Source organism: Rutilus rutilus, assembly GCF_951802725.1.
Source record: "Rutilus rutilus genome assembly, chromosome: 1".
NCBI lineage: Eukaryota > Metazoa > Chordata > Actinopteri > Cypriniformes > Leuciscidae > Rutilus > Rutilus rutilus.
Window position 1 is genome coordinate 24,304,830 of NC_140209.1, and position 72,089 is coordinate 24,376,918.

Consider the following 72,089-nt stretch of genomic DNA (forward strand, 5'->3'; position numbering starts at 1 on the left):
GCTTGAGGAGGTCTGTGAGGAGTGCTTCCACCTTCATATAAAATACTCAAGCAATGATGTCTGGTCTCTGATTGGTCTGTTGACCCTCAAAAAGTGATCATGTGATTTCAGGCCAGTTTGGGTTGCAAGTGAAGGTGAGGAAGAAGTCAGGTTTTCCTTTGATTCGTACCAAGGCCATGGCATCTTGGAACTCCTTGGCGTACCATCGGGGTGATCCGTAAATTGTGGGTGGCAGGATGGTTAGGCGTCCAGGAATAATCTCAGTGTGACTATTCAGGGCATCAACAATGATTGTATACTTTTCAGCCTTGATAGACTTCTGGTTGTGGCGGTGTGACTAAATTTTTGCCATCATGTCACATACGTATTGCTGTGTCAGTCTCCCACCACGAAGCAGCAAATTGAAGTGTTGAGCAATGTCATGCACTTGAAGATGGTAACGGTAGAAGGATGTTGGTGTGATACCTGCCAGTCCTGTGTGGTATCCTTGGGAACCCTGAGGTAGAAGAATGGGTCATATGCTGGATGCATGGCGTCAATTGTCTGAAGCCTTCCTCCTCTGAGGGGAAGAGTGACAGCCAGTTTCCCAAACTGCTGTGTAGTTGTTACTCATGGAGCAATGACGTCACTATTCAGTGATGGAAAATTCACAGTGCCACGATGAAAGTCATGACGTTGTGTGTGAGCTGTTAGGACCATTTTCAGTTCATTGGCATTGTCATTTTGGGTCACATACTCAATGGCTAAGAGAGAGACATGGTCAAGGTTTAAAATTAGAGGTTTAATTGTTTTTAATCTTCAGTGAATTCGTGACAATTTTAATGGAAATTAAAACTGTTCTTTATCTTATTGATTTTTGTGCAGAACAAGCTTGCCCAGAGTTTTCCGCAGCCGTTTGCAGTGTGATGCAGCAGATGTTTCCTTTGCAAGGAAGTGGAGCCTGATGTTGGTGTAGCTGTCTGCAATGTACTTAATGAGAAGGAAAATATGATTGTTGTTTGGTTCTAGGTTGAACATGTGTTCCTCAAGTTCCTTAAATGCAGAGTCACCATGGAGTTCCAGAACCTGTGTGGATAGCCTGGTTTTAAATTTGCTGTCCAATTCTGAGATGTGCCTTGTGGGTAAGTGTTGTTGAATACACCTCTCAGCTGTTTTGCAGATTTTTAGGACACTGTCTGATGGTCTGATAAGTCCACCTTGGGACTTCATGTTGAAGAGGGTGTGTCCAAACTCATCTTGGAACAGCACAAAAACTCCTTTTCTTGAGAATATTGAAGCCATTTTTTTTAAATGCAGTGTAGTTGCACAGCACACACAGATGAGCGGCGAGCACAATCATTGGCTGTGTTGCGGCAACTGCACGAACCTATGACGGGGTGGCTCAGACACGTAGTCCAATCAGGGCAATTCGTGCCCTGACACGTCAAAGTCCGCTAAGATGGGCGTGGCCAGAGGCTATAAATTGTGCCCATAGTCTGTCAGAGTCTTTAGATTAAAACCTCCTTCAGCGAACCACCACTTCACTGAAACTCGAGTAACTCGAGTTGACGAGTATCCAGCGGAACCAGCCCCTGCTTCGCAGGTCTGAGGATGCCGGCTTCATTCGCGTCTTCACCCGCTGTTTTGTTGAGCCAATCCGGTGCGCCGTTTACTTAATAAAGCTTTGTGTTCGCCGTCGCGACACATTCTAAACTAGAAATTTCCAGCGAGGCGTTGTTTCAAATGTCTCGCACCAACTGCGCCTCGTGCAGAGGCCCTCTCATTGGTGGAGACCATCATATCCTCTGCGCTTCCTGCCTGGGCCGTTACCACACGGAAGCTGCACTCGCTAAGGGCTAAGGATCTCCCCACCCTGGCTGATTTCGCCTATGACGACCCCGCTTCCTGCTCTCTCTCCCTTTGCTTGAGCCGCGCAAACTGCGCTGTGCACAAAGGGTGTCAGAGCGGACAGTCACGGGCAATGTTAAGCGCCCACAGCTAGCTTTCTTTACGTTCAGGAAAGCTACCCCGCCCTTGTGCCCCGTTCGCATGCATCACTCACCGGCAAAAGGAGGAAAGAGAGTGTTTTAGTCCCGCCGAGGCCGGACCAACCTCCATTTCTCACACATTTCTCAGTCCCCTCTTTAGTTTGGGCGGCTGGAAATGTCAATATTGCAGCAAATGAGCCTGTTATAAAACATGCACACCTGCAAACAAACACCGACACAAAACATGACTTCTATGTAATTTTCCCCTGTGGCTCACACCCCTTCTGCGGCTCAGTGGTAGAATCTGAGACTTCGCACCAGAGAATCCCGGCTCTGGCGTCCCTGCCCCCACGTGACTCACATTTTTTTCAAAGACAGACTCTAAAACATGACACTCTCTTCTGCTCACGCTAACTGAAAGCTTATGTCATTTCCCCCTGTGGTGAAATCTAAGGATTTCGCGCCAGAGACCCGTATTCGAATCCTGGCTCTGGCGGCAGATAAAAATTATACTGCACTCTTCTCTGAGCGCGCGGCCAGCTTTCTTACGTACAGAAAGCGAACCCGCCCCTCGCGCCCTCCCGTTCACATGGTGGGGCTCGAGTACTTATGAGCGTTTAAACATATGAGCCCACGCTGGCCCTGCTCTGTGTGGCTCACTTTTTACAGAGACAGACTTTATTCTCCTGTGCTTATCCACACCCCTTCTGTGGCTCAGTGGTGGAATCTGAGATTTTTGCGCCAGAGACCGAGTTCGAATCTCGGCTGCGCTGAATCTTTTCACCAAAGTAAACGAGCTCACACTGGCCCCGCCCCCGCGTGACTCACTCTCTTTGGCAGCGTCCGAAGACGGGGTTGGTCAGGCTCAACTTTGACCCCGCCTCCCATGTAATCCCAGCTATATATGCTACCCTGCAAATATAAACTGTTCCACATTCCCCAGTACTCTTCTGCAGGTGGCTGGAAATGTCAATGTTGCAGTCATTGGGCCTGTTACAAAACACGCTCACCTACAAACAGACGCCGGTTTTACGGTGACGTAAATAAAGCACAAAAAGAGCTCTTTTCTGTCTGTCATAAGGTTACGTGCCCACTACAAAGTACCCACTCCTACACACAAGCACTGTTCCCACAGTTTCAAACTTTTCCCCAGCTCACGATGGAAGTTTAATAAATGTAGCGCGTGTGCCTACTGTCATGTACGCACCCCTGCACACAAGCACTGTTCCCACACCACAAATATTTCCCCGGGTCACACGGGAAGTTTAATAAAAGTAGAGAGCGTGCCTGCCTTACAACACGCACCCCTACACACATAGTGTCAACTCAACGCTACGAGGGCAGGCCCGTCTCTGGCCTTTGGTCAAGCCCAGAGAAGCGCTTACACACAAACTGTCTGGAGATGAGAGCAGTCGCTGAGGGCAGCGCACGTACCAGCATCTTGCCTGTTGCTAACCTCTCTGACTGTCTGCAGCCTGCCAAGTGACCGTCGCCTGTACCTGGACTCTGATTCTCGCCGCCAGCCCTGAACCTTGCCTGTCTCCGGTTTTCCTGTTGTCTGCCCCGATCCGAGCCTGTTTCTGACCCTGAGTTTAGCCACAGCCCTGGGCTTCCGCCTGGACCTTTCAAGCATATTTGCCTTTGTGTTATCCTTCTACTGAAACGCTTTGTTTGCTTGAGACTGCTTATTAAATTGTTGCAAATGGATCTGCCTCGCATGTCTGATTCGTCACACCCATGATATATGACATGACATGATTGATTTTAGCCTATATTATAAAAATTTAAGTATCATTAATATAAAAAATTAATATTTCCCCAGAATGAATTGCATTGCTATCCCACCCCAAAACATACAATAATAACAATGATAAATGCTGACCAATACTTAATTATATTACTTTTTACTGAAAATTATCAAATTCAATAAAACAAACAAAATGTATGTCATATGACATAGCTATGCATGAATACAGTCTAGATGTGTATATAGTGAACATATCTACATTTTCATTCAAATAATTAATTTAAGCATTAATTAAATAATTATATTTTATTTACTGACAACAATGAGAAATATTAAAAAAATAGTAAAAGAATGAATCAAAGTCACCATCACACAATAAACAAATGCATATACAAGTCAACACAAGAAACAAAGCTTTATTCAAACTACAATCATGTATGTAGGCTACAAGCATTGAACCCCACATCCTTCTGCCATCAACACAGCGGTTCCCATTCTGCGGCTTTATTCTGATGAATCAGCTGACCGCCAGAGGTGAGTCATTCCTTCGTGCCTGAGGTTGTTGCGTGATGTGATGTGTTGTGCTTCACAATCTGAGGCAATAAGGGCAGGTGGGGTGATGGAGGGTCTCGTAAGGGCTGGTGGAGTGATGGTGGGTCTCATCCATGGCACCATCTCCAGGATTCAGCTCTGGGCTCCTCATCCTCAGTGCTCACACCAGTCTGCTGACATTTCAGATCCTACAAAAATGCACAAACATAACACAAAAGCAGTCATTTTAACCACACAATGTCATTTGATTTCAATATTATTTAGACAACATGACATCATGACTTTGCGTAAACATACACTCCACTTTCTAAAGTGTCTAAAGTTCACTTTCACTTTCTGGCGTGTTATCTGTACGCATTTTGAGCTATCCGCGTGTGTCTACGCCGTTAAATGTTCTGAGCGAAACAAACCAAAATGACATCAACAGAGGTCAAAATCTTGACAATCTTGAATCTTGAATCTTGACGTCAATATGACTTTCATTTTTGACTTATTTCGTGACGTAATTTTGACATCAGTGTTGATGTCATATTGATGTTAAATTGACGTCAAGGTGCCCGCTGGGATACGTTTACACCATCAAAATTAATGATCACTTAAATAAGAGGAATTTAAACAATATGAAAATTACAGTTGTGGCCTGCTGTCAGATACATACAAGTAACAAAGCAGTGACTGGACACAAGCAGTGCAAGGATAGTCCACCCAAAACATGAGCATTCTCTCATCATTTACTCTCCTTCATGCCATCACAGATGTATATGACTTTCTTCTTCACATAAACATAGACAAAGATTTTTAAGGAAATAATCCATCTCTGTGAGTCCATATAATACAAGTGGATTGTAACCCATGTACGTAAGACAGTTGGTCGGAAGGGATTTTTAATAGTTAAAACAGTCATATCTTTAGTATTTATTATTAGTATTTTTCTTATCTAGCCTATTGTTTGACTTCAGAAGGCATTGATTCATCCACTGAGGTCGCATGGATTACCGTCACGCTCACTGTGTGTGGTTTTAAAAGCGTCTTTAGGACTCGCAGAGATGGATTACTTTCCTTACAATCTTAATTCGTGTTTATCTGTAGAAAGAAAATAAAATGCATCTGGGACAGCATGAGGGTGAGTAAAATAAGTGAGAATTTTATTTTTGGGTGAACTATCCCCTCAACATTCATATGCTATTGGTATGCTAATCCAAGATCATAGACTAATACGAATAAAGTGAAACCTCTTGTGTACTTGTGAACTATGTTTGTTTTAATCTAGAGGAAATTGAAATATTTGCTATTAAAATAAATCAGGTGTCTGAAGATCAAGATCCCAGTCATTCAAAGGTGATGTGTCTGAACAAAGTAAGATTATTGTCTGATAGGGACAGTGGATCTCTGGTACTATCACTCCTCTGTGTCAGCATCAGAATTTTGTTTATTGAAAAGTTGCTCCACTTCCTGGAAAATGAGAGAGGAAATGTATTATAATCTAACAATACAATCTGCTTTGAACTCCCCATACAGTAACAAGTTGCAGACTTAAAATATTTATTATATATATATTTAAGGGATTTTACAGTACTAAATATTTACCTCGGAGTCATGCAGCATTTATCATCTGTAATACTGTTGTGTAACCAGTAGATGGCTGTATAGCCCTATATATAAACATATATCCATGGCTGTGTATTCCCTAGTTGCTGGATGTTTCCTTCTGATGCTGTGCTATAGAGGCACATCAGCTTTTACATAGACATATGAAATCCTGACTGTGAATAATACAACAAGTTAATAAAACAGTATCTTACCCTCCTAATCAGACATATCCAGAACTTCTGTCATTGTCTCTGGAACATAAATTTTGTGTTTCTCTGTCTCTGGAAATAAACAAGGCATTCAACATACACACTCTACTGTTTATGCATACATCAAAAATCCTTAATATACAAAGTCAAGGATACGTACGGTTGTCGTTGTGATTATTTCCTCAGTAGCCTAACAACTTTCAGAGTGTCCACCACTGAGATGTACCCCAGGGCCCGTATTCATAAAGAATCTTAATGCAAAGAGTAGCTCCTAGTGACAAAATTCTAAGAATATTCTTAGAAATGTGGGCGTTTACTCTTAAAATTAAAGAAAAACTCCTAGTAAAGTAAAAAGTAATTCAGAAAGCATCTTAACCCTTAAAAGAGGTCTTAAGGTCAAAATTGTTAGGAGCACGGACGAGGACTTTTAAGAGGCTTAAGAGTTTCTTTAGCAGAGGAGAAAATGGCAGAAAGATGAAGAGGGAGAAGAAATGTGTTGCAGACAATGGATGACAGTGAGTTAATAAGACACTATAGATTAGATCGTGCAGGGATCATGTTTGTGACTGATCTTTTTAGAGACACGCTAATATCTCTGACACAGCGCAGAAATGCCATAGCGCCTAAAATGAAAGTAATCACTACATTACGATATTTGGCAACTGGGAAAATTCCATGTTTGATACATTAAAACCAACATTCAAACCACCGCTTAAATAGACATGCCAGCAATCAGTGTAACTGGAAAGAGTGGAACAATTTTTATCATTCTAAGCAATCAAATAATACCTTATAGGAAATCAACAGCATGGTAAATAAAAAAAGGATTTATATACACATATATAATGTTTGTGTGTGTGTGAGAGAGAACGATCAAATAGGAAAAATTACGCATGTAAGTTCAAAGTGAAGGCTTAGAATAGACCCTATACTTAAAATCACTTTTTTTTCCCCTTCTTGGACAACCAACCAATCACAGTCTTCAAAAGATTGTGTCATACATAGCAACGGGGTCAACCCCGCCTCCTCACTAAGATAAAAGTTTTTGTATTTTCCTTACTCAGAGTTGCTCTCAGATCGGTCCCGAATCGCTCTTAAGCTAAGACTCCTACATAAAAGTTTTTAAGCTAAATTAAGAGTTTTCTGAGAGGATTCTTAGAATCTTTATGAATACGGGCCCAGACGTTTAGCAATAGAGAGTGCTGTGTGTTACCATTCAGAGAGAAATTGAGTGTGAGGTTAGAGGACAGAGATACTGTACAGTATTAATATATAATTTCTGTAAGTACGAGTGTGTCCCTCACCATGGTGACGGCATTAGGCTTGGCCCCATGCTGCAACAGGACATTGATAATGTGTGTGTTTCCCTGCTAATATCACAGCAACACAGTGAAAAATAATTAAGGATTTCACAGCATTAAACAGTATTATTACAGTGAAATATTGTATTGAAATATGCCCTGGGAAGTCACCTATTTTTTACAGTCTATGGAAGTCACATGACATAACCGAACTGTTTTGAACAGAAGGCGCCGGGCTGAATGGAGAAGGTGAGCAGCATGCATGTTTGCAGCACTTACACCCATGTTATTTTAATATGAAAATAATATTTACTTTCAAATAAACGTTTATCGCATGACACAGTCCACATTTTGTTAGCAAGTGCCCGGAATTGTTGAAAGTTCTCTCACAGCATTTGCTAATAGTAGTAATGTTAGTAATGACAAGAGTTTCGCTATCACCGTTTAGACTAATCTGGTGATTGTAAAGTTTATAAAACCAATGATGGGACAAACATTACTATTTATGTGTGCACATTTCTGTAATTAGTCAAGGTTATCATAGATTAGCAGGGCTAACCGTTAGCTGTTTAACTTTAATAACTTAGTGATTCAAGGTCCATGAAAAAATATGCAGCGGATATCCTAGTTACAACATGACTGAGCTAACTGGAGTAAGTTAGTCTCATGTCCTGTTCGATAACGGGAGGGTTTTTTTAACACTAGGGTTTCCACTTGTCCTGATATGAATGAATAATAATTGTAAAAGTTGTAAATGCACTTTACATTGAGTGAGCAATCTCAAAGTGCTACAGAAAAAAAACACTATATATATATACCACTATCATTTTTGACATACGGCTATTTTTGACAAAATGATCAATGATCATAATCTGCATTCAAACTGAAATTCTTATTGTTGGTTGCCTTTGTGTTATTTCTCCTTTTTCTTTTCTTTTCTTTTCTTTCCAGGTCATCAGAGGGCGAGGCTAACCATCCTGTTCAGTGTCAGGCTAAGAGTGAGGAGAAATAGATTAGGTAGGTGACTATTTAACATGCACCACAATTAGGCCGCTGTCGGTAGCCTAAAAGAGGCCTAGAAATAGGGTTTTGTTCCACCAAGTGGGGCACTACCAACTTTTTTTATATTTAACATCAGAAATATATAGAGATTCCTTAGGAAAAAGTTCTCTTATTTTTATTTGTACTAAATATAAATTAGATTTGATAATTTTGATATATGATTAGGCTAATTTTATTTTTATCCTACATACTGTAAGTACTACTTTCATACAAACCAATTAGACAAAGTTATCACAAAATACCATTTTTTTTATTTAAAACATTTCATATATATCACAAAATAAACATGCCAATGCTGGAAATGATGTGTGACATTTTTACACATTAATGGGTGAGTTTAGAGACAACATTTTTTGTGTTAATTTTAACTCATTCATTGTGTTAATGATTTTAACAAAGTAACTATGTCAGAGAGGTTAGCACAAAGATGTGTAAATGTGTTAAATTAACACATTATGTGCTGTCCTTCACTGCAAACTTTTTTGAAAACATACATAAAACCATAAACAAAACATTAGCATTTGACTAAATGAATGTAGAGTCATTGGTTGTTTAGCTTATACAAGTATTATAATGAAATATCAACCATTACATTCATAAAACTGCAGAATATAAATTTTAAGCATTTTTAAGCATTCAAAAAGGAAATGTCCAAAACAGGACAAAACACAGTTCTTTTCACAATACAAGACACATAAGCCCACCTTCAAAATAATTTCACTTATTTCTAGGGCTGGGCGATTTAAATCGCGATATTGTTATGCGCATCTCGTCAGTAAAGCCGGTTCCTTGATTAGTACCCAGGTGAAAAGGAAATATATTTAAATTGTGCTTATTTTGATATACTTAATGTATTTTAAGTGTACTGTATTAATTATATATTTAATTGTGTTATTTTTAGACATCTTAAAGTATACTAAATGTACTTTAATATGTATTTAAGTTCAATTTTAAGGTAATAGTAATATATTTTAATATACTTAATTGTGTTAAAATGGACCTATTTTAAGTACATTTAGTGTAATTTAATAGCACTTCTTTAAATTGTATTTTTAATACACTTTAAATATGTTTTAGAACTACAGCTTAAGTATATTTTTAGCTTCACATTAATGTGTTCCCAGTATATTTTAAATATAGTATCAGCTTATTAATAATGTATTAGAAAAACACTATAAGAGCCACTATTAGTATAATAAAAATACATTTTTATAAAACCATTCAGTATGAAAATAATATATTTTAATGTATTACAAATACAGTGAAAAATTATCATTCCGTAAAACACAGTAAAAAATATTTGTATAAAACACACACACACTTTGAAAGCTAGTAAACTTTAACGTACTACACCCAGTGTACATCAGTACAGCAGCATATGTAAACTGTACCAAAAAAAATACATTAACATAAAATACAGTGATCTGCAGAGGTATTATAAACAACAACAAAAAAACTAACTTGAGTCAATAAATCTAACTACAGTCAATAAAGTGCTGTCATTAATAGCTGCAAACAGTTACAGTACTGTTACAACTCAAACCATCTTCATCCTTCAAGTGAATTGGAGTGATTGGTCTTTGAGTTTGCCTGGTTGCATTTCCTTCGAATCAGTCCTCGCACCTCAGACGTGTTGGAAATTGTTTGATCACAGTGTCTGTGAAAGGGGAAAAATAGGAGTTTATTTTTATATTAAAGCAAAATTAACCTCTGTTAAAAAAGTAACTTTTCCCTTTCAAAAGAAACTTGCACTGCTTCGATGATGCTATTGGGGAACGATGTTCTCTAGGCGCCTCTTTAATACTTCTGAGTCGCACTAGTAGTGTCATAGGTTGTCGCAAGTCAAATTCTATTGCTGTGATTGTACAGCTTTTCAAACACCGGTTCACATGGAGGGTGTTCCCCATAGCGTCATCGATGCAGTGTCTCATTCCCTGTTCTCAGGGAACAGAGGTCGTAACCTAGACGATTTTTATTACAACACAGTATGATGGTTTGACATTTCCCTCTGTTGTACATACAAGGTGAAAAAGACGTACTGTTAAATGTATTATGAATGCATTAAAGTACATCAACATTTTCATTATATTAATGTCCAAATATTGCTTCTCAGATAATTTTCAGGCTGTAAAAGTGAAGTAATTTCAAGGGCTGAAAATTAGTGGTAAAAAAAAAAAAAAAAAATTCTGTTCAGTATCGTGATATTTTTCGCACGCAATTATATCGATACAGTAGCGCAAAGTATTGCAATATTTAATTATAAAATTATCTGTTTTACTTTCGGGTTATAGGGCTGTGACGGTGGGAGGTTTTTTTTACCACTGTCAAAAAGGTGGTAATGGACCAACTACCGGCGGTGGTGCAGTGGTTGGGGGGTTTTGAAATAAAAAAATAGTGTTTATTTGAGCAAAAAGTGTTTATTTGAGCAATTCCGTCAAAAAAAAAAAAAAAACACACTCAAGCCTGTAAAGCATTGAAATAAATATCAGTAAATATTGGCAAATTAAATAATATAATTTAAAAAAAAGATGCGTGATACAGCCTGAAATGGACGTTTTGCTAACATTTGCCTACCAAGACTGACCGAATAGCCTTTCAATAAGCCTGATTCAAAAATCTCTATAACAGAGGTGATATGAGATTAAACCATACTTACTACTCTACTCTTTGTTTGTCACTGCACTCAGATTTCAGTTTTTCTTCTATAGCAGCTGGTCTGGAAAACAACAAATATTAATATAAAAAAGAGAGAGATTTACATACATATATACATATTTATATATCAGTCAGGCATGGCGCATTTACATTTGTTCACATTAAGTAGCAGTTATCTGGATAACTGATCGGATTTCTGTTTCCTGCATAAATTTAAATTAGGTCTGAAGCAGGACACCAGATTAGAAGAAAAGATGATACAAATTAAACATCTTTAACTCTATTAATAATAGAGTATCATCTATCATCATTCTATCATTATAATAAATCAATCATCTTTAGCCTAATCTATAATAAGATTTTGTAAACAATCTTTTTTTCGAAAAGTTTGCAAAAAACTGACAAGCCAATTATGGAAGTGTGTACTGATTGGAAATTCATTGCAAATAAAGAAGCGCGTTTACACTTGCCTTTTAAATGTGTAAGTGGACAACTTCTGGATACAGGTCGCATATTAATGTCAAAAAGTGTAAACGCAGCCATAGAAAGTTATTAAAAAGGCAATAAGGTTGTCAAGCTTGAACAAATATAAACACCAATCACACACTTCCATAATTGGCTGGTCAGTTTTTTTTTTTTACTTTTCAAAGATCATTTACAAAATAACAATAAAGCCACAATTTTCAGGTAATCAGAAATAAATACAGCTTCATTTTGCAAATACAAACAAAATTAATGTCATGTTGTACATGTTATAATAACTAATTCTGTTTTTTGCAGATGCATTGGACAATGTTTTATAGTTGTTTTAAGACAGAGACAAATCTCTCCACATAGATTTTAAACACATTTATCAAAGACTTTAGACTTTGACTATATACACAGTGCTGAAGTTGCTAGAAATCAGTGTCAGCATCATGTTACAGCGGTTAACGTCAGTATTACACGTACACGTCATATTAGCAAATGCATGAGACATATCCAACTAAGAAAAAAAAAAAACAGTGAGCTTTTTATTTATGTAAACAGCAACTAAAACTTGCCAGTAACTTCTGATAGCAGTATTCATCTCTTCGAGTCTGATTCGACTTCGAATATAGCTGAACTGAAAAAGACGTGCTGTTACACTGAGTAAAAATACGACTGGCAAAGACAACGTAAATGTAATACAAACCTAGAATCACAACAATAATGAGGTTCCAAATGTCACACGTCTTGCAAACTTGAAGATGGGGGGGGGGGGGGGGTGTTACGTTTTCTATTAACATTAGATAAAAAATATATGCTGTCATGATCTCTCAACCTTAAGCAGTTGTAAAACATTTAAGAAAGTAAATCGCAAAAAAAACATCACCTAATCCATATGAATCGCGTGGTTTCCTCCAAGTCCTCTAAAGCAGTGGTTCCCAAACTTTTAACAGGCATGTAGGCTACCCCCTGAGACATTATCTTCCGGTGCCCCAACACCACCAATTGTTAACAACAAGTTTTTATTTTATTTTTATTAATATTTATTTTTATCAGTTTTGTCGAGAATAGTGAATAGAATCATAAACATATGATACAAATCTAATCATAAGTCAACATATGATACAAATAGGGCTGTGACGGTGGCAGTTTTTTACCACCGCGGTAGTAATGGACCCAAATACCGGCGGTGTTGCGGTGGTCGGGGGTTGTTTTGAAATAAATAAATAAATGAAAAAACAAAACAAAGAAACAACACACTAAAGCCTGTAAAGCATTGAAAGAAATATCAGTAAATACTGGTAACTTACATAATATAATAAATTTGAATCTATTTAAAAATAAATAAATAAATAAATAAATAAATAAAAACTTTAGTTAAATTTTCCACACAAAGACGCGTGATACAGCCTAGCTCTCTGCTCTTTGAGAGGGATGTGGGACACGAGCAGGAAAGAGACCATCGATCTATTTTCTGATATCTTCATGTTTTCTACTTGTAAAAGGTATGAAGAGCGAATTCTATCTTCCACAAGGGCATTTAGCCACTGATATGGCATTTAGGCTATGTTTGCGCGCTGCCAGAGAAAGCCAAACTAAAATCACCCGCGCGTGTGAAACGCGCTTTAGCCTACAAATGAACTTGACGCGCCTTACCAATTATCATATGTCTAATAACAAGCACAAACTGTGTTTAAAAGAATTTGACGTATAAGTAAAAATGTAGGCTATCTGTCCTAACACAGTAAAGAATACGAAAATAATCGACCTAAAAGCGAACAAAGGAAGAAACGTTTATAATCCCCTTTGGAAATGGGTGAGACGCGAGTGAAGATATGGGAAAAGAAACAAGAGATTCCATGCAGGGATGAGTCACGATTTTTGAATATTCGATTAGTTGATTTAATTATAGAATATCTGATGTTCTAATGTCTGTTGTGCGATCATTCTCTAAAATAAAATCTCCATGTTCTGGTGCTGATGCGGTGGTGACGAGTTCATGTAACCAGAGGGTGACGCTGCCAACGCACATAACAGCTGTCACAAAGAGCCGGCAAAAGTAATGAATGTGTCAAATATAGCAATGAGACATTTGAATAGTTTATTAATAAAGTGTTTTTTTTTTGTGTGTGTCAGTGTTAGTTGTTGACGATGCTGACTCGTCATCTTCGCAGTGAACGCGCCTATAGAGAGAAATGCACACTTCATACGGATTACATGCATATGCTAGTCGGTTTATTTTCGTTTTGAATTGTTTTGTTTAAAAGTAGACGGTTCAAGCTCTCTATAAGGAATAACTAATGGAATATTTTTAAATTCGCTAATAATCGGATGACCAGATTGCAAACCAGAATTCAAAGCCGAAAAAGCTTAAGTTTATGGGCTCACGCACAACTCTCTCATTCGTCATGAATTCAAACTTGAATTCAAACTTTTCCATGGCTGCGATATAACATTTAATTGCTAACCTATTATTTCTTTTGTAAACAAAGCTTTGTGTGTCATAATATTAATGTAAAACAGCATTCATTTTTTTTGGCAAACCACCACCGGTACTACTCAGCCACCACGGTGGCGCTTTACAACCGCGGTGGTGCGGTTGTCAAGATTACCGGCAATTCGAGTAGGGGGAGGCTGCAGACCTGGAGCCGGTAGATCTACGCCCCAGAGTAGGGGGAGGCTGCAGACCTGGAGCCGGTAGATCTACGCCCCAGAGTAGGGGGAGGCTGCAGACCTGGAGCCGGTAGATCTACGCCCCAGGCAGTTTTACGCCCCAGCAGTTTTACGCCCCTGCTGTTCCAGATGCGTCCAGTAGGGGGAGCCTGTACAGCGACACGAATTGAGGTATATTAAATAATCTGCTAAAGTTATTGTTGTTTAGCAACATAGACTGTAATAAAAATGCAGTGATGCAACATTTATTATTTATAAACGATTAGCTTGATAGAGCTAGGTAGATATCAATTCATTTCTATATATCAATGGATGGCCTATAATTTATTTCGAGAGACAAAAAGTTCTGGACAGTCAGGTTGATGTTCTGTCTAGCTTAAACTTAGCTAAGTAACCACGTGTAAGTTTAGCTGCCCCTAGTCGTCTCTACTCACTTTCAAAATTAACTTTCTTTTGAATTTTCTTTTGTTGCTTGTCTTTATCTTGCGTGAGATGGCCTCTTCTGGTAAGACTCTGTTTACTCCTTTCTGGTTTGAGTTTCTTATTGAAAATGAGATGATCTAACTATCTAATTTATATCTAAATATACATTTTTCTTAAAATAGCTTACTGATCTGGACTAAAATGTAGGCTGTGTGCACTTAATGCAGGATATATCATACTCTGTCTTTATACCAAGTTCTCTTTAACTTGCATCCCATAAAGGTGTGTGTTTGCTTTAGCTACTTAAGGAAATGAAAATCTCCATCTTTCTTTCTAAACTTGTATAAACTATAAACACCCATCTCTTTTTTTAACTGCATTCCAAACCAATAGCTTCTCTAGTAATTAAATGACTTACAGAGTCATACATGGACATGTTTTTAATGTCATTTTCAATTTTCTCTGCACAGTCCATCATCAGTGGCCAAAAGAAAAGTGTCTTGACACTTTTTCCAAAAGTGTTCCACCAACAAGTGCCTGTGCCGTTGTACTGTGAAGATCAGGAGCAAATTGATGCAATCCACACTCACCTGACATAAATTCTGGCCAGCACACACACACACACACACACTGTGACAAGATCAAATTCACCATGGATGTCCTTTTTACATTTTTTAATGTTTAATTTTTTTATTATGAAATACACAGATATGTAACTCAAATTAAATAGGCAGTTTGTGTTCTCGTAACACTTTCTTTTATGTGGTCTGTGACTCTTATAGGGGGTCTACAGTGATTCTGCAGGGTCTCCAATAAGTATTATAGCTAGTTTATCTCAGTTGCTTTGGTGCATTTCTCAGATCACAACTGAAATCACATCATCTTGTCACTGGTGCACATCATAAAAGCAATTTCTCATTCTTTTATACTTTATACAAATTGCAAATGTTTCGGTACATTCATGCAAGAATTGATAATGTACAACTGTCTGCTGTTTCCTACATTATCAACTCTTTATGTCATGTTGATCAAAATATAGGCCTATTATACTATTTCTCTGTTGAATTGTCATAGTCCTCAAAACATCATAGGCATTAGTTCCTTGCATAAGTCATTAAATGCAAAATGGTTGACTAGTTGTCATAAACTGTTAAGCATGTTTTCAATACATTTCTATTAGACTTTATTTTGTAAATGTGTCCTGAATTGATGAATTGCGGAGGTGTATTTAGAATTTCACTAATGAAGGAAATAATGAATTGATAAATTAGGAAGCAGCAAGGCAATTCATAATCAATTGCATGAATTTACCAAAGCATTGGCAATTTGTTCAAAAGTAGTTTGCAATACACAGGTAACACAGTGAGTAACAGATTAACACACAATAACACAGGTTAGACATCAGGGGTTACGCAAACATATCAGAAAGGGAGCGGACAGCGATATCACATCCTGTTTGATTCAAGGGTGATTCCCAGGGCTGTGTGCCGTCATGGCAACCTCTGCTGGGGTTAAAGGTCAAAAGTTCAGAAAGTATATTACGTGCCTTTTCAAAGAAAGAGACACGGAGGATGTGCTTAACTGATTCAGCAGTGCTCTCATAGAGTTAGATCCCTCTTCAAAGTTCAGGCAAAGGGGCATTATGGGCTTTTTCTCTGAAGAGCGTGTTTGTTTCCCAGTTACTGTATGAGAGGTATGAAATGAAACCAAGTAAATCTTCAAAAACTGTTTCCTCCTCAGTATATGGACTTAATCCCAGACCTGCTGAGGGAAGTCCAGGCGGCCATAGAGTCCAGAGAAGATCTGATACAGGAAGTTCGGTCGCTCTTAGAGTCCACAGATGTTCTGAGACTGGAAGTTCAGTCGCTCTTAGAGTCCAGAGATGATCTGAGACACGAAATTCAGGTGCTACTAGAGTTCACAAATGTTCTGAAACTGGAAGTTCGAGTGCTCAGAGACTTCAAACATGCTCTGAGACTGGAAGTTAATGCGGCGAATGGTCGGCTCAGCCAGGTGAACGCACACACACACACACGCACACGCACACACCAGTATCACTCACATTTCTGCTCATTTATATTCAACACTTGATAACATGTTGTTATCCTCAGCGGAACATGAATGATTGGTTGGCTGACCGTCTTGTGCCCGTATTGGAGCGGTATTACGACCAACTGGAAGATCTGGACGAGAAAGAGGTGAGTAAGGAATAGTTCAACCAAACTTTTCAAATTCACCCTCATGAAATTTCACAAACAAAGAAAGTCCACTGTCAAAAGTGTGCCAATGTATGAAGCCTCTTGTACACAGAAGTCACTTCACATCCCTCACGCGATCTCCAGATCACGCCGATTCCTGTTGAAAGTCCTTTTGAAATAAAAGTATTAAAGCGGTCCGATAATGTCCTTTTCAAAAGATGTAAAATAAGTCTCTGATGTCCCCAGAGTGCACAAAATACCCCACAGATATTTTTTATTGCATTTTAAAATTGTCACTTTTTGAGGGTGAGCAAAAATGCATTTCTGAAGAATTAGTTGGTGAATTTATGTAGCTTATGTGTAGTTATCTTCTAATCTAGTCATTGATCAGCATTTTCTGTCATGATGATCTATAAATCGCGTTCCCGGGGGCGGGGTTCATGTAAATGTTAGGGTTAGTGTTGTCAGAGTTTTCCACTTTAGGGTAACTGTTCCTGAGGATCGAGATTTGTGCTGAAACAATAACAAGGGCTTTATGTGGTCGGAGAATTATTGTGTCATGTTTATTAAGAAAATGCCGAATTACATTTGTCTTCTCTCTCAGAAAAAGCTGAAGGACAAGATGGCCCACCCTGTTCCAGACAACCTCATACAGCGTCTCAAGAAACGATTTGCAGACTGCGTTACCTGTAAGCCAGTAACCTTTCACAACCATCCTAAACCTCACAGGTTCTTATCGCAGTCATTGTTTTGTCAGAGCAGGCGGCAGCTGCATTTGAGGCAAACATTGACCTGAATGAATGATTTGCTAAATGTAAATGCATAACCAACATCTACAAACAGAAACTGAGGCCAAAAACGAAGACATTCATCTCAGCCTCAGGTGGCATGAACTGTGCTTTTGTAAATGACATTCCCTCTTGCGTTCCCAGGGGTTACAGGACACATTCTCCGCCGCTAAAGACACCGTACCCGTCCTCCCTTTGAACCTTGGTTGCCCGATCAAGGATACCCGGAGACCGTAGAGGCTCTGAAGGAGGTGGACAGACTGAGAGACAGGCACGAGAGTCTGGAGACCCGTGTGGGACAGCTGGAAGCAAACGAGGCTGATCGAACCCAGATTCAACATCTGCAGGATCTCCTCACTGCAATGGGTACGACATACACAGCAGGGTCTCAACCGACAACATCCTGCGTTATTTCTATTATTCAATAATAATTCTAATCACATTTATAATTCAGAGGCATTTATAGAAAGAGGCTTATTGTTTGAAAAGATGCCGATGTTAAAACAAGTTTTATCACAGACAGCAACATAGTGTCGGCCCAGATCCGGCCCACATTGAATCCACATGTACCAGATGTGGCCCGGATCTGGGCCGACACTACGAAGCTGTCTGTGATTAAAAGGATAGTTCTGTCATTATTTACTCACCATCATGTCATTCCAAACCTGTATGGCTTTCTTTATCTATGGAAAAGAAGATATTTTGAAGAGAGTTTTTTCCATTCAATGGAAGTCAATGGGGTCCAAAACAAACAATAATAAAAACAATTGACTTTTCACTTAAAAGCCACCGGTGTCGCTAATGACAAGGGTTTCTGAACTCTATATAAAGCCCCTTTAATATAAAACATCTGCATTTTACACCTGCAAATCAATCAAATATCCATCGGTCCCACTTTATATGAACTACTATGTACTTGCATCAAAACATATTTGTTAGGTACAATGTAATTACAGCATTGATGTTGTATTGCAAAACACTTGTGCTGCTATTGAGGTGGATACGGGTAAGGTTAGGGACAGGTTTGGTGGTAAGGGTAGGTTTAAGTTAGCCTGGTCTTACCAGACTCGTACATCTCATGGCCACTCTGGCCACTCCATTGACAAGCGTTAACTTCCTTGTAGGCGGGTACTCTGTTGAAGTTTAAAACTATTGGATCTGCCCAGAGCCACTCTGGATCTGTCATAACCAATCGCTAACGTTTGGTCGTGACGTAACCGTACAACACAAACTAGCGCACGACCTTAACGTCATCGTTCTCAGCAACTCCCTCTGTTCGCTGATTGGACCGGTAAAAATTTGGCCGGAGAAAACCCACGAATATACTGCAAACCCAGACAGAGTACTGAAGGAAAATGAAAATTGAGCGGAAGTACGTAGGAGGGTGGAGCCAGGCTAGGTTTAGTTAAGGTGTAAGCGAAGGTTAACAGTGTAATTATAGATGTGATTACAGAAATGACCTACAGCTGTAATTACATGCAGGTATTTTTATAAAAATTCAAGGTCAATGTAAAAATGTACACAATAAGTGCATAGTTAGTACTAGTTAAATACACTTAATATGAAGTGGGTCCCAATTTTTATTCACAGGCAAGTTACTTTTTGTTAATATGCTTGTGTAAGTATGTTTCTGACATTTTGTTTGTGACGTCTGCAGGAGAGCTGCAGATTCCTGACCATAAGCTGGAGGAGCTGATTCATCTGAGGACTCTTGTGGTCAGTCTTCTAGAAGATAAAGAGAAGGTATGAGAGAAAATAATCCAACCTAACCTTTCCTCTAACCCTCTCTTTAAAAACACAGTTTAGGGTTATCAGATTATATGATAGTCAAGATCCTCTAAAGGCTGTTTTCATCGGCACAGTTTATGTAATTATCTAAACAGTACTTCCCCTAGACTTCTATTGTTGTAGAAGGTGAAGTGTGTCATTTGTGTCAGTCAAATAGAAAGTCCAGCCTAATCTAACGCCGGTGACTGAGCAACCAATGTCGAGATGCTCAAACAAACAGAGCAATGTATTGATTGAGCCACAATGAAACACTGTACACTTTTCAATGCAATCAATCTAACTGGGATAGGAGAATATATTTGAAGGTACACTATGTAACAACATATAAATAATGAGTCAATACATCATCAATCCTTCCTCCAAAACATGTTTTTGTCTTACCGTGATTCACTATGGTAACCCTGACATCAACATAGTGTCGGCCCAGATCCGAGCCACATCTGATCGAGTGTGCGACCAGTCTTTTTTTTTTTTTTTTGTTAAACGTGGAAGAGGCGCGTCAATGAATCCGGAATGTGTAGCAGGCCAATGATGACGAGTGTGAGAAGAATAGGGAATGGCCACTGTAACTGGCTAATGTGTGGAGGGTCCTAGAGATAATCGAGCGCGCATAAACGTCTGTTGACAAATATCAATGTCACAGACACTGTCGGATGATGATTCAGAGTCAGAGGTTTGTGAGGTGATAAAGCCCGAACCCACCATTTTCGGGAAGACTTTCTGAGAGAATTCAGCTGGTTGAGGTACTTTAAAGAGACGAACTCCGTGAACTGCGAATGTTGCAGTCGCTACCCCAGAACTGCGGGGAACACGAAGTTTGCAGACAGTGCAGGCACTTCGCTAGATAGACGCAATCTCAGCCTCAAGCATAGAGTATGCCGTGACATGTTAAAAGTGGAAAAAACTGCGCTACTCATTTCTGCTTCACGGACCGTTTAATAGTTCAAACCAATAACAGACAGCGCAGAGCTTCTCTCGCCAGTCGCGGGCCGATCTCGATCACGGCAACACCGTTACATCGTGGAGATCCAGTGAAGAAATCCATTGAGTTCGCCACATAATTAATAACATTGCTGCGAGATCCAGTGAGAAACATTCAGATTCGACGCAGAATTCTCTGTTATAAACCATATCAGATCAAACAGCGCTGACGTGGAAACCAGGAGAAACATCGTGCCATGAACGAACAAGTTATAGAAGGCTTTAGGTCCACAGATCAGCAACATTCACCATGGATTTAATGTAGTAACACTAACTGTAACTGTGGTATACTATGGTTATAACAGTAGCAGAATTTACGTATAAATAAATCGACAATTTTAAGGCCGAAAATGAGCTTCCCCTCTTTGAAAGACCAGCAGCCGCCACTGCTCTCTAATAGCTATTTTGTCACTCATTTTGCTTTTGAATTAATATTAAGACATTATGAATGATAATAATTAAAGTTAACTTTATCTATACACCTCAAACTAAGCTCAGTTCCTTGTCATCCCACAGTGCTACCAAATACTTTCTGTAGAACTTAGTGCTGCTGCCCTCAAATGTTAGTCTGGAGCCCTGTGAACTTAAAATAAAACTGCACATTGTAATTTCTGTATGTTAAGTCTATTTATTATCAAAGCATGTGTCAGTAATACAGTTATTTGGGAGGAAAATGTGAATAATTGCATCAAGGTGATTTAAGGTGTGCCCCTAAATTTTCTGCTTGCGCTCCTAAAATTTCAAGTCAGGGGCTTCAGCGCTCCTAATAAAAAAAGTTAGTCTGGAGCCCTGGCGTACCAGATTTGGGCCGGATCTGGGCCGACACTATGTTGCTGTCTGGGAAACATATTATAAGTGTTTATATTTTAGACCCGTCACAATGTTTTTCCGTGGGAAAGTAATATTTTACAATATGACTATTTTTACTGTATTTTTTATTTAAAAAAATGCTTAATCAAAAGCTCACTGCTTGGTGAGCAGAAGAGTTTATTTTATTATTTTATTTTAAACATTTAAACATTTCCCAACCCCAAACTTTTGTACAGTTGTGGAAATGGAAAACAAATTTTATAAATGGCATTTCCAAATATGATTTGGACAATTTGTTAAGTTCTGTTCCGAATTGTTTTCCACCTCCTTTTAAATCCTGGAAATTAAATGGTTCACTCAATTCAATTCTGAATGACACACAGCCCATGGTTTTGTCGGATTTATCTTACTTCTGGCATATTAGTATTTTGGCAATTATTTTTCATCAATTATATGTATGCCAAACTCAGGAGTTGTTTACACGACACCGTTTTCAACTAAAAACATAAAAACTTTTTATGCGGTTTGGTCCTTCGTTTACATGACAACTGCGTTTGGGTTGCCTGAAAACACAACTTTAGAAAAAGGGGTTTCAAAGTGCAAGTTTTTGAAAGCGGTCTCCGTGTAAACATCAACAACATGAATCTGTGAAAACAATGACGTCATGCACATGCGTATTACGTGTTCAGTCTATAGTGTTTCATCGCCATCTAATGGACTGGCAGCAGAATACAGTGTTTTTAGTCATTTCCGCAGATCTGTGTGAATAATGGGGATCGTTTTGACAATGGTGTCGTCTGTGCGCGGAAAACTCAAAGTAAAAACTTCTCGGTTTTAAGCGTATCGTTGTCATGTAAACGTACCCTCACACTCAAACATGTTTTATATAATTATGTTGACTTTCCATAGACATAGGCCTAATGATTTTTATACTGTACAAACTGTATATTCTATCCCCTAACCCTACACCTACCCATCACAGACAACGTTCTGCATTTTTATACTTTCAAAAAACATTTAGTGTGATTTTATAAGGTTTTTTTTCCTCATGGGGACTAAAAGGGACAAAAATCCTTTTGGGGACGAAAAAGCAAGTGCAATTTCCTTTCACTGGTGGACATTTTGAGACCTTTGTACATCACACACACTCATACAGGACTGCAGTGCTGATGATGGATGAGACAGTGCAGGCTCTGATGTGAGAGAAGAGTGACAGAGAGGAAGAGAGAAGCTGCCAATACAGACAAGAGCAGCTCAGACAGACAGAACTCCTCCCTCAAACTCAAACACCAAAGGTTAATATTATAATATAACTAATAAATCACAATAACCGATATATCGCTCAGCCCTGTTGTTTTAATACCCTAGCATTGGGTTATTATTTTTCCTTAACATTATATTCATTTTTTTTCTTTATGGTTCACCTGTAGTTAAACAGACTCGGGGTTATGATTGAGGATGGAGGAACAGCAGGAGGCAGTAGAGTTCAGCAAAGCAGCGGCGCACGTCCAAAGATCAGGCCAGGATCAGGTTCAGAGTTCAGGTCAGGATAAGTGTTCTCGTCAGGGTCAGGTTTAATAGCAGACAGAAGGTCACAATCTAAACCAGGAGGTCAGTCAGTTGCCCAAGAGTTACTACAAACCACCGGAGGACAAGACCACTCATATCAAGAACCAGGAACTCCGGGACAGGATTAAGGTACATGACAGACAGGGACAGAGATTAAACAGAGATGAAAAGAGTCTATATTAATTCTTCTTAAGACATTTTAAGAAACATTTGAGACAAAGTTGCAACCCAGACAGCAACATAGTGTCGGCCCAGATCCGGCCCACATCTGGTACTCGTGGATTTCACACGGCCCGGGTGTGGGCCGGATCTGGGCCGACACTATGTTGAAACTGAAATGAAGCCGAGTCTCCCGATCTCCGACAGATCGGTGAAAATGTCCTCTGTGTGTATGTGATGTTGTGAAATGTGTGTGTTGCTGCAGAACACTGATGTGGCAAGTGATGTGAACGGAGTCTTAATGCAGCCGCAGGCCGACAACGAGAGACTCCACAGCACATCCAGACGCCTGATGGAGGAACACAGCGAGAAACAGATCCACATCGACGTGAGTGAGAGCAGCACAGCTTGTGTTCATCGAAAAACAGTGGCATTTACAGTACATTCAGACTCAGTTACTGATTTTAATACGCAGTCATATTAAATTATTACCCTTTTGAAAAAGAAGTACACTTTAGCATATAATTAAAGGGGTCATATGATAGTTCTAAAAAGCACATTATTTTGTGTATTTGGTTTAACTAGTGCAAAATGCCCGTGCAAAATAAGTTTTTAAGAGTGTTTTTAGTAATTGTTGGTTTGGTGTGTTTGAGTGCTCATTGTTACAATTGCACAGCAAAAGTTCAGTGACATTTTTATTTGTGCATGGTAGAAAGCACACAGTGAACTCCGAGAAAACGCTATGCTTGAGCAAACTGTTTGTATATAGGCAACTACAAATGATGCCTGTGAAAGAGACTGAACGCATTGAAAAGGATATGTTTAGTTGGTGAATAGCATTTACACAGTAGCGATAACTTTAAGCGCAACAGAATGAAATATAATATATTCAGAAGTAAACAGCATAGCTGACTTATAGATTCAGTTTACATCCACAAATGAATAAGCGCATCGATTCAGGGAGCAGTGCAAAGTGCCCGTGCAAAATCAGTTTTTGTGAGCTGATCGCCGTCAAAAAAAGTTCAGGAGATATTTCTTAGCGACGGCTGATTTCAACGGTTTCAATATGATAGCATTTTGAAAAAAAGTGTCATGAATTTATTGCATTTTTGGGAGAAAATAATCCGGTTTTATAATAGATCTTTGAAAATCCAAATCTGGATTTGAATTTTTTATGTTATTGTAACCTAAAGATGCTATGTGAAGGGCTTGAACAGAAAATAGTGGTTTTCATCTTGACACTTTCTTGGTAAAGAAAACACGTTTTTACTCAAATTAATCAAAATGGATTTATCACGTTCTGGAACCAAACTCTAATATTCAGAAGTAAACAGTGTAGCTGACAGAGTGTTTATGTCAGAATGTTTATTTTTAAACCACAACCTTCTAAAAATGATATATTTAAAGGGCCTATATGCGTTTTTCTGAAATTTAAACTCGCGACTGACACCTGTGGTCAAAAAACGGAACTGCTCTTCCTTTCTGCTCGCTCTCGTACGTGCACACTTCACAAGTCATCCGCTGCAAAGAAGTCAACATTATGTTTACAGAGGTAAGAACAGTCAAATACATATATTGTTTGAGAAACTAAGGCTAACTGCTGATTAGCGGTGGTGGCAGAGTGATCTGAAACGTTTAACATGAACGCGCTTGACGTCACATCCGCAGACAGCGCGCGAAAAATCCGACCCGACAGAAAATAGGAAAAATAGGATACAGGCTTATAGGTGCACCCACTGTAAGCTGACAAGGTATCAGTATGCTCATCAGGAGATGTTTGAGTCATAAATGGTCAAATAAAAAGGCTATTGTTACGTTTATTTTGGGGGAAAAGTTGCATATAGGCCCTTTAACGATATCTTTAGTATTTCTCATCCAAACAACGTCAAACTTGCCACTGCACTTACTTGTGCCCATAGCGAGACACCTGTCGAATTTGAAATCCATCGGACTGACAGTTCGAGAGATATGCGGTTAACAGACACACACACAGACAGACACACAGACATACACACACAGACATACAGACAGACAGACGTTTCTGTAATTTATAGATAGATGCAATGTGTTTACCCGGTTTTAGGTTAAAAAAAAGTTATTATTTTACACATACTGTACATTATTGCTGCTCCTCTATTGTTCTGAAAAGGACGGAGTACTCTGATTGGCCAGTGATCCAGAGCATTGTGATTGGCCCAAAAACCTTAAGCGTGTGACAGAAATATCACACCCCTTACCATATTTGGAACATCAGCTCCCAAAGCAATAATGAAAGGTGATAATGTCAGCCTAGAAGACTATGTAAACGTAAAACTGTCTGCATTTTTGATCGTAGAAGCGACAAGCAAGTGCTACTCTGACTATACTGCTCAAAACTTGCGTTTGAATAGTCAGTAGCAAATCCTTAAAATATGAAAACATACACAGGCTGTGTCTGTGAGTCAGAAGCACCAGAATGTACTCACAAACATGGAATTGCGCCACTTTTTAGAATCAGCCTTTGTGCACAGTCGACCTTGTACTCTCCCAGGTTCTGGAAATAGTCCTCCAAAAAATACGCAGCACACAATCGAAAATGTTAGTTGTACTGTTCTAGAACAGTGTTGTAAATAAAGCTTAACCACTGTGTTCTACTTTCGCTTCTGATCAAAATCTGACCAATTTATGCTTTTGCAACGAAAAACACCGGCGGCAACAATAATACAGCGAGAATAAGAGTTACGCCTTCTTTCTTCGCGTATACATTTGGGCAGTGTTAGGAAACTCTGCCCCCACACACTGACGTAGATTTGTGGGGGAGTGTTTGAACAAAGCGTTTTAGGAAGGCGTGGCTGAGTCTTAACTTTTTTAAAGCACATCTCTTAAGGTTTGACACTTTGAGCTTTGTAACTCTGCAGATCTTATACTTGCACCGCTACATAACACACTAAAGAAAAAGGAAACAAGAAATCGCATCATATGACCCCTTTAAAAAAAAAAACTCCTTATACAGAAATAACATACTTAAAGCTACACTGTGTGATTTTTACCCCCATCTAGCGGTGAAATTGTATATGACTACCCAGTGAATATTAGTTTCTGTTCCTCTCAATTCCGAGGGCGTTTTAACTCCTACGGTGGCCGTATTATTCCAAGATTAACATGGCTTCCAGTTATCGACTTCGTCCATGACAATAATAAACAATACGTCTAAAATGAATAAAACTACAGGACAGATGTCAGGAGGTAAACATCACCCTTGGAATCTGATTATCCCAGCATAATCAGATTAGGCTAACGTTACAATGTGTACAAAGTAAAATCAATTAAAAATAACTAAAATTTACAGTGTCCTTTTTTTTATATAGCTTAAAAAATTGTGCCTTTAAAACTATTCACCACCTGTGATCCGTCGCAGCACAGATTTGTTACAAGGTAAACAACACTTTTTCACCATTGACGCGAGGATGAAGTTAAAGGTCGTTCTGGCGTAATGCACAACCATGCTACGGTTAGACAAGCAACTATAAAACTTCGAATTTACACAAATGAATTAAGCAGGCAACCTTGGCGTCCGTTTTAAAATCTTCTCCTCATGAGCTCTTTCCATCTGGGAAAAGTTACTCCAATATTGACTATGGTCTTGCTGATTTGCCTGTCGCGTTGATGTTTTAATTATCTCTTTCAAATGTGAGTACACACACACACACACACACACACACACACACACACACACACACACACACACACCATCTTTCAAATCTGCCGGCACTCGCGAGCTCGTGAGTAATCTCCCCCTCGCATTCGTCACGGTGTCACTGAGTGAAAAACGCAAAAGGCGAAGCTTGAATTTACAGGCATGTCCCTCTTTGGCTAATGTAATTTCAAGATGGAGGAGCAACATGGCGACCGGCATTCGAACCCCTCACCCGTATGTACTTTCAATGGCAGATTAAATGAAAATGTATTATATTTAAATTAGTGCTGGGCAACGATTAATCATGATGGACAAAAATTGGACAAAAATTCTGCCGTTTAGAGTTGTGAGTGGTTTCTAACTTAAAAACTTTGTTCGCTATGATGGTTTTGAATTGCTTAAAATATGATTGAAATCACTTCAAAAAGGGAAATACAGTTAAGTTCAACATGTGCAGTGCAAGTCTTATAGGCTACATAAAATTATAATGAGAACATTATTATAATTATGTGCTTGGGACATGGATTTTAATGGTGAGACTTTTGTTTTTGTAATCAGGCTCTCAAAAAATGATATCCAAATTTGAACTTTATCAGCCAATTTATCGGTTATCGGCCTTCAAATTTAAAGAGTTATCGGTTATCGGCCAAAGTTTTCATATCGGTGCATCCCTAGTAAAATGTACTTGCACTGAGACACATGCCATGGTAGGGACTTCCTGCTGACTTAATTGGTACTTAAATTAAGCTAGTTATAATTATTACACCCTTTCCCAACTCAACCCCTTACAGAAAACCTTTAGCAGTTATACTGTATATGTGAGATGCTGTACGAAGCACATTGACTTAAGTTGTGGCTTTTCCAGCGTCTGTACAAGGTTTTGGAGGAACTGGATGAAAAGAAAGCGTACAAACAGGCTCTGGAGAGCAAGATGAGCTGCATTCATAGAAATTTGGCACATAGAAATTTGAAACATGATCATCATAAAAGAGGTGTATCTTAGTCACTGCATGTATGAATTGCATTTGTAATGTATTTCTGAATGAATTAATAGATCTAGACAAACACAGCTGACTGACTTCAGGAACAAAGCTGACTGATAAAGGTCAGTGTTGCTGTCACTACCCTCATAACTGACATGTGGATTGTTGATGGTGTTGCAGGAAACTGGAAGAGACCCACTGGCAGTCCCAGAGGTCCAGTGTAGTGGATGCTGGCCGTGGAAGTGCCAAGACTCAGCGCAGCCACTCAATTGGGTTATGAGGAGCCAGCTTTAAAGGGGTCCTGTTGTGCTTTTCCATTTTATATTTTATTATTTTATATTATATTTATATTTTATTTTACAGAGTCCACTTTTCAAGAACTACAACGAACGGCTCGTTCAGGCTACAACACGATTTTTCCAGATCTTATGAAATCATAATGTTTCTCATTTAATAATCTCCGCCCACGCAATAAACGCAAAAAAAAGTTGGCGAGGCCTGGCTAAGCTGTGTTAGAGAAGATGAAGAGTCACGTTTGAAAAATGATAAATCACGTTTGAGATTTGTCCTGGCTTCTGTATACAGGCCACCAGGGCACCATACAGACTTTTTAAAGAATTTGCTGACTTTCTATCACTGGCTGCAGATAAAGTCCTAATTGGTGATTTTAATATACATGTAGATAACGAAAAAGATGCAATGGGATTGGCATTTAAAGACATCCTTAACTCTATTGGAGTTAGACAACATGTGTCAGGACCTACTCATTGTCGTAATCATTCTCTAGATCTAATGTTATCACACGGAATCAATGTTGATGCCATTGAAATTCTGCAGCAGAGCGATGACATCTCAGATCATTATCTAGTCTTGTGTAAACTTCATTTTGCCAAGGCTGCAAAGCGGACTCCGTGTTACAAATATGTGAGACCTATCACTTCTGCCACTAAAGATTGCTTTATTAATAATCTTCCTGATCAGTTTCATCATCTCAGCATCCCAGAAAGCTTAGAAGAACTCGATATTGCGACAGAAACTTTTAACTCTCTCTTTTACAGACACAGTTGCTCCGTTGCGTTAAAGAAGATTAAAGAAAATAGTCCAACGCGGTGGTACAACGAGCACACTCAGGCCCTTAAGAGAGCAGCCAGAAAAATGGAGCGCAACTGGAAGAAAACAAAACTAGAGGTATTTTGCATTTCATGGAAAGAGACCTCGATTGCATACAGAGAGACCTTAAAAGCTGCTAGATCTGCTTATTTTTCAACCCTATTAGAAGAAAATAAACAAAACCCTAGGTGTTTATTTGAAACAGTGGCTAAACTAACGAAAAATAAAGCTTCAAGCCCAGAAGTTTCCAAGTAGCACAGCAGTAATGACTTTATGAACTTATTCACTTATAAGATTAATAATATCAGGGAGAAAATTATAACAATGCAACCGTCTACTACAGTATCGCATCAGGCAGTGCATTGTAGTCTCCCTAAGGAAAAAATGTATTCAATCGTTGCTATAGAAGAGGAAGAATTCGTTAAACTCGTTAAATCATCTAAATCGACAACATGTATGTTAGACCCTATACTGACTAAGCTACAGAAAGAGATGCTTCCAGAGGTCATAGATCCTCTTCTTAATATCATTAATTCATCTTTGTCTCTAGGATATGTACCAAAAACCTTTAAGCTGGCTATGATTAAACCGCTTGTTAAAAAAACGCAACTTGATCGTACAGAATTAGTCAATTACAGGCCAATCTCGATTCTACCTTTTCTGTCAAAGATACTAGAAAAGCCGGTATCCTCACAACTATGTTCCTTTATAGAAAGAAATGATATCTGTGAGGATTTTCAGTCAAGATTTAGACCGTACCATAGTACTGAGACTGCTCTCATCAGAGTCACAAATGATTTGCTCTTATCATCTGATCGTGGTTGTATCTCTCTATTAGTGTAACTCGATCTTAGTGCTGCATTTGATACTATTGACCACAACATTCTTTTAAATAGACTCGAAAATTATGTTGGCATTAGTGGAATTGCATTAACATGGTTTAAATCATAATTATCTGACCGTTATCGGTTTGTAGCAGTAAATGAAGAGATGTCTCATCGATCACAAGTTCAGTATGGCGTACCACAAGGCTCAGTACTAGGACCATTGCTTTTCACTCTGTACATGCTTCCCTTGGGGGATATCATTAGGAAGTATGGAATTAGTTTTCACTGTTATGCTGATGATACTCAGCTCTATATTTCTTCTGAAAAAAACAGAAATTCTAATTATTGGACAAAAAACTTCCTCACGTAATAATCTAGAATACTGTCTAACACTTAATGGCTGCTTTGTCAAGTCTTTGTCGTCGGTTAGGAACCTGGGTGTGCTCTTTGATACCAATCTTTCTTTTGAAAGTCACGTGTCTAGTATCTGTAAAACCGCATTTTTCCATCTTAAAAATATATCTAATTTCCATCATATGCTCTCATTGACAAATGCGGAACAATTAGTCCATGTGTTCATGACCTCAAGGCTAGATTGCGATCTTAAAATTCCGACCAGTTGATAATACCTAGAATATCAAAATTGACTGCTGGCGGTAGATCCTTTTCCTATTTAGCACTAAAACTTTGGAACAGGCTTCCTAACATTGTCCGGGAAGCAGACACACTCTGTCAGTTCAAAGCTAGACTAAAAACACATCTCTTTGACCTAGCATACACATAACACATTATAGACTTTTATAATTCAACGTTAGGCTAGATTAGGTCAGCCGGAATAGGGAACACGTCCCATAAATCCTGATGTACTCGTTACATCATAAGAAGAATGGCATCTACGCTAATATTAGCCTCTCTGTTTATCCCGAGGTTTACCGCAGTCCGCCGTATCCAGGCCGTATCCAGATCTGATGAAGAACATGCGACGACAGCGCAGTCCTGAAATGTCAACTAGGCTCTTTCCTGTGAAGGCCTCCCTCAGTTTTTAAGGTCAGAAGTCTGTTTCCCAACAAAGCAGAAGTCTTTTTCTTGAAGATTCATAGAGGAACAGACCATTCTAAGACAGACCATTATACCGTTGTTTCTGATTCAATTACATGATTATCAGTAATAAGCATTTCATTTCCTCATAAAAGACATTCGAACTGTCTTAAACTTCAAGGTCTGGTTTCACAAAAAGGGCATAGATTAAGCCAGGATTAGGCCTTAGTTAAATTAGGACTTTTAAGTAGCTTTTTTTTATAAATGTGCCTTGGAAGAAAAAAACATTACTGGTGTGCATCTTGAGACAAAACAATGGCACGGACGTATTTTAAGATATGCCAGTGCAAGTTACTTTCAGTTAAAACAGCTCAAACATTCAGTTTAGTCTGGAACTAGATTTAAAGGGTTACTTCATCCACAAATGAAAATTCTGTCATTAATTACTCACCCTTGTGTCGTTCCAAATGCGTAAGACTTTCGTTCATCTTCAGAACACAAATGAAGATCTTTTTAATAAAATCTGAGAGATTTCTGTTCCTCCATTGACAGCTACGCAACTACAACTTTGACACTTCAAAAAAATTCATAAAGAGATCGCAAAACTGATACATATGAATTGAGCGGCTTAGTCCAAATTTTCTGAAGAGACTCAGTCGCTTTATATGATGACTTATTAAGAGATAAAGGTCAGTGTTGCTGTCACTGCCCTCATGCCTGACATGTGGATTGTTGATGGTGTTGCAGGAAACTGGAAGAGACCCACTGGCAGTCCCAGAGGTCCAGTGTAGTGGATGCTGGCCGTGGAAGTGCCAAGACTCAGCGCAGCCACTCAATTGGGTTATGAGGAGCCAGCTTTAAAGGGGTCCTGTTGTGCTTTTCCATTTTATATTTTATTATTTTATGTTATATTTATATTTTATTTTACAGAGTCCACTTTTCAAGAACTGCAACGAACTGCTCGTTCAGGCTACAATACGATTTTTCCAGATCTTATGAAATCATAATGTTTCTCATTTAATAATCTCCGCCCACGCAATATACGCAAAAAAGTTGGCGAGGCCTGGCTAAGCTGTGTTAGAGAAGATGAAGAGTCACGTTTGAAAAATGATAAATCACGCTTGAGATTTGTGCTGGCTACTGTATACAGGCCACCAGGGCACCATACAGACTTTATCAAAGAATTTGCTGACTTTCTATCACTGGCTGCAGATAAAGTCCTAATTGGTAATTTTAATATACATGTAGATAACGAAAAAGATGCAGTGGGATTGGCATTTAAAGACATCCTTAACTCTATTGGAGTTAGACAACATGTGTCAGGACCTAAAGACTCAGCTCTATATTTCTTCACGCCCTGACGAAACTTACCAATTCACAAAATTAACGGAATGCATAGGTGATATAAAAAAATTGGATGACTATTAATTTCCTACTACTTAATTCTGAAAAAAACAGAGATTCTAATTATTGGACAAAAAACGTCCTCACGTAATAATCTAGAATACTGTCTAACACTTGATGGCTGCTCTGTCAAGTCTTCATCGTCGGTTAGGAACCTGGGTGTGCTCTTTGATACCAATCTTTCATTTGAAAGTCACGTCTGTTGTATAGGACTAGATGTTGATATCCCTCAATAAGTACTTGGGGCACCGATGGAACTCCGTGGGATGGTCAAATGAGTGAGGGCACCCTTTGGGTTATCAAGTGGGCGCCCTCCTTCATCGGTGTTTCGCTGATATACCCACGACACCTCCAGAGGGTTCAGCAGTGAATCCCAGCGTCCCAGGTTCACTCCCTAGGTGCCATCTATTCACTTGAAGGCCCAGGTGGAGTCCTTTCTCTTCATCCACAGCCACTGGCTCCCCTTTTCAGCAGCCCTGGAGAGGTCTTTGACTGCCTGCCGATGGGCCTTTCCTCGCACTCCCATCTCCCTGAGTAGCCTGGATGTTGAGGTGGCTACGAACCCTCTGCAACCTACTTCCACTGGGCGTATGTTCGCTTTCCAGCCTTGTTCTTGGGCATCGGCTGCAAGTTCAGCGTACCTCATCCTTTTCCGTTCATAAGCCTCCTCCACTGCACCTTCCCAGGGCACAGTGAGCTCGATGATGTAAACAATCGGGAACACTTCCCATGAATCCTGATGTACTCGTTACATCATAAGAAGAATGGCATCTACGCTAATATTAGTCTCTCTGTTTATCCCGAGGTTTACCGCAGTCTGCCGGATCCAGGCCGTATCCAGATCTGATGAAGGACCTGCGCCTGGACGCGACGACAGCACAGTCCTGAAATGTCAACTAGGCTCTTTCCTGTGAAGGCCTCCCTCCCCTAGCCTGGTAATACCAGACTCTGCTACTTCACTTTGCTTCGTAGACAGAGTCTGGAATAGCATAATAGAGAAGTGTTTTCTCTCTTGCGGGGGGCGCTTGTCTGAAGTTTAAAATCATTGGTTACCTGTAAGCCAATCACATAACGTTTGGTTATGGCGTGTTATGCGCATGCTCAGCAGCATCTAACTTCCACTGTAAACACATGTATGATGCGAAAACAAAACCATCGAGCGAAATACCGGAGTGAACATGGCTGTGTGCGACTTTTGCAGATTATGTGAAGTAAAAATCTACGCATCCACGGTACAATCAGCATCTACGTCACGGCTCTCAGCCCGCCCTCTGTTCGTTGATTGGCCCGGCCGTCCGAAAGCCGGTGGCAAACTGAAAGATAAGCTGCTGTCTCAGACTGACTACAGAAGTGAAATGAAATTGAGCGGAAGTAGGAAGTCTGACGTAGTCAGGCTATCCCTCCCCTCCCCTCCCTTTACCTATCTACAGATAAAGCGTTGTCGGGATAATTCCGGTTCGCGTGGCTACATGGAAGCGATAAAAATTCTGTATTATTAATTTTAAGGCCAGACAAGTACTATGTTAATATTGCTGTACCCTTTGTCTATTCCAATAAAACAACAGCCTATAAAAATATAATAGTGATGGATTTATGAGATAAAATTCACCTCAAAAGAAAATGACATTCATTTACAAAAATAAAGCATTTTAGGATCAAGGCGTGTTTGTATTTGACATTAAGTCAAGCATCTGGACATTTCACTTTTTGAGACATTTTGCTTCCCATTATTCACATTGACACATGATCATTAAAGCTTTCCAAAATAAATATGGAAGTTGTAAAATGAGGTTCGTTATAATTTTTTTTGTATTTTCTGAACCCCATACTTCAATGTATTGTATTGTTTTGTCTCACTGCAGTGAATGGATAGACCAAAAACAATATTATATAGTGGCATCTAACATCTATAATAGGGACCATTTACATTTATAACACACAAAACATAAAAAAACAGCAGCACAAACAAAATTATATACAACTGTACGTCACTTTCAGATACGTATTGACACACTGACATGGATCAGAGTTTGAAGCAGTTGACAAGATGTCTTCGCAATGCACCTTATAAGGAAAAAAAACAGCAGCAAAAAAGATTATTATTTATTATCATGAGCAATTTTATGATCATTATTTCAATTCATCTATTCATTACTATTAATTCATATTAAATCAAAATTTAATTTGAAAATTGTACATTTGGCACAATGTTGGCACAAAAATTGTACAATTGTTACAAAACAATTGGCTTACTTCATCGCCGACATTCATAAGTCACTTCCCAATAGGACAGTATGAGAGAGACATAAAGCACTGGGGGAGAATTCCGAACATGTGTGTGCTTAAATCTTACAAATTGCTTTGTTTTTATGTGTGTCAGGTTTGTCTGGAACAATAAGTGTTATTGGACAGATTAACAACATTGGCCAACTATGGACGGACTGACCACACAACATGTGCTAAAGGAAAACCGTATTCTCAGATCTCAAACACGACCTGCAGAGTAACAGCCACTAATATAGTTTCCCGTCGGTAAGATTGATTTCATTTGATGTATTTTACAAGAACAAGAAATATATTTCTTATGTCTATGGAACATTAAAGCTATTCTTAAGTACCTATTTTCTGTCTATGATTCAGGTGCAATGGAAGAAAGAGTTGTGTTGTTTCTGCATCAAACTCACTTTTCAGTGATCCTTGTGTTGGAACTTATAAATACCTGGAAGTGACTTATGAATGTCGGCGATGAAGTAAGCCAGTTGTTTTGTAACAATTGTACAATTTTTGTGCCAACATTGTGCCAAATGTACAATTTTCATATTAAATTTTGATTTAATATGAATTAATAGTAATGAATAGATGAATTGAAAATAAAGATCATAAAATTATTTAGCTTTAGATAAGCTATGCTCACGATAATAAATAATAATCTTTGTTGTTGCTTTTATAAGGTGCAGTGTGAAGACATCTCGTCAACTTCTTCAAACTCTGATCCATGTCAGTGTGTCAATAATATCTGAAAGTGACGTACAGTTGTATATAATTGTTTGTGCTGCTGTTTTTTAAGGTTTGTGTTTTATAAATGGAAATGGTCTCTATTATAGATGTTAGATGCCACTATATAATATTGTTTTTGGTATATCCATTCACTATGGATACTAGACACTACACTACTAGAAAAAACAATAGCCTACAATACATTGAAATATGTGGTTCAGAAAAAAATAAAAATTCATAACGAGCCTCATTTTACAACTTCCATTTTTATTTTTGAAAGCTTTAATGATCATGTGTCAATGTGAATAATGGGAAGCAAAATGTCTCAAAAAGTAAAATGTCCAGATGCTTGACTGGACTTGAAATTAATGCCAAATACAAACACACCTTGATCCTAAAATGCTTTATTTTTGCAAATGAATGTATTTTTTTTAGGTGAATTTTATCTCATAAATCCATTACTACTATTTTTTTATAGGCTATATTTTATTGGAATAGACAAAGGGTACAGCAATATTAATAAATGTATACATTCATTTTTTCTTTTTTTACAACTAGGGTAGACATGAACTGTCAATCAGACACTATTATATCTACATAAATGTATATGTTTAAATTAATATAATGTTGATCATATTAATGGAAAACAATCATGTTATCTGGTGAGAAAACAACTCAGATTCTTGTAGAAAAATCTACAAAATGCAATAGTTGTCTTTTAAGCAGTTTTGTAAACATTTGCATTGTAAAAATCACCAAAAATAAATGTGTAAATAATGTTGTAAAACTTCTGACTTCAGTTTTATTGACAGCCACACACATATACCTTGACGGTCATGTTAAAAAATAACAATAGTTATAATAGCATGTCAAAATAGTTTTTGATTGCTTCCACTCATATAAACGGATCATGCAGTTGGCAGCTTCCCATTACTAATCACTCTAAAGTGTAGACTATTTAATCATGTGATATGCATGCAATTAGATGTGATTATTGAATTCAGCTTGCTTTCTGATTGGATATTGTTTCATTTCACGTGATAATCTGCACTTTGTTTGTCCTCGGGGTTCCCTCCACACATCAGGATTTCTGAAGCCCTCCTTCCTTTCCCTTTTTCTCTGTACTGATAAAACGTTGTCAGGATGACAAGTTGTCAGTGTGTTGAGGGTTGGTTTGTAATAGACTACACGCCTGCGCACATATATATTCAATAAAAACGTCTCAGTTGCTAATGTAACCCTTGTTCCCTGAAGGAGCGAACAGGAGACGTAACGTTGACGTGACGACATAATTGGGATCACTTCAGGGAGCCCTATCATCTTCGAGTGTCTACAGAACGAGCCAATGAAAGTTGGTGTGCGTGAAACGCGCCGCACGCCCCGCCCCGCAGCGCGGGTATAAACAGGAAGCGGGCGCACGCACACATTGGCTGTTTCTCAATTCCAAGAACGCAGAGAACGGACTTGTGTTCTCGTGGAGACCGGTCTTGCCAAGCTTCCTTGGAAGAACGAACTCGGAACCGGCCGCAATGACTTCTGGGACACCAGGCGAGTTGTAGCTCAAGTCTGCATTCGATGCATCCTCGGTATCAAGAACACATCCGGGTTCTTTCATGCGTCCTCTGTACTTGCGTTCTTGAGAATTGGGTCTGAACTTCGACGGTTATGATGACGTAAAACGAGAACACAAGGACGCAAGATCGCTGAAGAACGCATATTGAGAAACACCCACTGTTTTTCGCTGAGGAGCCGAGATTGTGGAGGCCATAGCAGCGATGGTCAGCAATGGTGGCAACGGTAGAGTTCTCAACAGGTAGGGTCGGCCCGACAAACCCGACGGGACCCGCGGTTTCGGGCCGGGTTCAGGTCGAAAATATAATCAAATGATTCGGGTCGGGCCGGACCTCGGGCGTAATCTTTTCCGCTCAGTGAAAAAAAACAAAAAAACATTTAATCATCGCTGCTGTTCACCGTAAAGAAAGTCTGGCTGCTGCGTGCAACGTGCATCATGGAGAGGGGCGGGGGCAGACCTGACGCCGCTGCGTGCACGCCTTTAGCCTGGAGAGAAGATGGAGTTGGTGAAAAGTAAACTTGCCGCAGGTGAATTCACCGTCGCTACTACAGCCTATTTATACATTTAAAGGAGTCATGACCTGCAATTTTCACTTTTCCACGAGAATCAATGTATGTTATGATTGCCTAACGATTATACACTGGCTGGGAAGCCGATATTTAAAAGTGAAGCGTTCGTTTACCCCAGGGTAAATAAACCAGCGCGCGTGCACGCGCACTCAAATACGAGATTTTGATTTCAGCCCCGTCTTGACGTCATGACGGGGCAGGATATACCATATATGGACACCGCAGACCTGCCGCAGGAAGTGCGCCCTGGCGCCCCTCCTCCCCTCATATTCAGTCGAGAAAGAAGCAGAAATGTAGTGCACACTGAGTTGCTCTGTTGTTGACTGCCAGAATCAACATGTAAATGTGTTTTCTCTCCCAAGAACGGACCAAGCTGTCAGGGACCAGTGGATTAAATTCATTTTTAATGACGCGGTTCCTACAACCCTTCCCACTGGCTTAACGTTATGTGTCTGTGCTAACTAAACATTTTACGCCGGAATCCTTCACAAATTTGAGGCAATATCAGGCGAAGTTGGCATCGAAGCTCGGGAAAAAGGGGCCATTTTCAACAATCAGACACTTGCCTGCAATTGAAACAGTAAGAATGTGTTTTTATTGCTCTACTCTGTGTAACAAACAGCAGCTAACTGCTAATGCGGCTATTGTATGCTAGCGGGAGTATTAGCAAGCGTGTTTCATATATGTGTGCGTGAATGAAGTTTGATTTAAGCCCTAAACGGCGCCTCATACTTATACACTGGCCGGGAAGCCGGTCGCGGCCAGGTCGGGTTCATTCATAATTTGCGCCATGATGTCATTTTGTAATGATATGCTAAAGCGTCACCTGCGGTGTCAACCCCCTCCTTCCTGCCACCAATCAACGCGCCCCTCATTTGCATTATTAAAATGACTGTCCACGACAGCCAAAATATCGCATCAGATCTCGCGAGACAATAATGCCTTCAGAAATAAGGGTCTGAGGAGCTCTGTGTTTATTTTTTTTCCACTTTTCTCTTTTAGAAGGGCCTGAAAGACTATAATACAGCAGTAGGTATCCAAGGTAATACTAGGTCATGACTCCTTTAAAGTTTATTGTTTCAGTTGTTTGTATTGTTTGTATTGTTAATTAATTTATAATTAATAATTAAATAAATAAATAATTAATTAAAGGTTGATTTGAATTCCCGTCTGCTGGTCATGATAATACGTGTATGAGAAAAAAAATCTGACGCAGCGTCGGGCCGCGGGCCGGGTTCGGGCAGATAATTCATGTTGATGTGTCGGGTTACATCGGGTCCATGGGGGCCATGGGCCGGATCGGGTCGGGTTGTAATTTTCAGGCCCGTTGAGAACTCTAGGCGACGGGATGTTACGTCTCCCGTTCCCTCCTTCAGGGAACGAGGGTTACATTAGTAACCGAGACGTTCCCTTTCAGTCGCTCACATTCTACGTAATGTCGACATGACAATGTAATTGGGATCCCATGGAAAATGCCATGGTTGCTGCCACCTCCAGTGCCCTATGCAGACTCTCAAACCCCCAACTGACTGGGGCGGAAGACCTGCGTAGAGGGGAGATCAACTGCTCTTCCTTATACCCACACAGGAACTCTTGGATAACACTGGGAAAGCGTGCCCTTCCAGGGGAGCCACATCCTGCCCGAAGGGAGGTACCATGTGGAGAATACACATATGAACTGGCCGAAGGGGCTATCGTTGTTTTATAGCCTACTTCCTGTATTCACCCGTTCTAAAATAAAGTTACACCGTTCATTTATTCATATTAAGCAAATTAAAACAAACACTGCACTTTCCTTGATTTTTTTTCCCATTAATTATAATTTTATGCTGTGTCATATTTTCTTGGAGATACAAAACGGAGCAGATTTTTGTCTTTGAGCTGAATCTGCGAGTGTCGTTTGGTCAGCCTGACATTACTTTATGACAACGTTAACGTGATAAATTTGTGTTCATCGTTTCCGTCTGGATTGTTTACTGTGTTCATCGTTCACCATCTGGATTACGTCACATACCCAGCACTTCAAGGACACCTCTCCAGCCTCACATCCATCACCACCATGCTGTCCATCGAGGTCCCTGCGCCACTCTGCTGCCACTGTGTTGCGTGTTTGTTTACATCTGACTTTTCTGTGAACTTCCAATAAATCCATTTTACTTGCATTATTGCATCCTCATTTCTGAGTGACACATAACGATCTGACCATTCATGGATGCAGCAGGTGAATCCACGATCTGTCTGGACGAGTTCATAGCCCACAGCATCACCAGAATGGATGCACAAGAGGAGAGTCTCACCAACACAGAGCGGGCAGTGCAGGCGCTAGTGGCGCAGGTGTCCGAGCTCACCCAGAAACTCCAACACCTGAGAAGTCCCGCTGCGCCACCCACACCGCCGGTTCAACCCCCACCACTGGAGTCTCCCTTCTAGTCAGAACCTCGCCTACCTGTTCCAGAGGCTTATTCGGGAGAACCCAGCTACTGCAGAGCCTTCCTGACCAGATGTTCCATGCACTTCTCCTTGCAACCCAGGACCTTCAACAGCGAACTGTCGAAGGTGGCTTTCGTCCTAACCCTGCTGACTGGAAGAGCGGCGTTATGGGGAACTACAGTGTGGGAGAACCAGGGTCCCAGGGCAAGACGGTCGTTTTGACCGTAGTAGACCGGTTCTGGAAGGCGTCTCACTTTATTCCCTTGCCTAAATTACCCTCCCCCAAGGAGACAGCGGTAGCTGTTGTGGATCACGTTTTTCGCTTACATGGCCTCCCGATGGATGTGGTCTCTGACAGGAGACCCCAGTTTGTGTCCAAATTTTGGCGAGAGTTTTGTAAATTACTGGGAGCGAGTGTCAGTCTGTCTTCAGGGTTTCATCCCCAAAGCAATGGCCAAACCGAGGGAGCCAACCATGATGTGGAGAGAGTGCTGTGATGTTTGGTATCCAAGAATCCTTCCTCCTGGAGTCAGCAGCTCTCAATGGTGAAGTACGCTCACAATTCTTTACCAGTGTCGTCTACGGGCCTATCTCTGTTTGAGTGTAGCGTAGGTTACCAGCCACCTGTTTTTCCTAGTCTGGAATCCGAAGTCGCTGTCCCCTCCGCCCACGCTTTCATCCAGAGGTGTCACCACACATGGACCAGAGCCTGTGAGACTCTGCTCCAGGTGGGGGCGTGCACCAAGGCTAAGGCCGATCGCCACCATTTAAAGCCTCCCGTATACGTTGTTGGTCAAAAAGTGTGGCTTTCAACCAAGAACATTCCACTCCGCTCCGTCTCTAACAAGCTTGCTCCCAAATTCATCGGCCCGTTCACTGTCTCCAAGATCCTTTGTCCGGTGGCAGTCCACCTCAAACTCCCTCCTGCGTACCGGAGAATTAATTCTGTCTTCCATGTTTCCAAATTAAAACCCGTGTTTTACACACATTCTCACATTAATCCGCCGGCCCCGGTTACCCCGGAAAAATACTTGCATCATTTTCAATGTCAACAGTAAGAATAAGCCATTTTAAGGGCAAAAAGTACCCAATATAAGTGATTGGAATAAGCAACGTATAGCAGGCATTTCACACTCTAATACACACACCTAGGCCAAAATGTGTCATTCATTGATACATAATGTAGGACAATCAGGCTCCTAGAAGAATGTGTTTACTGTTGTGTTGTGCTTTAGCTTCAGACAGAACTACAGTACATCTTGAACATGAAGAACATATTGTAGAACATAACGCAGAGTTCAGCACAGTCAGAACTGATTAATCGTTAATTTAACCCTTTTTTCAGCAGCTGTCTGGGACGTGTAGATTGCAACTGATTATTGACCTCCTGCAAATCCAAACTGTTAATCACTTCAGACTATAGAGGCTTTCACACTAGAGGAACCTTTTCATAGTTCCTAGAACTAATGGTGGAAGTACACAATTTTAGTTCTGTTTTTAGCAGGAACTGGAAACAATTTTAGTTCTAGGAACTCTTTTTGAGGGAACAAAATTTAGCTCCTACACTCTCAGAAGAAAAAGGTTCAAAGCCATATCATCTGATCATCTTTTTTTTTTTTTTTTTTTTTGCCTTTCTTTGCAACAAATTATGTGTTTTGGTAAACACTGTTACAAAGACCACAAACTCTCATAAAAAGTCAAGAGTCAGACTGCCCAACTGAATGAAACACTGATCACCATAGTGGTGATCAAATATTTTCATCTAAAACCTCTGTTCATTCTCAAAAAGATCATCTGCAGAGATCTTGAGAGATGTATTGTCTTCTTTTATTAGCAGTTGATTTCAGGGAGTTGTTGTGTTTTATTTTCTGAGAGTGCAAACATGATGTTGAACCAACATCACTTTGTAACATTTATTCAGTGATGAAATTTTAACATTTTATCAACATTAATTGTGGCTGCAAAAGTGATGTTGATTCAATGTGGTTAACATTGGCACATTAACATTGTTTGAACATTGTTTCGATGGTTGCTTGCTATCTGGGTATGGTAAAGATGTACCTTTTCACTTTTGTACCTTAGGTCCTGCCCCAGTGACAGCTTTGTACCTTTTTATTGTAGTTCAGAGTAGGGTCTAACCAAAGACTTTAGATCTTAAAGGGACTTAAAGGGACTTTGTTCTAATCCAGCACAATCCATCTATCCATCTATAGATATCTGTAAAAAAGCTAAGCATCAGACACTTTACTGTGACTCTCTCCTACTGGAAGCCAATCACAAGTTGACTCAGGATTGCTGCACGCTGGTAGCATTCTGTCCGAGACTTTTGCAAGTAGTGTACGCTAACCGCACAGACTTACAACCCGTCTTCTTTACAAGTAAGAATCGGTATTTTGTTGTTCTTTTACTGTTCTTTTACTGTCATTGCTAAGGCTAGATTGGTAGTGTTTTGTCTGTTTAGTGTTGCTCAATGTAAGCTCAGGCTTTTCCTGCCCGGCTAGGCCTCGTGTCGTGATGCTTCTTTCCATCGATGTATAGGTTGCCACTCGGACATTATTCTTTAGTTACACATTGTAGAATACCAGTTAAGCACCCTCTGGTGATATTCGCCTTCAATTCAGTTAATCGGTTATAGGGCACGCACCTCCCACATGTACACTGGTCGTCATGTGACACCTCTCGGAGCGGCCTGGTGTAGTTATTTATGCGACTAGCAGAGGGAGCCATTTTATTGCGAATGGTTTATCCTTTCTTATTGTTATAGTTGTAGCTGCTTAGACCCACAGAACAGCCTTTTTCATTCTTTTAACCCTCTGGGGTCGACAAACGCGCCCGCGTGTTTTGCTGGATTTTCTTCACATTGTAGCACAATAAACTTAAATTACTCCGTCATTTATGGTCATACAGAAAAAAATCAATATAAAAAAAGAATCTGTGATATTTCTACTTTTGTATGTGTCCACTTACAATCAAATCAAAACATTGTGCTTTTGTAAAATAAAGAAAATAAACAGGGTGTGCTTTCTGCCTCCCCGTTGCGGTGAACTTTTTTTTCTTGAGCACGTCTATAAACTGAAACAAAACTCAGCGAATACTTGTCACACATTTATGAGCCATATACCTTTATAAACATTTAAAGGGACAGTAAGTGGGATTTTCTCCCATCTAGTGGTGAAATTGTATTTTGCAATCAAATGAATAGTGCTCTCTAGCGCCTCGCATTTTCAAATGTGTGTTGCATCTACGGTAGCCATTATGTACCAAAAAGCTATGACAGGATGTCCTCTAATAGCACTTCATCGAGTTTTCCTTCGGGTGAACTGGTTTGTTATTTCAAACAAACTACAACTTGACACAACGAACAAACGAATGTTACAGTTTTGAACAAACAAAACATACAACCTTGTTTATAGGGCCTTCTCAACTTTACTCAATAGTAGAGATACTACTTTGATACTATACCTTGAAATGTGCTGGGGTTTTTTTTATTTAATTTTTGATGTGCACAAATAAATGACAGGTACCATAAGATTTTCTTCTTCCTGTTCCTTTTTTTTTCTTCGTTCATGCATGTTACGAATGCATGAATGAATGAATGAATGAATGAAACATTTATGTATGACTTGAGCAATAAATAAATAAATAAACAAATGTATCAATTTTCAATACCACAGGGAAGAACTTATAGGCCTACTGTCATATAGATATTTTTATATATTATTTTCTTATTTTTTTTGTCCATCCATTTAAAATCTAGGAAATCATTACTTTCTTCTGAAGAGATCACTTTACATAATGACATATTCAATTAAGGCAATTCGCGGCAAGACGGACGTTGTGACAATGTTTTCCTGTGTATTTGACTGTAAGCGCGTCAATGAAAAATAGGCAGCTTTAAGGGCCTTACACACCGGGACGAATATCGGCGCGCGTTATTCGCCAGCGTTTTTCAACGCGTTTTTTGTGTTCACACCCAAGCGATTTTCGCTGACGATGAGCCGAGTGAACATGCAAATTCATTCCCTGACATTAGATGGCGCGATTGTCAAACGTTCGTGGGAAAAAGTTACAAGCCTATGTACATGAAAGACAATAAGTAAAATGAAACTCACCATCAAGGCCCATTTGCTCTGCAATACCACTCCATAACAGTTCTCTTTTATCAAGATTTTTGTAGTCGCGTTTGTCATATAGTTCTTTATGTTCCGACACCAACGAGGCCAGCAGCTCTACATTCATCTTGCCTTGCATCTTCCTCGTCTTATTTCTTCCCAGCAGTGTAGACGCTATCTTCTTCGCCTGTATGTGTGCTCGGCAAGACCGTTTTGTGTTTGAGCGCCCCCAAGTTGTGTTTTACTGTAACTTCAGAAGCTCCAGACATGTGAGCAAAAGCGCCAATCTCATTGGTCGGATAGTTTTTGACGCGGCGCGTCAAACCAAAAAAACGAACCCGAGGCGTTTTTTAAAAAATGACGCTTTTACGCGTGGCGTTTTTCGCGTCGGTGTGCACACTCACATTGGCGCCCTTTGTTTAGTCACGAGGCGTTAAACGTCGGCGAATATCGCGCGCGAAATTCGTCCCGGTGTGAACAGGCCTTTATGTGGACGCACTGGGAATAAGGCACGGGAATAAAATCACACGCAAGCGCAACCTCCGCAATTCAACGCCGAAAACTTATGAATTGCATTTTTATTATAAATTTGTGCGCATTATTTGTTGTTATTAGAGACTTCCGACGATCCGAGATTGATGGTAAAAATAGTTTTTTTACACAGCACCCCTGCTCTCGCCAGAAGCACCCCAGGGTGCCGCGTCACCCCGCTGGGAAACGCTGGTCTATATAGGCTAATAAAAAAATAAAAAGCCTGTAATTAAGACCTTAACATTGACTTACCTGTCGAGAAGAAAGCAGGCAACTTCAGCGTCTCTTTTGAAAGCTTTCTCCTGCATTAGCTGTCCTGACATTATAATAACCCTTGTTTTTGTAATCTCCGATCACGTTTCCTTTTACGGTCTTATTGTGGACTTTTTCGACGAAGAGGACTCGTTATCCTGTGACTTAACCGTGCAGTGCAGCCTTTTAAACTTGCCGGGGCAGTGACAAAAGCGCCTCTCACTGCTCTGCTCCGTTTCTGCTGGTTTCAGTCACGTGACGCGGACTCTGAACGAAACGCGTTGTGGAAACGCGTTGGCCTAGTACTTTTTGTCCCTCTCTGCTATTATAGTTTTTCAAGATGGCGGAACTACATGGAAGCCTCCGTGGACTTACCCGTCCTATGTATATAAAGATAATAAATTCTTAGTTTACGAGGATTAGTCAGATCATTGGCAGAGGTATTTGTACACCATTGAGGACATATTTATGAATAAAAATATTGATTTTAGATAATAAAATACCTAAAAAGTTACTTATTGTCCCTTTAAGTGTGTACTTTTAAATGATCGGATTCAAACTGAAAACAAATATTCTCTGTTTAAGTAATTTGTATAAAACCAACAAGATGTCCAGCTTCTCAAACGCTTCCTCATTATTTTTAATTTGACCACGCCCACGAGCGCAAAAGAGATTCACATGCAAATCTCCACATGGAACGCGAAAGCGCTCGTTACCTCAAAAACAAAGCACGAAAAAACTCCACTAGTCTCTGCTTTTCCTCGAGTTTGAAAGACGCGCCGTGAGCTTACATTGGATTTACCTCAGAAGAAGAAGAACGCAATTTGAAGACAAGAAAGATGTAACGTAAGAAATTCTTACATTGTTATTGTTGCATAAATTTCACATTGCAGTTGAACTGTTGCTAGATATATGGTGAATATTATAATATTTAGACCCGTGTTTACTGTTACTGTGTTTGTGAATATCTGCTCAAACGTAGATATGTAAATGGTAACCATAATGTTTAATATTTTGGAGCGCGATCGCGTTTGAAAAGCAAAACGCACCAAACGGCTTCATGTTTTTACTATTATCTCATTTCATATCATCATAACTAATGGAAACATTTGAAGTAACATATGATAATAAATATATTTTTCTCTAGCTTAGTTGTTACTGAAATCTTCTGGAAGATTTACAGGCTGCTATAGGTTATTGTTATTATTATTTTATGCAGCACTGCGCATAGCTTATGCCTACAAGGCACAACAAACCTGGTGTTCATTATATTATATATTGTTGGAAACATTGTGTGTGTGTGTGTGTGTGTGTGTGTATTCTGTGAATTTAAAAAGCAATTTTAACCAGAAAAATTTCAAATTCCCAAAATCGTGCAATTAATGACCTCCCGCATAAAGCTTTCTCACACAAAACACGTTGTAAAAATTTTAAATCAATATATTGTCTTATCTGAATGAGCAGTCAGGGTGATTTTCACATTGTTTTAGAGCAAATATTCTAGGCTACATGATACAATTTTCAAAAGTCTTGTGAAGAAATAATCAGTATGGGTTTCATGGCCTTATTTCAGTGAGAATGTTTTTTTTTTTTTTCACAAACCACGCATAAATGTCATTATCTCAAAACTACAAACTTTTACATACATGCTGCTGATATATTATTGTAGCAGAGTTTGTGCTGAATACAGTGTAATTAGACTTTAGCCATGAAAATGTCAAGTATGTTCATTTAGCCATGAACAAGTAACAGAAATAACCACAAATGTCAGAGCATGTCAGAACACCTCCAGGGCCCAGAAAACAGCTCAGACCCCAGAGGGTTAATGCCAGTTTCGGCCATGTTAAAATATGATTGTATTTTATTCTTGCTATATTATTAGAATAGGATACAGTTAATACAAATAGAGGTTTGTTGCATGATAATCATTCATTTGCATTCAACTAATTATGCTTGTTTATTTCTTTATTTGTTTCAGAACCACATATCAATGTACATATTCAATCATGCAGTTGTAAATTCAATAAATACTTCCAATGAAGAAATCTTGCGTGATTCTGACCGATCACCCGCTGTGAGCTCTACCTAACGATCCAAAAAAATTTAAATCAAAGAAGCCAGTCCTCTTCTGCACAATATCTATCCATAACTATCTATTGATATCTATCAAAAAACACTCTTCTATAGCTGCCAAGAACCGGGTCTGTACTATATATATAAGAATATATGATGATGAGAAACCTGATATTGATTATACCACATTAAATGTTATATGAATCTGAATCTAAAATTCTACCTTCAATAAAAGTGTGTGCAGGGTCAGCAGAACTGAAGGTGTGTGGATACAAATACATTGTTTAATGATTGTTATTAGTACAGAAGATGATTAGAACTGAGGTAAGAGAAAAATATACATACACAGCAAAAACTCCAGTGTTAAATTAACACTCCTGAGAGTGTATATGAGTCCACACTCAAGAGTGTAAAGTGTTAAATATGAGTGTTAAATTAACACTCAAGAGTGTTGAAGTTAATGAGATAATTAAGTGATTAATTTAGTGATGATTGATCATTGTTGAAGACACCTGATGTTAACAAGCAGAATCACTGAAGGAGAAAATCACAAATTGTAAGCCACCGTTATGGTGATCAGTGTTTGCTTTAGTTGGGCTCTTGACCCTTATATATTAACTTAAGATTTTGTTTTGCTGTTGTATCTGAGTTATAACTGCCAGATGAACAAAGAAAAAAAGTGATCTGATGGTGTTGGTTATATTATGACAATCATCATTTGAACTTGATCACTGAACTCATTAAGATCATTATTTCTGACTTCGATTTATGTTGTTGGTTACAGCATAACTGTGATTCTGCAAAAATATCCAGAATTTTAGATATAATACAAAGGATTTCTTAAAAGTTGTTTTGGAAAAAAATCATTCTTTTAGGCACACACAGACGTCAAGATTCAGTCTATGCATCTCAACAATGGTGAGGAGCAGAATATTCAATTAGGAAAAGTAAATTACATAGACAATTCAGATTATAATTTATTCATACCGCAATGCATGATGGGAGCCATTAATTAGTTGTGATTGGTGGCAGCCACTGTAACATGCTTTATTATTGTCACCATTGTTGAGATTCACAGGCTGATTATTGATGTCTGTGTTTCTAAATAAATTCATTCGAAAGTCTTTTGATCAGAACAATGTTTATTAAATATTTTGGATTACATGAACAATACTGAAAATCATATTAACAAGTTAAACCAAACTATCCCAATAAGTTTAGTTTTTCAGATCTCAACATGATTATGTCAAAACATAACCAACACTATCAGATCACATTTTTTCTTTGTTCATCTGACTGTTATAAATCAATAACAGCAGACAAACAAAATTTAAAGTAAACATATAAGGGTCAAGAGCCCAACTAAAGCAAACACCCATCACCATAATGGTTACTTACAATTTGTGATTTTCTCCTTCAGTGATTCTGCTTGTTAACATCAGGTGCAGAGCATGTGAGCGGAGGGGAGCGCGAGCGGGCGGATCTTGGACAGAGCGCAGAGCGGCAATTTCAAAAGGACGGAGCGTCGCATTTCCCGCTCCAATTTCGCTCCGCTCCGCTCACACCACGAGTCTGAAGCATGCTCAGTCAAGCCTGACCCTGAATCCATTTGTCTTGCACAGTCATCAACAGTAGACTATTTTCAGGCAAAACTCGGCTCAATAATGGAGTTCAAAAAGTAAAATGAGAATTCATACAGGTGTAGCCTATCAATATAAGTCGCTCCGGAGTAGCCTATAAGGCGCATCAGTCAAAAAATGCGCCATAAAGAAGAAAAAACATAGGCCTAGCCTCGCACTGGACTATAAGTCACATTTATTTAGAAATTTATACAAAAAAAAAAAAAAATGTTATGGACGGGACAGTTCTCCATTACGGACGTGAGCGCTCTGAAAGCGGCATAAGACTGCTTTAAAACTTTCACTCAGACCTCAGACAGAAAGCACAAAGCCTGTCTTTAAAATTAATTTCGTTTTGTATTAATTGTATCTTAATTTTAATCAAGGTTTCATCAACCATTGTCTGGATTTAATAAGAAGTAGGCTAAATATATTAGAAAATAGATAACCACGATACGAAGGCGCCGGCGTGAACCTGGAGTTTGTCTCATGAATGAACCAGCGTATAGCCTACTTGCCTCACACACCTGAGCAGTGGCGTCATGCCCATTCAAAGTGAGGGGGCACGTGCCCCCTCAGATTTTTCGCGTCCGGTGTTATACAGATCGCTATGACCGTGATGTAGGCTATACTGTGCGTTCATACCGGACGCGAATAGCGCGTCAAATTCACGCCTGCCGCGTCTAGTTATACGCTTTCTTTCAAAGTCCTTCGTCACATATTAATATTAAAATAACTTAATTTCAGAGCACCACAAAGTCAGACCTCAGCACCTTTATGTACCTTTGATGTAAGATCGTTCTTAGGTCACATACCAATTTAAAATCATAACATAAAAACTGCAATGGTACTGTTTTTAAAATCATGTGTAGTAGGCCTAAGTGTACAGTAAGTGTGTGTGTAAACATGCTTTAATGAAGTAGACTTCAAAAGCTGAATTTGATCTTACAGTTCTTTCATCAACCTGTCTTTTACATAAACTTACAAAATAGATACTTTAACTTAGTCCTCAGATAGAGGAGGGTTGCTGCTAGCTCCTTTAAGGTATTTCTGTCCCTCCCAAACTGCACTGAAATGGTATGTTTAGCAGCCAGAATTTAAAAATTTTAGGAGACCCCTCCTAACATGATCCATATCACCCGTCAGAAAACAATTGCAATGTCTCAGATTGTGCCCCCCCAGAATTTTGGCTTGCATGACGCCCCTGCACCTGAGACATATATATAAAGCTTGAAATGTCTACTTTTAAACAGAACAATTCAAAACGAAAGAAAACAGACTGCTCTCCCGTATGAAATGTGCATTTCTCTCAGGCGCGTTCACTACTGCGAAGATCACGAGTCAGCATCTTTCCAGCCGACAGACATAAAAAAAATTCAAATGTCTTCTGCTATATTTTACATATTCATAATCATTTTGCCGGTTCGTTGTGACAGCTTTTAGGTGCCCTTACATGTTACGTGAACGAACGCATCAGCACTGAAAACATAGAGATTTTTTTTCTTTTGGGGGCATTTTGTTTGTTTTCAGACTTTCTCATTTGCCTGCGCGATGTTAGAGGACGCTGTTAATAAAGTTGCGAGTAAGCCTACACATTGGATTCACGTTTATTATTATAGGCTATTTAAAAAAATACCCCAGTTTTTATGCCAGTCGTATCATTTTAATAATTTTTGTTGTATTTATCCGCCACACACCTTGAAGGCCGGTCCGTGTCTGATATTGTCTGATTTTAAACCGGTCCGTGGCGCAAAAAAGGTTGGGGACCGCTACAAGTGATATAGGCCTACATGTAGATTTATTTTCCTTTTTTGGAGCGAGCGGGGGGTGATTTGAGTGGAGCGCGAAGCAAACTGCGTTGAGCGCTGAGCGAAAATGAGCGGAGCGGCCTGATGTAGCTTTGAGCGGGGGAGCGGAGGGGTGAACAGTTCAGTGAGCGATGAGCGGAGATTCTCACCGCTCCACTCCGCTCACATGCTCTGATCAGGTGTCTTCAATAATGCTCAATCATCACTAAATTAATCACTTAATTAGCTCATTAACTTTAACACTCTTGAGTGTTAATTTAACACTCATATTTTAACACTTTACACTCTTGAGTGTGGACTCATATACACTCCCAGGAGTGTTAATTTAACACTGGAGTTTTTGCTGTGTACAATGTTCCAGTAATGCAGAAACGAAACCATTTATTTTAAACAAACAACTGAGTCAGTAAAAGAGAAATGACAGACTTGTGTTTTATGAACATCCAGGAAAATACAACGCTTTTGATATACAGAGGCTACTTCAAATCTGAAAAGCCTTTGAAAATACTAGCACACTAGCTTGTTCAGTAGTGGTATTTCTGACTAGCAAATACGCCTCATGACATCATCATTTGACGAAATAACAAAGCCCCTAGAAGATCTGGATTAAGAATCTGTAGAATGTCTGAATTATTTAATCGGTTAGACAGTTTCAATGCTGTCTGTCTATCAAATCCAAACACGGCGTATAGCGGCTGAGTGAATGTGGCCTGGACTCTGTGGATGAGACTCATTGTGTCTGAGACGCTGTAGAAGTACAAAATCCCTGCGGTGTGATCCACATACACTCCTATTATATTACTGGACACTACAGGAAGAACAGTCTCAATGTTATTGTGCCAGAATGAACAGTAGTCTGGAGAGCAGAACAAACTCCAGGACTGATTGTTTCGTCCAGCTGCACTTTCAGGACCACCTCCCTTCCTGCTGATGCTCTTATATGTCACTCCTATATCCACTCCTAATCTCCCTTCACCACTCCACTCCACCTCCCAGTAACAGCGTCCAGTCAGACTCTCCACACACAACGCCTCGGTCCAACAATCAAATCTGTCTGGATGATTAGGATAACGCTGATTTATGTCAGAGAAAGTGATCACTGTGTTTCCCTCCAACAGACGGAGACCATTATTCACTGTGTTCAGATCCAGAGTCAAGAGACGGGAATCTGATGGAGATAAACACATAATCATTCATTTGACATCATATTATATTTAAACATATTATTGAGGTTCTGCATTAGTATCATCATTTCATAATAATTATAATTTGATGTGTCTCTCTGACTTGTACAATGATGAATAAAACCTCAGTTCACTTTAAAGGTCCCGTTCTACGTGATCCCATGTTTCAAACTTTAGTTAGTGTGTAATGTTGTTGTTAGAGTATAAACAATATCTGTAAAATTATAAAGCTCAAAGTTCAATGCCAAGCGAGATATTTTATTTAACAGAAGTTGACTACAAAAAACGTCTCGATTGGACTACACCCCTCTACTTCCTTCATTAATGATGTCACTAAAACCGTAACCTCCGCCCACAGGAACACAGGCGTATTGATGGCGAAATGTCAACAGACGTGGTTGATGTTTATCTATAATCGAATACCGCAAAAGTTTAATTCGAAATTGTTAGTGTGCTCTGTCCATTTCACCACGGACTGTTTTTGTAACCTGGGATAATATCAAGCAGACTTCTCTCAGCGTTTCATACTGACGAAGGGGGCAATTTCAACTATATTCCAGCAAGCGGCAAGTAGTGATTTAATATGGAAGTAGCGATCACTCTTCACATCGTTTCTCTTAGTAGGATGAAAATAATCTTACTTAAGCTGTGATTAATATACAGAAAGCGATCAAAGAACAGTCCCTTTCCAATCGCCCAAGCTGTCAATCACCCAGCGCGAGTTTATCTGGACACTTGCCAAAACTCGTTATGAAATCAATGACGCTGTTACACTGCACAACGAAGCTCTTACTGTATTTATATACCTCATGTTTGCATTGGTGAAATCATTAGTGAGTGCAGAAACTGCGTTGCAATGATAAGATCTTTTTTCACGCGATCAACAGACTGTCATCTGCTCAATGCCAGAGACAATTTATATGCTCATCATCACTGCAACCTTTTATGTGATGGGAATAGATCTAAATACTTAAAAAACTTCTCACGATTCGTTAATCCCGATAGTTGTAATAGTAAAAACGTATAATAGCTGTAATAGTAAAAGTTTTCCAGATAGTTCCACATGTAATGCCAGATATTTCATATGCAAGCATGTCAGCCAATCACAGCAGAGGGCGTTTACACTGAAGTCTCACAGCAGACACGCCCCTTCAAACAGAGTGTTCAAACCAGGGAATGAAATCAGGCTAGGAAATATGCCTTTTATTTCTAAATTATAACAATTTTTAATCTAAAAAACATACTAACATTATAAGGGCACCCCTGGAAACATTATAAAATAATAAAAATAATCCATGGAATGGGACCTTTAAGGAGAACTTCATTTAGGGCTGCAACTAACAACTATTTTGATAAATTGATTAATCAGATAAAAAACAAAAACAGTGACCACGTTTACAAGCTGTTAAAATTCGGGTTATGGTCGGGTTAAGGTCACTATTTGGATTTCTGAAACATTCGGAATAACCCGTTTACATGCATGAGCAGAGAGAGTTACTCCTATATACATGGAATTTGTAATCAATTGGCAATATCCCGATGTAAACGGTGACGCACGGTTAGCATCTGGACGTACGGACAACCTTAAAGCCTCTGGTAGGGGCCGATCACACCTGACGCGTTTTTCAGGTTCGAAAACGCGGGGTGCACAGTACTTTACATTACACAGAACGAGCAGTGCGCTGCGTTTTTTATGTTGCTAGGCAACCAATGAAACAGCTGTCCTGTCAGTCAAGTAAACGTCAAATCAGACTTTTATTACCTATATTTACTTTCTGTTAACATTGTGGTAGTTACGGTTCGTGAAGTCGTTAAGCTCCTAGTAACCCGCGAGAGCACCACAAGTTTATCCTCTATCATCGCACTTTCCTGGCATTCAAGCAACTGTAGCTTTCATCACTTAAACGGAAGGCCCGCCTCTCACTTCATTCGATTGGACAGTGGAAAAAAACGTGATGACGTCGGGCGGTTTTTCCGCTCGGAGTTGCTTTTTTTTCAACTTCAAAAACGCAAGGCGCAGCGGGCGGTAAAACGCGAGGCGCAGCAGGCGCATAAACAGCGCGCAGAACGCTCGCTGCCATATGAAACCAATTGAAAATAGGCGCCTCTCACTGCAAAAAACGCGTCAGGTGTGATCGGCCCCTTATACTTTCCGCGACCGCGAGGGCGCGAGGGTCCGCGTGACGTAAAAATCGTCATCGGGGGTGCGCGCGGAGGATCCTTGCGTGCCTCACATTTTTTGTGACCGCACGGTCAAAAGGGCACGCGTTCATTAGGTTAAAACCGCGAAAGAGATGGAAATAACATGGACGCCGAATTTGAAAAAAACGTAAAACGTGTGCATGCTAGAAATAGAACCAATGCCTATTTTTCACGCAAGCCTGTTGGAAGGGTTTCCAGGCAAAATAGAATAGGAAAATATGTTTATATGTCATTTTGACACGAATACTTATTAATACATGTCATTTTGATATTTGAAAGTGTCTAGGTTTTGACATAAATGCAAATATAAACTATAAATATAAAAAATATTATCGATTGTACTGTCCCGACCAAACTACTGCGCATGCGTTGAATGCGTTTACCGAGCGGACCTCAGCAGAAAGTATAAATACAAGTAGTCCACGTCCGAGCTGTGAGCAGCTGTCGTGTACGTGTCCAAACTGGAGTATAACCAGAGCCCGTCTACGGAGAGCCTGTCCACTCCCTATTAAGCCCTATTGTACCGAATTTTGGTTGTAGTACCACCAGAGTTCCACTGGGGGCGCTCGCCATGAGTGCAAAATGAATGGGAGTCAATGGGGCTAGACGGCTAAATTTGTCTCTTTCACCCGATTGCCGTTGAGAAATCTCAGATGTGATTGTAGATTTTGCAAGTTCAACATGGGTTTTAGGTCGAAAGTTGAATGAACGAGTACTTATGTCGTTTTGATTTCTTACAGGTTGAGTTGTTGTTGCCCATAACACGCTAGCATTCTGCTAATGACGTCAGCATTCTGACGTCATTGACATTTTGAAAGACTTTTTTAAAGCAAATAAGTGACTCTAAAAAATCTAACACCCAGCAATGTGTAATTTCTTTGCATCTCCTTTCGAATACAACATTCAAATTACTAGACAAAAAATTATATCCTGAGAAAAGTGGATTTTGAGGGGTATACCGCCATTGACCTCCATTCATTCTGCACTCGTCCTGTGAGCGCCCTCATATGGAATCAGAGTGGAACTGCAACCAGTTCAGAAGCCGGAAGTGTAGTGAGAGTGAAACTTCTCGCCATATTAGACATTCTCTGGTATAACAGAGGCTTAAGATGCAATATGCGTCATTTCCGATTCTTCTTCCTGTATCCAAAGACAACAACAACAGCAGCAGCACGTGGATAATGAATAGTTCGGGGCAGATAGCGATCGCCTTTGTTTGTTTGCGCTTTCCTCCTCGCTCCAAAAGTGTGGTGCTGTGCTGTGTCTCGCCATGTTTACCTCTACTTCTTGTTTACTTCCGGTATACTGCACGCGGGTTTTTGTATGTGCCGTCTCTCCTCAAAAGACCAAGATTCCTTGCGAATAGAACATGCGCAGAACACAAATCAATGTTCCTTTTGATGGGGATATGCCGATACGCGTTTACCAGAGCCGTTAAAGGGATAGTTCGCCCAAAAATGATATTTAGCCCATGATTTACTCACCCTCAAGCCGTTCGAGATGTATATGTCAATCTTTTTTCAGACGAACACATTTTCAGTTATTTTAGAAAATGTCTTAGATCTTTGATACCCCTTTTCCACCAAGGCAGAGCTGGTGCTGGTTCGGAGCCAGAGCCTAGTTTCAAATCGGTTCTTTGTTTTTCCACCGCCAAAGCACCAGCTCCGAACCAGTAAAACTGGTTCTTAAGTAGCACCAAATCATTGCAGGGTCTAGAACGGAGCCAGGAAAGAACCGCTTGCGTCAGAGGCTGGGGGCGGGGTTACCGTGGCCAACAAGACTGAAGAGAAACTTGTGACCGCCATTTTTAAATAGCAGCTAGTCGAGCTAATAGCAGCTCGATTATAATATCCGTCTATGTAAGTTACGGCGAGCTGCACGAACGCGTTGGATTCGCCGTGTTTGGATGCCGATTTATTTTCGCAAACCCATGAGCATCCATAGTAACGCAACGTCTATTATTGTTGATGCCTTGTTCGAGATGCATCGGAGCAGCGTGGACCGATCAGAGATTCGGGAGTGTTTGGAGATCATACGACTCCTTGTGCTTTTTGATCGCTTTCGCAGTGCTTTGATTTCATGTGCTGATCGTTCTGCGAGAAGCCGATGCATCTCGAACAAGTCTGGTGTGTTTGTGTTTGGCGCTGCCGCACTAGCGTTGCTGGGCAACATGATACGTATGCAGTGACGTAAGATATAGCTCTGTTGTGGCTCTCTGGCCGGTGGAAACGCAAACGGGTTCTTAGTAAGCTCGTCAGTCGAACCAACTCCGAACTGGCAATAGCTCTAGCTCTGAACCAGCACCCGGTTCTTGTTGGTGGAAAAGGGGTATCAGTGGTTAGAATGTGAAGCTATGGGGTCCAGCTCGTTGAAGTCCGCAAATGTGCAGGCATCCTTCACAAAAGTAATCCATCCGGCTCCAGGAGGATAAACGAAGGCCTTCTGAGGGTAATCCGTGCGGTTTTGTCGTAAAAATATACATATTTAAAACTTTATAAACGAAAATAACTGGCTTCCGGTGGCGGTCGGCGCGCGTGTGTGTGTGTGTGTGTGTATAGGCTATATGTATTTTATTATTATTATTATATTCAAACATATATACATGTGTGTGCGTGTGTAACTGGAGACATGGTTACTGAATGAAATAACCATGTTCCTAAATATGATCCATAACATTACTGTTAAAGGATTCGGATTCATTTTAGTATGGCTAATGTACGTACCCCTAGATCCTTTCAAACCATTCATCACACAAATACATGCATAACTGTGTACAGTATGTTTACATGTAAATGTATACTGAAATGAATCCCGTTAACATAGTTATTCCACTCATTAACCATTTCTCCAGTTTAATTTCAACTGACCACACTGCTAACGATAATGCCGTCTCTCCATCATTACAGAAATCTGCTGCAAATGGTTGTTGTTGGTGTAAATGTATTCTACGCTATGGGAGCACCCAATTTCCTTCCAAAATTAAACACAAAAACGTATTAATGCTGTGTTTCTGCTACTCTCCAGAAAATAAATGATATTGTATGTAAGTCATTTAAGTGCCACCGTAATAAGCAATGTACATTATGCGTCAATATTTACCGATAATTGCTGCAAATATACCTGCTGCTGTCTGCCCCGCTTAAAATCATAGGCAACGTGGATTTGTTTGGAACTATGCAGAGCTACATGAACCACGTGACCGCGTGGCGGCGAGATCAAAGCGTGTCGCAACTCTCATATTTAAAGGGATAGTTCGCCCAAAAATGATATTTAGCCCATGATTTAGATCTTTCATGGTCTTAGATCTTTCAGTGGTTAGAATGTGAAGCAATGGGGTCCAGCTCGTTGAAGTCCGCAAATGAGCATGCATCCTTCACAAAAGTAATCCATCCGGCTCCAGGGGGATAAACGAAGGCCTTCTGAGGGTAATCCGTGCGGTTTTGTCGTAAAAATATACATATTTAAAACTTTATAAACGAAAATAACTGGCTTCCGGTCGCGGTCGACGCGCGTTCACGGAGATGGAAGCGTCGTGACGTACAACGAACGTGACAGCGCAGCCAGAGAGCAGAGCAAAACAAAACTCTACGTTCGTTCTACGTCACGACGCTTCCTACGCTACGTCCTACATCACATGCCAGCATCCATCTCCGTGAACGCGCGTCGACCGCGACCGGAAGCCAGTTATTTTCGTTTATAAAGTTTTAAATATGTATATTTTTACGACAAAACCGCACGGATTACCCTCAGAAGGCCTTCGTTTATCCCCCTGGAGCCGGATGGATTACTTTTGTGAAGGATGCATGCTCATTTGCGGACTTCAACGAGCTGGACCCCATTGCTTCACATTCTAACCACTGAAAGATCTAAGACATTTTCTAAAATAACTGAAAATGTGTTCGTCTGAAAAAAGATTGACATATGCATCTCGAACGGCTTGAGGGTGAGTAAATCATGGGCTAAATATCATTTTTGGGCGAACTATCCCTTTAAATATGAGAGTTGCGACACGCTTTGATCTCGCCGCCACGCGGTCACGTGGTTCATGTAGCTCTGCATAGTTCCAAACAAATCCGCGTTGCCTATGATTTTAAGCGGGGCAGACAGCAGCAGGTATATTTGCAGCAATTATCGGTAAATATTGACGCATAATGTACATTGCTTATTACGGTGGCACTTAAATGACTTACATACAATATCATTTATTTTCTGGAGAGTAGCAGAAACACAGCATTAATACGTTTTTGTGTTTAATTTTGGAAGGAAATTGGGTGCTCCCATAGCGTAGAATACATTTACACCAACAACAACCATTTGCAGCAGATTTCTGTAATGATGGAGAGACGGCATTATCGTTAGCAGTGTGGTCAGTTGAAATTAAACTGGAGAAATGGTTAATGAGTGGAATAACTATGTTAACGGGATTCATTTCAGTATACATTTACATGTAAACATACTGTACACAGTTATGCATGTATTTGTGTGATGAATGGTTTGAAAGGATCTAGGGGTACGTACATTAGCCATACTAAAATGAATCCGAATCCTTTAACAGTAATGTTATGGATCATATTTAGGAACATGGTTATTTCATTCAGTAACCATGTCTCCAGTTACACACGCACACACATGTATATATGTTTGAATATAATAATAATAATAAAATAACAAAGCCCCTAGAAGATCTGGATTAAGAATCTGTAGAATGTCTGAATTATTTAATCGGTTAGACAGTTTCAATGCTGTCTGTCTATCAAATCCAAACACGGCGTATAGCGGCTGAGTGAATGTGGCCTGGACTCTGTGGATGAGACTCATTGTGTCTGAGACGCTGTAGAAGTACAAAATCCCTGCGGTGTGATCCACATACACTCCTATTATATTACTGGACACTACAGGAAGAACAGTCTCAATGTTATTGTGCCAGAATGAACAGTAGTCTGGAGAGCAGAACAAACTCCAGGACTGATTGTTTCGTCCAGCTGCACTTTCAGGACCACCTCCCTTCCTGCTGATGCTCTTATATGTCACTCCTATATCCACTCCTAATCTCCCTTCACCACTCCACTCCACCTCCCAGTAACAGCGTCCAGTCAGACTCTCCACACACAACGCCTCGGTCCAACAATCAAATCTGTCTGGATGATTAGGATAACGCTGATTTATGTCAGAGAAAGTGATCACTGTGTTTCCCTCCAACAGACGGAGACCATTATTCACTGTGTTCAGATCCAGAGTCAAGAGACGGGAATCTGATGGAGATAAACACATAATCATTCATTTGACATCATATTATATTTAAACATATTATTGAGGTTCTGCATTAGTATCATCATTTCATAATAATTATAATTTGATGTGTCTCTCTGACTTGTACAATGATGAATAAAACCTCAGTTCACTTTAAAGGTCCCGTTCTACGTGATCCCATGTTTCAAACTTTAGTTAGTGTGTAATGTTGTTGTTAGAGTATAAACAATATCTGTAAAATTATAAAGCTCAAAGTTCAATGCCAAGCGAGATATTTTATTTAACAGAAGTTGACTACAAAAAACGTCTCGATTGGACTACACCCCTCTACTTCCTTCATTAATGATGTCACTAAAACCGTAACCTCCGCCCACAGGAACACAGGCGTATTGATGGCGAAATGTCAACAGACGTGGTTGATGTTTATCTATAATCGAATACCGCAAAAGTTTAATTCGAAATTGTTAGTGTGCTCTGTCCATTTCACCACGGACTGTTTTTGTAACCTGGGATAATATCAAGCAGACTTCTCTCAGCGTTTCATACTGACGAAGGGGGCAATTTCAACTATATTCCAGCAAGCGGCAAGTAGTGATTTAATATGGAAGTAGCGATCACTCTTCACATCGTTTCTCTTAGTAGGATGAAAATAATCTTACTTAAGCTGTGATTAATATACAGAAAGCGATCAAAGAACAGTCCCTTTCCAATCGCCCAAGCTGTCAATCACCCAGCGCGAGTTTATCTGGACACTTGCCAAAACTCGTTATGAAATCAATGACGCTGTTACACTGCACAACGAAGCTCTTACTGTATTTATATACCTCATGTTTGCATTGGTGAAATCATTAGTGAGTGCAGAAACTGCGTTGCAATGATAAGATCTTTTTTCACGCGATCAACAGACTGTCATCTGCTCAATGCCAGAGACAATTTATATGCTCATCATCACTGCAACCTTTTATGTGATGGGAATAGATCTAAATACTTAAAAAACTTCTCACGATTCGTTAATCCCGATAGTTGTAATAGTAAAAACGTATAATAGCTGTAATAGTAAAAGTTTTCCAGATAGTTCCACATGTAATGCCAGATATTTCATATGCAAGCATGTCAGCCAATCACAGCAGAGGGCGTTTACACTGAAGTCTCACAGCAGACACGCCCCTTCAAACAGAGTGTTCAAACCAGGGAATGAAATCAGGCTAGGAAATATGCCTTTTATTTCTAAATTATAACAATTTTTAATCTAAAAAACATACTAACATTATAAGGGCACCCCTGGAAACATTATAAAATAATAAAAATAATCCATGGAATGGGACCTTTAAGGAGAACTTCATTTAGGGCTGCAACTAACAACTATTTTGATAAATTGATTAATCAGATAAAAAACAAAAACAGTGACCACGTTTACAAGCTGTTAAAATTCGGGTTATGGTCGGGTTAAGGTCACTATTTGGATTTCTGAAACATTCGGAATAACCCGTTTACATGCATGAGCAGAGAGAGTTACTCCTATATACATGGAATTTGTAATCAATTGGCAATATCCCGATGTAAACGGTGACGCACGGTTAGCATCTGGACGTACGGACAACCTTAAAGCCTCTGGTAGGGGCCGATCACACCTGACGCGTTTTTCAGGTTCGAAAACGCGGGGTGCACAGTACTTTACATTACACAGAACGAGCAGTGCGCTGCGTTTTTTATGTTGCTAGGCAACCAATGAAACAGCTGTCCTGTCAGTCAAGTAAACGTCAAATCAGACTTTTATTACCTATATTTACTTTCTGTTAACATTGTGGTAGTTACGGTTCGTGAAGTCGTTAAGCTCCTAGTAACCCGCGAGAGCACCACAAGTTTATCCTCTATCATCGCACTTTCCTGGCATTCAAGCAACTGTAGCTTTCATCACTTAAACGGAAGGCCCGCCTCTCACTTCATTCGATTGGACAGTGGAAAAAAACGTGATGACGTCGGGCGGTTTTTCCGCTCGGAGTTGCTTTTTTTTCAACTTCAAAAACGCAAGGCGCAGCGGGCGGTAAAACGCGAGGCGCAGCAGGCGCATAAACAGCGCGCAGAACGCTCGCTGCCATATGAAACCAATTGAAAATAGGCGCCTCTCACTGCAAAAAACGCGTCAGGTGTGATCGGCCCCTTATACTTTCCGCGACCGCGAGGGCGCGAGGGTCCGCGTGACGTAAAAATCGTCATCGGGGGTGCGCGCGGAGGATCCTTGCGTGCCTCACATTTTTTGTGACCGCACGGTCAAAAGGGCACGCGTTCATTAGGTTAAAACCGCGAAAGAGATGGAAATAACATGGACGCCGAATTTGAAAAAAACGTAAAACGTGTGCATGCTAGAAATAGAACCAATGCCTATTTTTCACGCAAGCCTGTTGGAAGGGTTTCCAGGCAAAATAGAATAGGAAAATATGTTTATATGTCATTTTGACACGAATACTTATTAATACATGTCATTTTGATATTTGAAAGTGTCTAGGTTTTGACATAAATGCAAATATAAACTATAAATATAAAAAATATTATCGATTGTACTGTCCCGACCAAACTACTGCGCATGCGTTGAATGCGTTTACCGAGCGGACCTCAGCAGAAAGTATAAATACAAGTAGTCCACGTCCGAGCTGTGAGCAGCTGTCGTGTACGTGTCCAAACTGGAGTATAACCAGAGCCCGTCTACGGAGAGCCTGTCCACTCCCTATTAAGCCCTATTGTACCGAATTTTGGTTGTAGTACCACCAGAGTTCCACTGGGGGCGCTCGCCATGAGTGCAAAATGAATGGGAGTCAATGGGGCTAGACGGCTAAATTTGTCTCTTTCACCCGATTGCCGTTGAGAAATCTCAGATGTGATTGTAGATTTTGCAAGTTCAACATGGGTTTTAGGTCGAAAGTTGAATGAACGAGTACTTATGTCGTTTTGATTTCTTACAGGTTGAGTTGTTGTTGCCCATAACACGCTAGCATTCTGCTAATGACGTCAGCATTCTGACGTCATTGACATTTTGAAAGACTTTTTTAAAGCAAATAAGTGACTCTAAAAAATCTAACACCCAGCAATGTGTAATTTCTTTGCATCTCCTTTCGAATACAACATTCAAATTACTAGACAAAAAATTATATCCTGAGAAAAGTGGATTTTGAGGGGTATACCGCCATTGACCTCCATTCATTCTGCACTCGTCCTGTGAGCGCCCTCATATGGAATCAGAGTGGAACTGCAACCAGTTCAGAAGCCGGAAGTGTAGTGAGAGTGAAACTTCTCGCCATATTAGACATTCTCTGGTATAACAGAGGCTTAAGATGCAATATGCGTCATTTCCGATTCTTCTTCCTGTATCCAAAGACAACAACAACAGCAGCAGCACGTGGATAATGAATAGTTCGGGGCAGATAGCGATCGCCTTTGTTTGTTTGCGCTTTCCTCCTCGCTCCAAAAGTGTGGTGCTGTGCTGTGTCTCGCCATGTTTACCTCTACTTCTTGTTTACTTCCGGTATACTGCACGCGGGTTTTTGTATGTGCCGTCTCTCCTCAAAAGACCAAGATTCCTTGCGAATAGAACATGCGCAGAACACAAATCAATGTTCCTTTTGATGGGGATATGCCGATACGCGTTTACCAGAGCCGTTAAAGGGATAGTTCGCCCAAAAATGATATTTAGCCCATGATTTACTCACCCTCAAGCCGTTCGAGATGTATATGTCAATCTTTTTTCAGACGAACACATTTTCAGTTATTTTAGAAAATGTCTTAGATCTTTGATACCCCTTTTCCACCAAGGCAGAGCTGGTGCTGGTTCGGAGCCAGAGCCTAGTTTCAAATCGGTTCTTTGTTTTTCCACCGCCAAAGCACCAGCTCCGAACCAGTAAAACTGGTTCTTAAGTAGCACCAAATCATTGCAGGGTCTAGAACGGAGCCAGGAAAGAACCGCTTGCGTCAGAGGCTGGGGGCGGGGTTACCGTGGCCAACAAGACTGAAGAGAAACTTGTGACCGCCATTTTTAAATAGCAGCTAGTCGAGCTAATAGCAGCTCGATTATAATATCCGTCTATGTAAGTTACGGCGAGCTGCACGAACGCGTTGGATTCGCCGTGTTTGGATGCCGATTTATTTTCGCAAACCCATGAGCATCCATAGTAACGCAACGTCTATTATTGTTGATGCCTTGTTCGAGATGCATCGGAGCAGCGTGGACCGATCAGAGATTCGGGAGTGTTTGGAGATCATACGACTCCTTGTGCTTTTTGATCGCTTTCGCAGTGCTTTGATTTCATGTGCTGATCGTTCTGCGAGAAGCCGATGCATCTCGAACAAGTCTGGTGTGTTTGTGTTTGGCGCTGCCGCACTAGCGTTGCTGGGCAACATGATACGTATGCAGTGACGTAAGATATAGCTCTGTTGTGGCTCTCTGGCCGGTGGAAACGCAAACGGGTTCTTAGTAAGCTCGTCAGTCGAACCAACTCCGAACTGGCAATAGCTCTAGCTCTGAACCAGCACCCGGTTCTTGTTGGTGGAAAAGGGGTATCAGTGGTTAGAATGTGAAGCTATGGGGTCCAGCTCGTTGAAGTCCGCAAATGTGCAGGCATCCTTCACAAAAGTAATCCATCCGGCTCCAGGAGGATAAACGAAGGCCTTCTGAGGGTAATCCGTGCGGTTTTGTCGTAAAAATATACATATTTAAAACTTTATAAACGAAAATAACTGGCTTCCGGTGGCGGTCGGCGCGCGTGTGTGTGTGTGTGTGTGTATAGGCTATATGTATTTTATTATTATTATTATATTCAAACATATATACATGTGTGTGCGTGTGTAACTGGAGACATGGTTACTGAATGAAATAACCATGTTCCTAAATATGATCCATAACATTACTGTTAAAGGATTCGGATTCATTTTAGTATGGCTAATGTACGTACCCCTAGATCCTTTCAAACCATTCATCACACAAATACATGCATAACTGTGTACAGTATGTTTACATGTAAATGTATACTGAAATGAATCCCGTTAACATAGTTATTCCACTCATTAACCATTTCTCCAGTTTAATTTCAACTGACCACACTGCTAACGATAATGCCGTCTCTCCATCATTACAGAAATCTGCTGCAAATGGTTGTTGTTGGTGTAAATGTATTCTACGCTATGGGAGCACCCAATTTCCTTCCAAAATTAAACACAAAAACGTATTAATGCTGTGTTTCTGCTACTCTCCAGAAAATAAATGATATTGTATGTAAGTCATTTAAGTGCCACCGTAATAAGCAATGTACATTATGCGTCAATATTTACCGATAATTGCTGCAAATATACCTGCTGCTGTCTGCCCCGCTTAAAATCATAGGCAACGTGGATTTGTTTGGAACTATGCAGAGCTACATGAACCACGTGACCGCGTGGCGGCGAGATCAAAGCGTGTCGCAACTCTCATATTTAAAGGGATAGTTCGCCCAAAAATGATATTTAGCCCATGATTTAGATCTTTCATGGTCTTAGATCTTTCAGTGGTTAGAATGTGAAGCAATGGGGTCCAGCTCGTTGAAGTCCGCAAATGAGCATGCATCCTTCACAAAAGTAATCCATCCGGCTCCAGGGGGATAAACGAAGGCCTTCTGAGGGTAATCCGTGCGGTTTTGTCGTAAAAATATACATATTTAAAACTTTATAAACGAAAATAACTGGCTTCCGGTCGCGGTCGACGCGCGTTCACGGAGATGGAAGCGTCGTGACGTACAACGAACGTGACAGCGCAGCCAGAGAGCAGAGCAAAACAAAACTCTACGTTCGTTCTACGTCACGACGCTTCCTACGCTACGTCCTACATCACATGCCAGCATCCATCTCCGTGAACGCGCGTCGACCGCGACCGGAAGCCAGTTATTTTCGTTTATAAAGTTTTAAATATGTATATTTTTACGACAAAACCGCACGGATTACCCTCAGAAGGCCTTCGTTTATCCCCCTGGAGCCGGATGGATTACTTTTGTGAAGGATGCATGCTCATTTGCGGACTTCAACGAGCTGGACCCCATTGCTTCACATTCTAACCACTGAAAGATCTAAGACATTTTCTAAAATAACTGAAAATGTGTTCGTCTGAAAAAAGATTGACATATGCATCTCGAACGGCTTGAGGGTGAGTAAATCATGGGCTAAATATCATTTTTGGGCGAACTATCCCTTTAAATATGAGAGTTGCGACACGCTTTGATCTCGCCGCCACGCGGTCACGTGGTTCATGTAGCTCTGCATAGTTCCAAACAAATCCGCGTTGCCTATGATTTTAAGCGGGGCAGACAGCAGCAGGTATATTTGCAGCAATTATCGGTAAATATTGACGCATAATGTACATTGCTTATTACGGTGGCACTTAAATGACTTACATACAATATCATTTATTTTCTGGAGAGTAGCAGAAACACAGCATTAATACGTTTTTGTGTTTAATTTTGGAAGGAAATTGGGTGCTCCCATAGCGTAGAATACATTTACACCAACAACAACCATTTGCAGCAGATTTCTGTAATGATGGAGAGACGGCATTATCGTTAGCAGTGTGGTCAGTTGAAATTAAACTGGAGAAATGGTTAATGAGTGGAATAACTATGTTAACGGGATTCATTTCAGTATACATTTACATGTAAACATACTGTACACAGTTATGCATGTATTTGTGTGATGAATGGTTTGAAAGGATCTAGGGGTACGTACATTAGCCATACTAAAATGAATCCGAATCCTTTAACAGTAATGTTATGGATCATATTTAGGAACATGGTTATTTCATTCAGTAACCATGTCTCCAGTTACACACGCACACACATGTATATATGTTTGAATATAATAATAATAATAAAATAACAAAGCCCCTAGAAGATCTGGATTAAGAATCTGTAGAATGTCTGAATTATTTAATCGGTTAGACAGTTTCAATGCTGTCTGTCTATCAAATCCAAACACGGCGTATAGCGGCTGAGTGAATGTGGCCTGGACTCTGTGGATGAGACTCATTGTGTCTGAGACGCTGTAGAAGTACAAAATCCCTGCGGTGTGATCCACATACACTCCTATTATATTACTGGACACTACAGGAAGAACAGTCTCAATGTTATTGTGCCAGAATGAACAGTAGTCTGGAGAGCAGAACAAACTCCAGGACTGATTGTTTCGTCCAGCTGCACTTTCAGGACCACCTCCCTTCCTGCTGATGCTCTTATATGTCACTCCTATATCCACTCCTAATCTCCCTTCACCACTCCACTCCACCTCCCAGTAACAGCGTCCAGTCAGACTCTCCACACACAACGCCTCGGTCCAACAATCAAATCTGTCTGGATGATTAGGATAACGCTGATTTATGTCAGAGAAAGTGATCACTGTGTTTCCCTCCAACAGACGGAGACCATTATTCACTGTGTTCAGATCCAGAGTCAAGAGACGGGAATCTGATGGAGATAAACACATAATCATTCATTTGACATCATATTATATTTAAACATATTATTGAGGTTCTGCATTAGTATCATCATTTCATAATAATTATAATTTGATGTGTCTCTCTGACTTGTACAATGATGAATAAAACCTCAGTTCACTTTAAAGGTCCCGTTCTACGTGATCCCATGTTTCAAACTTTAGTTAGTGTGTAATGTTGTTGTTAGAGTATAAACAATATCTGTAAAATTATAAAGCTCAAAGTTCAATGCCAAGCGAGATATTTTATTTAACAGAAGTTGACTACAAAAAACGTCTCGATTGGACTACACCCCTCTACTTCCTTCATTAATGATGTCACTAAAACCGTAACCTCCGCCCACAGGAACACAGGCGTATTGATGGCGAAATGTCAACAGACGTGGTTGATGTTTATCTATAATCGAATACCGCAAAAGTTTAATTCGAAATTGTTAGTGTGCTCTGTCCATTTCACCACGGACTGTTTTTGTAACCTGGGATAATATCAAGCAGACTTCTCTCAGCGTTTCATACTGACGAAGGGGGCAATTTCAACTATATTCCAGCAAGCGGCAAGTAGTGATTTAATATGGAAGTAGCGATCACTCTTCACATCGTTTCTCTTAGTAGGATGAAAATAATCTTACTTAAGCTGTGATTAATATACAGAAAGCGATCAAAGAACAGTCCCTTTCCAATCGCCCAAGCTGTCAATCACCCAGCGCGAGTTTATCTGGACACTTGCCAAAACTCGTTATGAAATCAATGACGCTGTTACACTGCACAACGAAGCTCTTACTGTATTTATATACCTCATGTTTGCATTGGTGAAATCATTAGTGAGTGCAGAAACTGCGTTGCAATGATAAGATCTTTTTTCACGCGATCAACAGACTGTCATCTGCTCAATGCCAGAGACAATTTATATGCTCATCATCACTGCAACCTTTTATGTGATGGGAATAGATCTAAATACTTAAAAAACTTCTCACGATTCGTTAATCCCGATAGTTGTAATAGTAAAAACGTATAATAGCTGTAATAGTAAAAGTTTTCCAGATAGTTCCACATGTAATGCCAGATATTTCATATGCAAGCATGTCAGCCAATCACAGCAGAGGGCGTTTACACTGAAGTCTCACAGCAGACACGCCCCTTCAAACAGAGTGTTCAAACCAGGGAATGAAATCAGGCTAGGAAATATGCCTTTTATTTCTAAATTATAACAATTTTTAATCTAAAAAACATACTAACATTATAAGGGCACCCCTGGAAACATTATAAAATAATAAAAATAATCCATGGAATGGGACCTTTAAGGAGAACTTCATTTAGGGCTGCAACTAACAACTATTTTGATAAATTGATTAATCAGATAAAAAACAAAAACAGTGACCACGTTTACAAGCTGTTAAAATTCGGGTTATGGTCGGGTTAAGGTCACTATTTGGATTTCTGAAACATTCGGAATAACCCGTTTACATGCATGAGCAGAGAGAGTTACTCCTATATACATGGAATTTGTAATCAATTGGCAATATCCCGATGTAAACGGTGACGCACGGTTAGCATCTGGACGTACGGACAACCTTAAAGCCTCTGGTAGGGGCCGATCACACCTGACGCGTTTTTCAGGTTCGAAAACGCGGGGTGCACAGTACTTTACATTACACAGAACGAGCAGTGCGCTGCGTTTTTTATGTTGCTAGGCAACCAATGAAACAGCTGTCCTGTCAGTCAAGTAAACGTCAAATCAGACTTTTATTACCTATATTTACTTTCTGTTAACATTGTGGTAGTTACGGTTCGTGAAGTCGTTAAGCTCCTAGTAACCCGCGAGAGCACCACAAGTTTATCCTCTATCATCGCACTTTCCTGGCATTCAAGCAACTGTAGCTTTCATCACTTAAACGGAAGGCCCGCCTCTCACTTCATTCGATTGGACAGTGGAAAAAAACGTGATGACGTCGGGCGGTTTTTCCGCTCGGAGTTGCTTTTTTTTCAACTTCAAAAACGCAAGGCGCAGCGGGCGGTAAAACGCGAGGCGCAGCAGGCGCATAAACAGCGCGCAGAACGCTCGCTGCCATATGAAACCAATTGAAAATAGGCGCCTCTCACTGCAAAAAACGCGTCAGGTGTGATCGGCCCCTTATACTTTCCGCGACCGCGAGGGCGCGAGGGTCCGCGTGACGTAAAAATCGTCATCGGGGGTGCGCGCGGAGGATCCTTGCGTGCCTCACATTTTTTGTGACCGCACGGTCAAAAGGGCACGCGTTCATTAGGTTAAAACCGCGAAAGAGATGGAAATAACATGGACGCCGAATTTGAAAAAAACGTAAAACGTGTGCATGCTAGAAATAGAACCAATGCCTATTTTTCACGCAAGCCTGTTGGAAGGGTTTCCAGGCAAAATAGAATAGGAAAATATGTTTATATGTCATTTTGACACGAATACTTATTAATACATGTCATTTTGATATTTGAAAGTGTCTAGGTTTTGACATAAATGCAAATATAAACTATAAATATAAAAAATATTATCGATTGTACTGTCCCGACCAAACTACTGCGCATGCGTTGAATGCGTTTACCGAGCGGACCTCAGCAGAAAGTATAAATACAAGTAGTCCACGTCCGAGCTGTGAGCAGCTGTCGTGTACGTGTCCAAACTGGAGTATAACCAGAGCCCGTCTACGGAGAGCCTGTCCACTCCCTATTAAGCCCTATTGTACCGAATTTTGGTTGTAGTACCACCAGAGTTCCACTGGGGGCGCTCGCCATGAGTGCAAAATGAATGGGAGTCAATGGGGCTAGACGGCTAAATTTGTCTCTTTCACCCGATTGCCGTTGAGAAATCTCAGATGTGATTGTAGATTTTGCAAGTTCAACATGGGTTTTAGGTCGAAAGTTGAATGAACGAGTACTTATGTCGTTTTGATTTCTTACAGGTTGAGTTGTTGTTGCCCATAACACGCTAGCATTCTGCTAATGACGTCAGCATTCTGACGTCATTGACATTTTGAAAGACTTTTTTAAAGCAAATAAGTGACTCTAAAAAATCTAACACCCAGCAATGTGTAATTTCTTTGCATCTCCTTTCGAATACAACATTCAAATTACTAGACAAAAAATTATATCCTGAGAAAAGTGGATTTTGAGGGGTATACCGCCATTGACCTCCATTCATTCTGCACTCGTCCTGTGAGCGCCCTCATATGGAATCAGAGTGGAACTGCAACCAGTTCAGAAGCCGGAAGTGTAGTGAGAGTGAAACTTCTCGCCATATTAGACATTCTCTGGTATAACAGAGGCTTAAGATGCAATATGCGTCATTTCCGATTCTTCTTCCTGTATCCAAAGACAACAACAACAGCAGCAGCACGTGGATAATGAATAGTTCGGGGCAGATAGCGATCGCCTTTGTTTGTTTGCGCTTTCCTCCTCGCTCCAAAAGTGTGGTGCTGTGCTGTGTCTCGCCATGTTTACCTCTACTTCTTGTTTACTTCCGGTATACTGCACGCGGGTTTTTGTATGTGCCGTCTCTCCTCAAAAGACCAAGATTCCTTGCGAATAGAACATGCGCAGAACACAAATCAATGTTCCTTTTGATGGGGATATGCCGATACGCGTTTACCAGAGCCGTTAAAGGGATAGTTCGCCCAAAAATGATATTTAGCCCATGATTTACTCACCCTCAAGCCGTTCGAGATGTATATGTCAATCTTTTTTCAGACGAACACATTTTCAGTTATTTTAGAAAATGTCTTAGATCTTTGATACCCCTTTTCCACCAAGGCAGAGCTGGTGCTGGTTCGGAGCCAGAGCCTAGTTTCAAATCGGTTCTTTGTTTTTCCACCGCCAAAGCACCAGCTCCGAACCAGTAAAACTGGTTCTTAAGTAGCACCAAATCATTGCAGGGTCTAGAACGGAGCCAGGAAAGAACCGCTTGCGTCAGAGGCTGGGGGCGGGGTTACCGTGGCCAACAAGACTGAAGAGAAACTTGTGACCGCCATTTTTAAATAGCAGCTAGTCGAGCTAATAGCAGCTCGATTATAATATCCGTCTATGTAAGTTACGGCGAGCTGCACGAACGCGTTGGATTCGCCGTGTTTGGATGCCGATTTATTTTCGCAAACCCATGAGCATCCATAGTAACGCAACGTCTATTATTGTTGATGCCTTGTTCGAGATGCATCGGAGCAGCGTGGACCGATCAGAGATTCGGGAGTGTTTGGAGATCATACGACTCCTTGTGCTTTTTGATCGCTTTCGCAGTGCTTTGATTTCATGTGCTGATCGTTCTGCGAGAAGCCGATGCATCTCGAACAAGTCTGGTGTGTTTGTGTTTGGCGCTGCCGCACTAGCGTTGCTGGGCAACATGATACGTATGCAGTGACGTAAGATATAGCTCTGTTGTGGCTCTCTGGCCGGTGGAAACGCAAACGGGTTCTTAGTAAGCTCGTCAGTCGAACCAACTCCGAACTGGCAATAGCTCTAGCTCTGAACCAGCACCCGGTTCTTGTTGGTGGAAAAGGGGTATCAGTGGTTAGAATGTGAAGCTATGGGGTCCAGCTCGTTGAAGTCCGCAAATGTGCAGGCATCCTTCACAAAAGTAATCCATCCGGCTCCAGGAGGATAAACGAAGGCCTTCTGAGGGTAATCCGTGCGGTTTTGTCGTAAAAATATACATATTTAAAACTTTATAAACGAAAATAACTGGCTTCCGGTGGCGGTCGGCGCGCGTGTGTGTGTGTGTGTGTGTATAGGCTATATGTATTTTATTATTATTATTATATTCAAACATATATACATGTGTGTGCGTGTGTAACTGGAGACATGGTTACTGAATGAAATAACCATGTTCCTAAATATGATCCATAACATTACTGTTAAAGGATTCGGATTCATTTTAGTATGGCTAATGTACGTACCCCTAGATCCTTTCAAACCATTCATCACACAAATACATGCATAACTGTGTACAGTATGTTTACATGTAAATGTATACTGAAATGAATCCCGTTAACATAGTTATTCCACTCATTAACCATTTCTCCAGTTTAATTTCAACTGACCACACTGCTAACGATAATGCCGTCTCTCCATCATTACAGAAATCTGCTGCAAATGGTTGTTGTTGGTGTAAATGTATTCTACGCTATGGGAGCACCCAATTTCCTTCCAAAATTAAACACAAAAACGTATTAATGCTGTGTTTCTGCTACTCTCCAGAAAATAAATGATATTGTATGTAAGTCATTTAAGTGCCACCGTAATAAGCAATGTACATTATGCGTCAATATTTACCGATAATTGCTGCAAATATACCTGCTGCTGTCTGCCCCGCTTAAAATCATAGGCAACGTGGATTTGTTTGGAACTATGCAGAGCTACATGAACCACGTGACCGCGTGGCGGCGAGATCAAAGCGTGTCGCAACTCTCATATTTAAAGGGATAGTTCGCCCAAAAATGATATTTAGCCCATGATTTAGATCTTTCATGGTCTTAGATCTTTCAGTGGTTAGAATGTGAAGCAATGGGGTCCAGCTCGTTGAAGTCCGCAAATGAGCATGCATCCTTCACAAAAGTAATCCATCCGGCTCCAGGGGGATAAACGAAGGCCTTCTGAGGGTAATCCGTGCGGTTTTGTCGTAAAAATATACATATTTAAAACTTTATAAACGAAAATAACTGGCTTCCGGTCGCGGTCGACGCGCGTTCACGGAGATGGAAGCGTCGTGACGTACAACGAACGTGACAGCGCAGCCAGAGAGCAGAGCAAAACAAAACTCTACGTTCGTTCTACGTCACGACGCTTCCTACGCTACGTCCTACATCACATGCCAGCATCCATCTCCGTGAACGCGCGTCGACCGCGACCGGAAGCCAGTTATTTTCGTTTATAAAGTTTTAAATATGTATATTTTTACGACAAAACCGCACGGATTACCCTCAGAAGGCCTTCGTTTATCCCCCTGGAGCCGGATGGATTACTTTTGTGAAGGATGCATGCTCATTTGCGGACTT

The 72,089-nt window shown here is 40.2% G+C and overlaps 1 protein-coding gene across 1 annotated transcript; it reads left to right on the forward strand.

Annotated features, from left to right (window-relative positions):
* Positions 1-6,680: 6,680 nt before the first annotated feature.
* LOC311304451 (uncharacterized protein) lies at positions 6,681-27,823 on the forward strand (the record flags this gene model as incomplete). The annotated part of the gene is made up of 11 exons (XM_084431445.1): positions 6,681-7,346; positions 7,592-7,615; positions 8,318-8,383; positions 16,388-16,660; positions 16,759-16,845; positions 17,450-17,534; positions 17,778-17,999; positions 19,291-19,376; positions 23,206-23,328; positions 27,482-27,608; positions 27,780-27,823. Exons 7-11 carry the CDS (start codon positions 17,996-17,998, stop codon positions 27,821-27,823), a joined length of 384 nt encoding a protein of 127 aa, XP_084287571.1. The 5' UTR covers positions 6,681-7,346; positions 7,592-7,615; positions 8,318-8,383; positions 16,388-16,660; positions 16,759-16,845; positions 17,450-17,534; positions 17,778-17,995.
* Positions 27,824-72,089: the final 44,266 nt, after the last annotated feature.